Raw genomic sequence first — 72089 nt, forward strand, 5'->3', positions numbered from 1 at the left:
AAATATCCTTGCATATTTCATTGAAATCATTCTTCTGCAAAATAATAATAATAATAATAATGAGTAAACCACCATTGTCTCTCTTCTAGATAGGGCCAAAATCCTCCCAGCTGACCCTTACACATTTATTCTTACTCTCATGCCTCTTCCACAAGGCATGGCACGGCACTCCCCCGCTTAAAATCTTTCTGTAAGAAACTCTTGTGTTTCAGATCAAAATACTCAGGGTCAGGAAAGCCCAGAACATACCAGTACCTGTGTGCATCCACCTTCATCTCATCACCATTCCCCCTTGCTCTCTCCACTCCTATCCCTTAGAGCAAGTATACGGTAAGGTGTTGTTTTTTTTTTTTTTTCATTTTTTAACAGGAAGCATTATTTTGGTGAACCAAACAAATAAATGGTTGGATTTCAGGCATCAACAACTGTCAAGTGGGAAAGAATCCTGGAGCACAAGGACCTTCCCACAACCCTCCATACACTGACCGTGTCACCGCATGAACCACACCGCACTAGAGGTAAAAGCTACCAAGACAGACTTCAGCAAAAGGCAGGACATGACGTCTCAGCAAACCAACATCACAGTTACTCACAACGTCTCCTTAAATGGCCAGAGAAAGGAACGCCCCACGAGCACTGAAACTAATGTGCAGGTTGATTCGAGGATTATCAACGACAACAACCTTTGTATGAGGGATTTATCTGTTACCTATCGTGTTCATCAGACTAAGACGATACAAAGGAGGAAAAAATAAAATCATTTCAGTCTTACACTAGCACTACCCACCCACGGGTGGGATCTGTTTGTCTTCCGCAGCCTTAAATGAACAAAATCACCTCAACGGGCCTGGTGGCCTGCCAGAGGCAGGGCAGGAGGACTTGAGGATCTGTCTAAAGCCAGGCTTAGCCCAGATTGTCCTGGCACTCCTTTCTAAGAAGCTATCTGGCTGGAACACCTCTTAACTGCTCAGAAAGGTTTGGTGGCAGCTAGAAAAGGAAATTGGGAAAAGGGAGGGGATGGGCCTCCTTTTTTTTTTAAACATGATAGTGATGAGACTGAACTCCTAGTATCATGGGATAGGCCAACCCATTCTCCCCAAGCTCCATGATGAGGGACTGAATGACAAGTCTGTCACTCAAATGAGGATGACCTCATCGCTACTGGGTGAAAAGATCCCAGCATCGAGGAAACATGGCTTTCTTTGTTGGTGGTAACGCTGAACTGCCCCATGTCTCCCTGAGATCTGGCAACTCTGAATTCAGGATCTAAATGAGTAGAGATCAGTAACTGCTCCTAAGCACCCCCAGCACAGACCCTCACATAACAGTCTGCGTCCCTGGCAGAGTGACTGCGGTGACACAGACAGTGCAGAATGCAAAACACAAAGCAAAACAAAACCTTCATATCCATAGACTGAAGGATGCTTGAAGGCAGGAGCTGTGTCTTATCGGTCTAGTCCAGGGCACCTCTAAAGGGAACTCTCAATAAAATAAATAATTACGTTAATTAAATTGGGGGATTTTTAACGCGAATTATGTGTGGCTATGGAGTTTAAGTAGCAATGGAATCAGATAGGTCAAGGGCGGGAGGAAAAAAGGAACAGAAACGTTTTAAACATAGCTGGCTATTTGCAGACAAACAAATGCATGAACTGACATCCCACAAGTGCAAAAATGTTAGTGAATCCCAAGCATCAGCTTTATGATTTAAAAAAAAAAAAACAGAAAAAGTAGAAACACTAAGGAGCTCTACAACAATGTCATGGAATCCTTCTGGTAGTCCTGGCTCTGCTATATTAGCTGGCCAAAGGCCCTTGCTCCAAGTACTCCCCTTCTTTATTTTCCTGTCTCTAAAGTGATGGGTATAAGACAGGTGATAAATAGGGTTCATTTTGAAGTCCAGTGTTGTATCCCTACAAAACATGAAAATCCTACACATCTTTTTTTTAAATTTATTTTTTATTTATTTTTGGCATAACAGTATTCATTATTTTTTCACCATACCCAGTGCTCCATGCAATCTGTGCCCTCTATAATACCCACCACCTGGTACCCCAACCTCCCACCCCCCGCCAATTCAAATCCCTCAGATTGTTTTTTAGAGTCCATAGTCTCTCATGGTTCACCTCCCCTTCCAATTTACCCCAACTCCCTTCTCTTCTCTAACTCCCCACGTCCTCCATGCTATTTGTTATGCTCAACAAATAAATGAAACCATATGATAAATCCTACACATCTCACTGGTAACTAAAGGCCAATGAGAGAATGAACGACCATTGGATCCTAACTTTTTCTATTTATATGCTCCTTTAGTGAGCTAATGAAAGCTTAACTTCCTCTCTGAAGAGTAAACATAGGAACATGCAGAGACTATTCTGCACACACTTTCAGAGATGTTTACTAACTTCCACTAAACTCTCCATTGAATTCCAAGTGAAAAAGCTCAGCTTAGAATGAAGCATTGTCTTGTTTTTTCACCTGGGTAATTTTCACCTGGGATACGGAAGCTTTAAGAACTTCAGCATCGATGGTGAAGCAAGGCTGACGTAAGGCATTTTGTTACAGGAGGAACAAGAAGAAGAACACCACACTCCTTGGGAAGCATTCTTGCCAAAAGTGTCTGACATGAATCTAATTAAGCCTATAGCTCAAACTACTACCTTACAAGACAGGGAGAACATTTTTTTTTTTTTTTAAAAACACCATGGGGATGCGATCAGCACAATCTAGAATTTGGGGGCACCTCGGTGGCTCAGTGGGTTAAGCCTCTGCCTTCGGCTCAGGTCATGATCTCAGGGTCTTGGGATCGAGCCCTGCATTGGGTTCTCCGCTCAGCAGGGAGCCTGCTTCCTCCCTCTCTCTCTGCCTGCAACTCTGCCTACTTGTGATCTCTGCCAAATAAATAAATAAAATCTTTAAAAAAAAAAAAAAAAGAAGCTAGAATTTGGGAACTTCTACAGGATTTGTCTTTTCTTTCCAGCCATTCTTTCTGACTCCATAACCTGGGACCACATGCTCCCTCTCAATCATGACAGCCCCTCAAGTATCCACTCCATTAGAGAGCTTATTTTTAACCAGACCCCGCCACCGTCATCTTCCTTCTTCTTCTCTGAATCTCACATAGTCTGTTTGACGTAATCCATGGAGCAGTAGTGGAACTTCCCAAGGCCAACGTTAATAAACATTTATGGAAGGTCCACCACAGCCCTCTATAAACTGAAAATAGTATTGAAGACTTAAAGGTGAGCAGGCCAGAGCCTGGGCCTTTCAGCTTCCTTACTATTAAGTCCTGGGGTAACCAGGCAGTTGCTTGACATGCAGTAAATGCACCAAACATGTCTTTTGTTTCTTATATTCTTACATAACGAAATTGCTCAGGAATATGTTAATACAGAGTAAGACCTCAGTGAATACTTATGACCAGCTTTTACTGAATTGAAATCTGCTTTCTCTTTCTTTATTCTGCTCTCTTCTCTTCAAATTTCCTAACTCTGCCCATAAGGCCACACATGCTTTGTCTGTGGTCACTGAAGCTCTGTCTGCCTCTGCATCCTCATCTAATTCTTTGTTGCTTTTCAAAATCAGATAATGAAGAGTTTCCAACAAGGTGGTCTCATCACCTACCATTTGAGAAAACTCCCTACAATGACCCTGAAATTCTTTTTGCCTGTGTGTATTTTTATTATTTCTCCTTGTACATCAGTCAATACATACACATATTATTTGGAAGCACCTTACACTGTCTTGCCTTCCCCTCCTAGTCTGGAATACTATACAGAATACTTATTCACTTAGCCTTCTACCTGTTGGCCATGTTTTCCTGGAAAAGTCAAAATATGAAAAAACTTTATTTTTATTTGGCCACAGTTTGATAAACTTAGGTACTTCCAGGATGTCTGGTCTGTCTGCACAGCAGGCACTATGTTTTATTTCTATAAGTGTCTAATCTTGTTATGTAGCCCTCTAAGTCACAGGATAATGACATAGCAATTTTGCCTGAAGATCTACTCATTTGTTCTGAAGTGCCATGCAGAGTCAAACTTCTATTTGGGGATTGTTCTGGCTGTACTTCTCTCAATCTAAAGAAATGGTGCCTAGGGAAAATCTCAGTGATGGAATGATTGTCTTTAAAAGGCACACACACACTGTGCTCCCAGAAAATGACAGCAATGGCTGCCAGGCTCCCTTCTGATCCCCTAATGCCCACATGCAATCCCCTTCATTCACTCTCTGCCCAACCTCTCCTGCAAAATATCCATCCCCTTTAGCAACTACATCTCAATTCATCAGAAAGATGAACCAAATGCGAAAATTACAAATCTTTTAGCTATCAAGTCATACAAAGAAGAATAATTTAGAAACAGTTTGAACCCCATAGAAATACAAAAAATATTCATGAAACCGGATCATAGGTGAAATGCTCATTGACCAGAAAGATGAGTAGGTGTTGGACATCTATTAAGAAGGCAATTGAGGGAAACCTGGGTGGCTCAGTGGGTTAAAGCCTCTGCCTTCAGCTCAGGTCATGATCCCAGGGTTCTGGGATCGAGCCCCACATCGAGCCCCACATCGGGCTCTCTGCTCGGCAGGGAGCCTGCTTCCCTTCCTCTCTCTTTGCCTGTCTCTCCACCTACTTGTGATCTCTGTCTGTCAAACAAATAAATAAAATCTTTAAAAAAAAAAAAAGAAGGCGATTGAGCCTTTATCCCTTGAGTTCTTTAAAAATCAGTTTAAAAATAAGCTCAGCAATTTGCAGCTGACCTACCTAGAAGCAGAAAGCTGCAACAGGTGACCTATTCTTGCCCTTCTCTCCAACTCTGTGATTCCACAAATTTACAGGTCATTTTATTCCCCTTAAAAATTGCAAAAAGAATATGACGAAAAGTCTAAAAATCCTATAGAAAACATGTAACTAAAGAAAACTCATTTCAGCTTGTCAACTACATTTTTAAAATTTAATTCTTCTACAATAGAATACACTGTATAAGCTCATTTTTCTAAAATTATTCTCGTCACCCATATGTCTATAATATAAAGAGATCGAGAGTATCTGAAATAATGTTCACTAATTTACCAATGTTGTCTGTGTGGGAGAACCTTTTTCCTTATATTTTCATGTAGTACTTGAGTACTTTTTATAATAAGCAGGTATCATTTTTACCAACCAACAAACAAAAATCCACCATTTCTTTTAAAATCTGTAGTGCTGGGAGCTACAAGGAAAATCTTTGCATAATAGTTCTAGAAGTGACCTCTCTCAAAGAAAAAAAAAAAGTGACCTCTCTCCAGTCTTCTCAGATGGCACCACCAATTTTTCCCTGCCCTGGTCCTGCTGGATATAACACAAGAAGTATTTTGCTTTGGGTTAACTCCTGTAAATCCCAACTCCCACACACTGATGTAAAATGACGCATGGGCCAATTCACAAGGCTAATAGGTCATGGCCACTTCAGACATGCCTGCAAAGTGCAGTGAAGTGATCATTCCCATCACCAGTCACTGAGAGGGAGTTTCAGGAGACAGCACACAGACTGGCCCTTTACACAACCTGGGTGTTGTCATTTGTGAGGCTGGGTCCATGTGAATACTCTCCGGAGCTGACCCAAAACTTGAGTCAATAAATGATCAGGCAGCATCCACATATCCAAACAAGTCTCTATGCTTCCCTCATTTCCCTCTTTCCATCTTGTTTCCCTTTTGTCTCCTTCTAGTGTTCAGAGATATAAGTGACCATAGAACACTTTTAAAGGATACTCCCTCTAAGCACCCTCAAGGCTACCTTTAGTCCTGATGAAATTTTTCCATCTTGCCTACAGTAAGACGAAGAAATCCAGAGAACGTTTGCAAGGTTTTGTTGCCAGGGTGGACAAGCAGAGCTGGTGTGCTTTAGATGATTTTATTCGCAATGAGGAATGAGGTTGTCTTTATGGCTAGCTAGTTCACCTCTTGGCGTGGCTTTCTCTTACTATCTGATTTTACAACTCACACTTCTCAAAGGGGCGGGAGACAATGACTTCAGAGGAGCAGAGTTAAAATCCTAACTCTAGAAAGTTCATTACCAAGTTAACACACATTTATGAAATGCCTATAAGAAGCCAGACTCTGGGGCGCCTGGGTGGCTCCGTTGGTTGAGCATCTGCCTTTGGCTCAGGTCATGATCTCAGGGTCTTGGGATCGAGTCCTTCACTGGACTCTCTGCTCAGTGGGAAGTCTGCCTCTCCCTCTGCCCTTCACTCCACTTGTGCTCGCTCTCTCTCTCAAATAAATAAATAAAATCTTAAAAAAAAAAAAAAGCCAGACTGGTGTTTGAGAGACGGAAGACATAATCCCAGCTTTCAAGATGCCCGCGGTCCCAGAGGAGTGTGACAAATGCAGAGTGATGAGTGAAAGGACGGGGTGGAGTCAGGTCCCGGGAGGCAGCTGGGCCCAGTTGAGGGGCTCCCGGTGGGGTGGGGATACAAATCTGTTTGCCCCTCCAGAGGGTCTTAGGATCCAGAAAATGTGGCTTCTTCATAGAAGGGGCACCCAACTCATGCAGGAAAAAATCAGTTAATGATCTCATGGAGGGAGGTAACCCTTGAACTACGTCTGGAAGTCAGGGGAGTGGGTGCGGGCAGTCAGGCAGCGAGTGTCCCAGCAGTGGGAACAGCACAGGCCAAGGCAGTGACACCCACGCATTCATGTGCTGAGTTACATTGCACATGCAAATCAGCTCTGAATCAGTCACCTCCATGAGCCCCGGATGCTTTATCTATAAAATAGGGACACTAACCCTTGCGTGGCTACCTCAAGAGTGGTCGGGCACCTTTAATAACGACCATCAAAGGGCTGTGTAACCTGGGAAGGCCCATTACCACCATGATGGAAGAGAATCTTTACAGGCTCTGTCAAGATTCAACTCAATGATGACAGTGCTGTGTGATGGAAAGAATCCCACCGTGGCTTTGCCTCTCACCCACGATCTGTCCTCTGCCATGCCCTACCACCCCTCACCCAGGCCGGGTTTCCACGTCTGTAAGATTAGTGGTTTGAATGGAGGTATACTAAAGTCCCTTCCAGTGTTGCCATTTTATTTCAAAGTCCCCTTTAAATCTAATTGCTGGGAACCAGCACGTGGCTCCCCACCCCCAGACTAGTTCTTTATCCATTTCTAACCTTTACCTTGGCAGATAAAGCCTAAGATTCATCAAGCACGTTAGACAGCCCATGGCACAATTCCTGTGTTCCTCCATCCCCTCTACAGATCACAGACATACAGAAGCCAGCCTGTTCAAGGCTCAGCCGGGACAGGGCCGCTGGCCAGTTACCAAAGGCTACATTCCTGCCAGGGGCCAAGGAAGTCCTGGTGCAGGCTGGGCTGTTTGGTTTTGAGGTGTGCTGGGGATGAAAGGCACCCTGGAAGTGGAAGGCTCGGTCATTCATTAATTAATTATAATTGAGGGTTTGTTCTTAAGAACGATCCTTTGAAATTACTTTCCATCAAACAGTAACTGCCACAAAGGCATCAGATGTTCAGAACATTCTCCATCTCCTCAGCATGAGTATTTTTATTCTAGAACCTGAGATTCTGATCTGGCTCTTTGCTTGGGAGTCCCTCCCACCCTCACTTTAGAGCTGGGGTGTGTTTGGGGCTGGGGAAGGCATGTGTGTCTGTGTGCTAAAGGTCTACTTTTCAAAAGGAAATCTGTACCACACCAAATAGCCTTTTTGTCAACTTCAGTCTGATCCTTTTCAGATAAATGGTCAAAGAAAAAAATCCCACAGAAAGATTAGAAAGACACCTGAGACTAATACCCACCTCATGCGGTGGGCCGCACCTCCCGGTTACAACAAGAAGGGAGAAGCAAACTGGTGTATTGATGTGGCTCTAAACAACAACAGTGTGTGTGAAGGCCCAAGGGCACTTCAGGATTGACCAAGAGGAAACACCTGTTGCACAATGATACGATCTTGTTGGTGCAGTTGTCAGGGAAGGGAACTCCCACTGTGAAGCGCATAAAACCATCCAGGGCAGTTTGGGGCGGCTCAGTTCTGCAGGGCCAGGGAGCGGAGCAGAACCCAGCCCTGCACCAAACACAGATGGGACCATGAACTCCAGCCACAGCTTCAGCCAGACCCCTTCTGGCTCCCTCCGTGGCACGGGAGGCAGCTGGGGCCAGCTGGGGAAGTTCCCTCGGGCTCCCAGTGTCCATGGGGGCGCCGGGGGTGTCCGCATCTCCCTTTCCTTCAGCTCACCAAGGTGCCTGCCTCCTGGAGGCCCTTGGGGATCTAGAAGAGGCAATCCCCTCCCTGCTGCAAGTGGGAAGGAGGTGATGCAGAACCTCAATGATCGCCTGGCTTCCTACCTGGACAAGGTGCGTGCCCTGGAGGAGGCCAACGAGAAGCTCGAACGTCGTATCCTGAAGTGGCATGAGCAGAGAGATCCTGGCAGTAAGCAAAATTACTCCAAGTATGAGGAAAACATCAGCCACCTGCAGGAGCAGGTAAGATCATGGGCGACCCTGGAACTCAAGAGGGGGCTGCATTTCCAGTCATGGGAGGAGAAATCAGTATAAAAGACAATTTCCAGGAAAAATGGCAAAAGAACTGAAAGTAATTATAAACAAAGGTATTGGAGGATATTTTCTTGTTATACCTTTTGGACTTGGGAAAGCCTGTGTTGTGTATTTCGTCCTCTATACATAAATTTTATGGAAAATCAAAAAAAAAAAATGTAAGGCAACCAGGTGCTGTCTGGTGTCACTTGTGATACAGGAATGTTACAGTAACAATAAGGGCCGATATTCATCCCTCATGCTCAGGGCCCAAGAAGCATAAGAGGCACAAGAGAGCGTTTGCTTTCTCATTATTTCAGTTCTGCTCCATCTCAAAAGTCCTGGCAAAAGCATGATTACCCACAGAAAGAAAGGCCAAGTTCACGATTCTGGAGATCATACCTAAAGGCTGTCACTCCACTAACAGATACATCATTCTGACATTCCTGGGTATTTCCTCTTGAGGGCTGCTAGAAGTTCTAAGTTCTGCTGCTCCCAACTCTAAAAAGGCATATTGCTAGGGAAAAAAAAATAAAATGGGCACAATTTTTGGAATCTTGGAGTTGGGATGGGTTATAGAGACTTCTTTAAAACAAAAAAAAATTTTCAACCAAACAGTTAAAAAAAAAAAAGCTGAGCTTATACCTTCTGGAACATCTCACAACATTGATTAGAAGTGGAGGGAATCCAGTCGGCTCATAAATTATTTTTTAAAGCTATATAGCTTCCCTCTTATGTAAAGTGGTCCCAGAAAATTCCCTGTAAGATCATGATTTTACCCATCCTCGAAAGGGCATCACAGGTTTCCAATATTTATACAGTATGATTTCTCAACCCTTAGTCGTCCTTGCTTGAATGTAGGAAAGACCAATCAAGATAATATAAATCTGTCCTCATAATGAACCCTAATTATTGAATAATCAACCTAATAACTGACTGCATAATTACCCTAACTATATAGTACATGGTTGTCTTTATGGAAAAAACAAGGTGACTCAACAAACCACATCATATTTTTTTTCATTAATAAAGTTGCTTTTGTGTTAGAATGGAGAGAATAAAAGATTTTTGCAAATGGACAGCTGAGAACCTAACTCCCGAAAGAAACATGAGGTCAGACCTGGTCAAACAATTCACTAACTGACAGCAGAAAAAAGGGAAGAGGGAGGAAAACATTTATTAAGCCCTTATTGTATGCCAGCCTTCATGTGGGATTTTTTAATACACATTAGCTGAAAGCAAAAAGCTTTCTGCACTGATGGAAACATTCAACGTTACCTGATTCAATTCTTACAATGACCCTGTAAAGAGACAGAAGCTCAGAGAAGTGAGGTAGTCACCAGAAGCCACCAGCAAGAGGCGGACATGGGATTCTAACTCAGATCTGTTTCTAAAGGCCTGACAATTTCCACACAACATGGTGCTCACTAGCCTATGTCCTACAAAAATGGTGCTGCTTGTAGAAATACTGCATTACAGTTGCATTGCTAATCATACGACACACATTTCATACACATTATCTCATTCTGTGAAGCAAGTATTCTTACCCCAAATTTATAGATGAGGAGACTGAGACTGAGTGGTTGCCCAAATTCTTTGGAACAGAACTGAGTGAAGTGAGCGGGGGCAATGCCAAGGAATGGGTGGCTTGCCTATTCTCTAAGCCTATTCTCTAAGCCCACTCTCTAAGCCTGGGATTCTGGGTTCTGACTTTAAATTCTGGGCTATATATTAAATTCAGGATTGAATTCCACTCGTTTCTGGATTACTTATTTTAGTTGTATTCTTTTCATGTTTGAAGAAAACAGTTCTTTGAAGTTGAGGTTTTACTATCTGTCCTGACCTCCCCCACAGGCAAGAAAACAGAGACACAAGAGTACAACAACCCACAACAAGCAGGGGCTGACCCCTTCCCAGGCCTCGATGAAATGCTATCAGTAGATATAGTGTTCTTCCAACTCCACTGTAGGGATCTTAAGTATGACTCAAAAAGTCTGTCAGAAAATGAGTTCAAAAATTAATCCAATCCTTTTGAAACACCGAGTTGGACTTCGTCATAAGGATATGTGTTTTTAGAATGGCTCTCAATAGTACCATATTTTGGCACTGTGGTTTATGATTAAAAAATTCTATTATCTTCTTCCTGGAACAAGATTACACACCCTGGAGCAACAATGCTATACAATACACCAACTCAAGTGTTTTAAAAGAATGAACTCAGAGCCTTGAGGGAAAATCCAGGTGATTAATTACAACACACAATGCAAAACCTATGCTTCACAAATTATTTCTCAACCCATCCTCATCATCCATTCATTACTGTGAAGGATGTCTCTGAAAGAGTGGCTGTATCATAATATTGCATCAAGTAAGCCTGAACAGGGGAAATAATTTTGGTTTTTAAATGTGCTCTGTATCAAATGCATTTCAGAATTCACCATTCATGTACTCTGAGAAGAACGCTGACTGAGGGAATCAGATTCACTTTTTTTTTCCAATTTATTTATTTTCAGAAAAACATTATTCATTATTTTTTCACCACACCCAGTGCTCCATGCAAGCCGTGCCCTCTATAATACCCACCACCTGGTACCCCAACCTCCCACCCCCCCCCCCGCCACTTCAAACCCCTCAGACTGTTTTTCAGAGTCCATAGTCTCTCATGGTTCACCTCCCCTTCCAATTTACCCAAATTCCCTACTCCTCTCTAACGCCCCTTGTCCTCCATGCTATTTGATATGCTCCACAAATAAGTGAAACCATATGATAATTGACTCTCTCTGCTTGACTTATTTCACTCAGCATAATCTCTTCCAGTCCCGTCCATGTTGCTACAAAAGTTGGGTATTCATCCTTTCTGATGGAGGCATAATACTCTATTGTGTATATGGACCACATCTTCCTTATCCATTCATCCGTTGAAGGGCATCTTGGTTCTTTCCATAGTTTGGCGACTGTGGCCATTGCTGCTATAAACATTGGGGTACAGATGGCCCTTCTTTTCACGACATCTGTGTCTTTGGGGTAAATACCCAGGAGTGCAATTGCAGGGTCATAGGGAAGCTCTATTTTTAATTTCTTGAGGAATCTCCACACTGTTCTCCAAAGAGGCTGCACCAACTTGCATTCCCACCAACAGTGGAAGAGGGTTCCCCTTTCTCCACATCCCCTCCAACACATGTAGTTTCCTGTTTTGTTAATTTTGGCCATTCTAACTGGTGTAAGGTGATATCTCAATGTGGTTTTAATTTGAATCTCCCTGAGGGCTAATGATGATGAGCATTTTTTCATGTGTCTGATAGCCATTTGTATTTCTTGATTGGAGAAGTGTCTGTTCATATCTTCTGCCCATTTTTTGATGTGTTTGTCTGTTTTGTGTGGGTTGAGTTTGAGGAGTTCATTATAGATCCTGGATATCAACCTTTTGTCTGTACTGTCATTTGCAAATATCTTCTCCCTTTGTTGCCTCTTTGTTTTTTTGACTGTTTCCTTTGCTGTGCAGAGGCTTTTGATTTTGATGAAGTCCCAGAAGTTTATTTTCGCTTTTGTTTCCTTTGCCTTTGGAGACGTATCTTGAAAGAAGTTGCTGTGGCTGATATCAAAGAGATTACTGCCTATGTTCTCCTCTAAGATTCTGATGGATTCCTGTCTCACGTTGAGGTCTTTTATCCATTTTGAGTTGATCTTTGTGTACGGTGTAAGAGAATGGTCGAGTTTCATTCTTCTACATATAGCTGTCCAGTTTTCCCAGCACCATTTATTGAAGAGACTCTCTTTTTTCCACTGTATATTTTTTCCTGTTTTGTCAAAGATTAATTGACCATAGAGTTGAGGGTCCATATCTGGGCTCTCTACTCTGTTCCACTGGTCTATGTGTCTGTTTTTATGCCAGTACCATGCTGTCTTGGTGATCACAGCTTTGTAATAAAGCTTGAAATCAGGTAAGGTGATGCCGCCAGCTTTATTTTTGTTTTTCAACATTTCCTTAGCGATTCGGGGTCTCTTCTGATTCCATACAAATTTTAGGATTATTTGCTCCAGCTCTTTGAAGAATGCCAGTGGAATTTTGATCGGAATGGCATTAAAAGTATAGATTGCTCTAGGCAGTATAGACATTTTAACAATGTTTATTCTTCCGATCCAAGAGCATGGAATGGTCTTCCATCTATTTGTGTCTTCTTCAATTTCTTTCATGAGTGTTCTGTAGTTCCTCAAGTACAGATCCTTTACCTCTTTAGTTAGGTTTATTCCCAGGTATCTTATGGTTCTTGGTGCTATAGTAAATGGAATCGATTCTCTAATTTCCCTTTCTGTATTTTCATTGTTAGTGTATAAGAAAGCCACTGATTTCTGCACATTGACTTTGTATCCTGCCACGTTGCTGAATTGCTGTATGAGTTCTAGTAGTTTGGGGGTGGAGTCTTTTGGGTTTTCCATATAAAGAATCATGTCATCTGCGAAGAGAGAGAGTTTGACTTCTTCATTACCAATTTGGATACCTTTTATTTCTCTCTGTTGTCTGATTGCTGTTGCTAGGACTTCTAATACTATGTTGAACAAGAGTGGTGAAAGTGGGCATCCTTGTCTTGTTCCTGATCTCAACGGGAAGGCTGCAAGCTTTTTCCCATTGAGGATGATATTTGCTGTGGGTCTTTCATAGATAGATTTGATGAGGTTCAGGAATGTTCCTTCTATCCCTATACTTTGAAGCGTTTTAATCAGGAACGGATGTTGGATTTTGTCAAATGCTTTTTCTGCATCAATTGAGAGGACCATGTGGTTCTTCTCTCTTCTCATATTAATTTGTTGTATCACATTGATTGATTTGCGAATGTTGAACCATCCTTGTAGCCCAGGGATGAATCCCACCTGATCATGGTGGATAATCTTTTTAATGTGCTGTTGGATCCTGTTGGCTAGGATCTTGTTGAGAATCTTAGCATCCATATTCATCAGTGATATTGGTCTGAAATTCTCCTTTTTGGTAGGGTCCTTGCCTGGTTTGGGGATCAGGGTAATGCTGGCTTCATAGAAAGAGTCTGGAAGTTTTCCTTCTGCTTCAATTTTTTGAAACAGCTTCAGGAGAATAGGTGCTATTTCTTCTTTGAAGGTTTGGTAGAATTCCCCAGGGAATCTGTCAGGTCCTGGGCTCTTGTTTTTTGGGAGGTTTTTGATCACTGATTCAATCTCGTTATTAGATATCGGTCTATTCAGGTTGTCGATTTCTTCCTGGTTCAAATTTGGTAGTTTATATTTTTCCAGATTCACTTTTTTTTTTAAGATTTTACTTATTATTTGACAGACAGAGAGCGTGATAGAGGGAACCCACCAGAGGGAGTGGGAGAAGGAGAAGCAGGCTCCCCGCAGAGCAGGGAGCATGATGCGGGGCTCGATCCCAGGGTCCTAGGATCATAACCTGAGCTGAAAGCAGACACTTAACCACTGAGCTACCCAGGCACCCCAGCGTCAGAATCTTGATGTGGGTTTTACAACAGATAAATTACCAATTTAACTCAGAAAAGCCAAATAGGCCCACAGATTGTATTTTTTATTTTTCTGATTCCACAGAGGGAATACTGTTTGGTTTCTCTGGAAACTCAGCGCGCAGGGTCCCCAAGCTTTTGAGGATGGAGCTGCTTATAGAACGGAATGAATAAAGAGCCTGGAAGGGAAAAGCATTGGTATGAAAGTCCCTAAGCAGCACTGGAGTGGGGAGACAAGGAAATATCCACAGAATCCTTTTTTAGAGCAAAGGAAGTAGCCATAGTACCTTTTGGAATCCACCAAAGGATGAAAGGAGTGGAGCAGGGTAGCAACCTGGTTATCTCCCACCACGAAGAGCAGAAGTTTGAGGATGTCTCTCAACATACAGAATCTGGGTTTTATCGAGTACAGACATTGGCTCTAATTACAAAAGTGCTGGCTTTTTACCTTCTTTTTTTTTCACTATATTCCCTACACTGTTTGTTTGTTTGTTTATTTATTTATATTTATTTCTTTTCTGCGTAACAGAATTCATTGTTTATGCACCACACCCAGTACTCCATGCATACGTGCCTTCCATAATACCCACCACCTGGCTTCCCCAATCTCCCACCCCCCAGTGTACTTTTTATTTCCATGCTTCATTTATTTGTAACTGGAAGTTTGCATCTCTTGATCCCATTTTCCTATTTCACCCACTTCCCTCCCCTCATCCTCTGGCAACCACCGGTTTGTTCCTTGCATTTATAAGTTCATTTCTGTCTGTTTGTTAGAATTCCATATATAAGTGAAATCATTTAATATTTGTCTTTTTGACTTATTTCTTGTCTCTGTGGTATTTTTCTGACTTATTTCAACCAGTATATACCCCCTAGATCCATCCATGTGGTTGAAAATGGTAGAATCTTTTTTTAAATGGCGTGGTAGTAGTATTCCATTATGTGTGTATGTATGTATGTGTGTATACATATATATCTCTCACATCTTTTGTATCCCTTCATCTATTGATGGACACTTAAGTTGGTTCCCTATCTTGGCTCCTATCAATAATGCTGCAATGAACACAGGGGTGCATACATGCTTTCAAATTGGTAAGGGTCTTTCTTCAGGTAAATACCCAGAAGTGGAATTATTGGGTCATTTGGCAGTTCTATTTCTAATTTTTTGAGAAGCCTCCATACTGTTTTCCACAGTGGCTGTACCAATTTACCTTCCCATCAACAATGTATAAGGGTTCCCTCTTCCCCATATCCTCTCCAACACTTACTATATCTTATCTTTTTGCTACTAGCCAATTCTGACTTGTGTGAGGTGTTACCTTATTGTGATTTTCACTTGCAGTTCCCAGATGATGAGTGATGCTGAGCATCTTTTCATGTGTCTTTTGGCCATCTGTATATCTTCTCAAAAGTTCTTATAAAAGAAAATTAAGGGGGCACCTGGGTGGCTCAGTGGGTTAAAGCCTCTGCCTTCTGCTCAGGTCGTGATTCCGGGGTCCTCGGATCGAGTCCCGCATTGGGCTCTCTGCTCAGCAGGAAGCCTGCTTCCCTTCCTTTCTTTCTGCCTGCCTCTCTGCCTACTTGTGATCTCTGTCTATCAAATAAATAAATTAAATTTTTTTAAAAAAAAAGAAAATTAAGTACTCTACAGTTTTCTAAATTAATATAGTTTCAACTAATTCTTCTGAGTGTCTACAGTGTGCCCAGAATATGCTAAATATGTTACAATGTTATTGTGTTTAACCTCTTCTCATATAATTCTCATAATTCTCTGATGAAGTGGCTACTATTATTATTACTATTGCCATTTTATGGATGAAGAAACTGAGACTCAACAAGTTCACTCAGCTAGTAGGTACAACAGCAGGACCCCAGGCTCTGCCTTTTGGGTTCTAGACCCAGAGTTACTACCACCTCTGAATTCTGCTATTGTGCATTCATGATACCAGATTCCAAGTAATCAGGGAAGCTTTGAATGGGAGCAGATCTTAAACGGTGCCTTTGTATTGAGCTATAAATTTGCGCTAAGGAAATCTTTTCCAAATAAAGGAATTATCTGTTCAAATGTATGGCAATGTCACAGGATTCTCTGCCTCCAGCTAAATCATGAAGTTTAGAGCTAGGACTTCTAGTAGTTTCTACTAAAAACTCCTTACTTAACAGATGATGAAATTGAAACCCAGGAAATAGGGTTTCATGCCAATGGCCAGTAACAGGAAGTAAAGAAGAAAATTCCCCAGTTCCTGGTTCAGCACAATACTTGGCACAAAAATAAGTAGTATTGTACTTTTGATGTTGAGACATCTTCCATCTAATTTTCCTGAAGACAGGGACATATATCAAATGAACACTACTCTGCTTACAACTACCTAGAAGAATTAACAAATCATGTACGTAAACACAACTGCTCAAGTAGAAACTTCCAATAGTAGTTTTCATGTTAAGGTTAAAAAACACATAAACATCTAGTAAAAGTCTTAACGAGAGGCTTTATCACAGTTAAAGTTTACTAAGCTGCCAAAAAGTTACTTCACTTAATATTTCAATAGCCACAATTTGGGCATTCTCATCATGGAATAATTTACAAACACTTACACATACCTACAAGTTATGTGAATGGCTATAGTCACTGTGGACAAAAAATAATTATGGCATGTGATGACTCTTATAAAATTCATTTAAAATCAGTTTGATGAACTAGTATCAGTGATATTTTGATACTTTGCTCAGTATCACTGATCAGAAACATGAATGCTACTACAGGGAAGAATTATGTTCATCTAAAATAACTATTGCACTTGAAGGGAGCCAAACTAATAGTCACAATAAAAATAGGACTAGAACTTAAAACTCTTCTAACATCATCAGATGTGGGTGAGCTGAAACAAAACAGTAAGATATGTTTGCAGCACTAGAAAGCCAGGAGGCCCTTTGAATGATGATTCTCTTTCCTCTTCCGATGTCATTCTTTCAGCATCGCCATCAATCCTAGCCTGTCAAACTGAGTGTGAAGAAAGACAGTGAAGTGGCTGCAGACCACGTTCTTACTTTAAAAACCATTCTGATGCTTTGTACCTAGTAAGTGCTCGGCATTTACTGATTTGATTATTTGTTGTTCCACTGCCAGAAAAGAAGTCATCTATGCTAACAAGTCATATACCTAGGAAATACAGTCTTTGGAAATGCAGCTCTCCCATGGGAGTGTGTCTGACTTAAATGACTCTTGATGGGTGTTTTACAGATCATGGATGGCAAGATGACCAATGCTCAGATCATTCTTCTCATTGACAATGCCAGGATGGCGGTGGATGACTTTGGCCTCAAGTAAGTTGCTTCCTCACCCCATTGTGGGCAGTTTTCATTTGCTGTTTTTCTTTTGCTTTGTTTTGGAGGTTCCTCTTGTTTTTATTTTGCCAAAGGAAAATTTATTTCACCATTAGCCACATATAATATCTTTTTTTAAATTAAATTTATTTATTTTCAGCATAACAGTATTCAATATTTTTTCACCACACCCAGTGCTCCATGCAATCTGTGCCCTCTATAATACCCACCACCTGGTACCCCAACCTCCCACCCCCCGCCACTTCAAACCCCTCAGATTGTTTTTCAGAGTCCATAGTCTCTCATGATTCACAAATATAATCAAAAGGCATAACATGAACAAATACTTGACTGGAGCCTACTTTAAACAAACTAGATATAAAATACAAATACACCTTATAGCATGGGGAAATTTGAATATGAACCAAGCATTAGATGATTTTAAGAGTTATTATCAGCTCTTTAAGGGTGATAATGTTATTATGCTTATTTAGAAACTCCTGTTTTTATTTATTTTATTTTATTTTAATTCCAGTAGTTAACATACAGTGTTATTATTTGTGTGTTGTTACACCTATCAGATGTACAATATAGTGATTCAGCACTTGCATACATCACCCAGTGCTCATCACAAGTACACTCCTTAATCCCCATCACCTCTTTCCCCCATCCCCCTACCCATTTCCCCTCAGGTAACCATCAGTTTTTTCTCCATAGTTAAAAGTATGTCCATCACTTAGATTTAACAGCTGTTAACATTTTGCTTCTCTTTTTTTTTTTAACATCTTGCTTCTCTTTTTTTTTTTAAGACTTATTTACTTATTGAGAGAGAGCACGTGGCAGGGAAATTCAGAGGGAGAGGAAAAGTAAGAATCTTAAGTAGACTCAACAGTGAGCACAGAGCCCAACATAGGGCTTGGTCTCAGGACCCTGAGATCACGACCCAAGCCAAAACCAAGAGTCAGATGCTTAACCAACTGAGCCACTCAGGTGCCCCCATTTTGCTTCACTCTTAACAAAAAAAAATTTTTTTTAACGATGTATCCTAAGTATTTAGGGGGGAAATATCATAATGTCTATAATTTAGTTTAAAATACAAAATAGAGATGAAGCAAAATTTTAACAGTAAGTCTTAGCAATGGGCATATGACTGTTTATTAGTAAACAGTCCTCTCTAATTAAAAACAACAACAACATTGAGTCACCATCAGAAAAACTTGTGTGAAACAGACATATGAGGGATTCATGATGTGTTCATTTGCCCCTAACCTAAAAAGTACAAAATTCACCTCTAAAGTAAGGTGAATCCTTACAAGGCAATGGCCTTCCAACAAAAGTTGTATTCTTCTCTTCCTTCCAACCAAAGGTATGAAAATGAACACTCCTTCAAGAAAGACCTGGAAATTGAAGTTGAAGGTCTCCGAAAGACCTTAGATGATCTGACCATTGTCACAACAGATCTGGAACAGGAGGTTGAGGGGATGAGGAAAGAGCTCATCCTTATGAAGAAGCGACATGAACAGGTAGGACTCCTCAGGAGCTCCTGGTAACCAGCACAGCTCTTAATCTGTACCTTCAGATGATTCAATAGCCCAGAAGAAACAACCATCTAAATGTCAGTCTTAGTTTCCTTCAACCTAAATAATTATAAGGAATCATATAAACATCTAATTTTTCCATCTTCAAGGTTATCTTGACATTACAGTGTCAAATCCAATAGCCAAAATATGATCAAAATTAATGATGAATCAGTCAACAATTTTGCTAATAAACAATGTTTACCTAGACTAGTTTATGAATATGATACTGCAAGAATAAATGCATGGGATTGAACTTCCTTCATTGACCCAATGTGCAGCAAATTGGGAGACAGTAGAATAAAGAGAATTTGCCACTAACCAAGGTAAATAAAACTAGTGGCAAAAATGAAGAATCTTAAAACAGAAGAAGAAGGAGGAGGAGGAGGAGGAGGAGGGGAAAGAAGAGGAGGGAGAGGAGGAGAAGGAGAAGAAAAACATTAATCTCCATAAGCATTTAACTGACTTTGAAAAAGGTACCATCAATCTAAATTCCCTGAAACTCTGACACAGTAGGAGAAAAGCAATCCCCGTTTTAGGCAAATAAAATTGCTTAAGAACATCAAAGAACTTCAATTCTGAACAGTTGGTAAGACAGTGATTATTAATTAAACTATTCCTATGGTTTCTTGATTTTCTTTTTTTTTTTCAGATTTTATTTGAGAAACAGAGATAGTGACAGAGACAGAGAGAGAGAGCATGAGCAGGAAGGAGAGGGAGAAGTAGACTCCCTGCTGAGCAGGGTCCACCCCCCCACCCCGACTTGGGGCTCAATCCCAGGTCCCCAGGAGCATGACCTGAGCCAAAGGCAGACACTTAACCAACTGAGTCACCCAGGTGCCCCTCTTGATTTTCATGACATCCTACGGGTGTCAGCCCTACAGAGTCATAATGCATTGACAAGATATTAAAAGTCTTTATACTTTTTGACTTTGGGCTGCTGAACTGCCTCCCAAAATCTTTAGCCTCTAACCTGAAATGTTCAACAGTTGAATTATGCCACCACTTCACCCATGAACATGTGCTGGAGTACTTTACATGCTATGGAAGCATGATTCTTTGTGAAACATTTTCAACCAGGGATTAAGTCAATAATCACAGAGGTCATTTGGTTACCTATCTAGTGCTATTTTTTTTACTTTATAAACTTATAATAGAAAAAAACATACAGTGTTTTGCCATCAACAAATAACTGAGAAACCAAACCATGCCAGTAAAAGAAAAACAACCACAAAAGCTGAATTTTTAAAAGATCTGTTAACTGCTGCCAATCAACACACCTCTGGCCTTCTGATTATCACAGCCAATTCATTTTCTTTCTGTTATTAAACAGGAAATGGAGGAACATCATGTACCAAATGACTTCAAGGTCAGTGTGAAGGTGGATACAACCCCAGGAGAAGATCTGATCAAGGTCCTGGAGGATATGAGGCAGGAATATGAGTATATAATAAAGAAGAAGCATCAAGACCTGGACGCTTGGTATAAAGAGCAGGTAAAGGAAAGGAGTTCAAACTTCCCAAAGGTTCCATTGCCATGTAGTCCCAATGCCAATGCCTCTCTCCTTTGCTTGGTCTCCTAGTCAGCCACCATGGCCCAGGAGGTGGCCAGCCCAGCAGCTGTGCAGAGCAGCCAAAGTGACATCCATGAGCTGAAGCGCACTTTCCAGGCCCTGGAGATAGACCTGCAGGCACAGCACAACAGGGTGAGTGTGAGCTAGGGTCAGGTACCACCTCCTCCATGAAGCCTCTCTTGACCTCTCTCCTGGGCTCCTCTCCCCAACTCCCTTGGGAGTTCCCACTTCTCATCCAAACTGTTCGTGGTGAGAAAGATAATAAGTGCTGCCATTTATTGAGGTGTCCACAATGTGCCACATTGTGTGCCAGGGGGTTCATTAATGTTAACTGCCATCAAACCTCACTTTAGCCTTTCCAGATAGGTCTTCATGTTCTCATTTTAGGGATGAGGAAACCAAAGCTCCAGACAGTTAAGTAAATTTGGTCAAGGTCACACAGATAGTGAGTGGCCAGTGGCAAAGCCACCTGGTATTTAGGGAAAGGTATGAGGGTCTAGTAGGCCCTCATAATCTCTAGTAGTGCTCTCCCCACTTACAACCAGGCCCCCTGAAACCCCAATACAAAAAAAATTTCTGGTGTCAACATGAATTGGTGGCAAATCCAGGCCAGGCTGACTCCAAAGTACTGCTCTGTCCATCATGTAGATGTCTTATCACCCAGTAAATTATAAATTCTTTTTTAAAAGATTTTATTTATTTATTTGACAGGCAGAGATCACAAGTAGGCAGAGAGGTAGGCAGAGAGAGAGAGGAAGAAGCAGGCTCCCTGTTGAGCAGAGAGCCCGATGCGGGGCTCAATCCCAGGACTCTGAGATCATGACCTGAGCCGAAGACAGATGCTTAACCAACTGAGCCACCAAGGCATCCCTAAGACATCGTTTTTTGGGTTTGGTTTATTTATTTATTTATTTATTTGACAGAGAGAGAGAGATCACAAGTAGGCAGAGAGGCAGGCAGAGAGAGAGAGAAGGAAGCAGGCTCCCCGCTGAGCAGAAAGCCCGATGTGGGGCTCAATCTCAGGACCCTGAGATCATAACCTGAGCTAAAGGCAGAGGCTTTAACCCACTGAACCACCCAGGAGCCCCAAATTATAACTTCTTATATCTAAGTCATTTCTATACTTTTCATGGTTTTTAGTAAAATGCTCTGTATGAGTGTCATAAGCACTCAAAATTCATTAAATCAAATCTATGATTTGATTCTCTTTGTAGCCTATCTGAATCTTCTAATCATTCATCAATATTATTTCCAAGTGCTACTCTGACCTTGATCTTGAGGAGAAGTAATTGGTTCATTCTGTTGCCAGGTACACAAGATAAATTACTGTTATGCTTTAGGAATAAGTGATAGTGAACAGACATTTAAAATGTACACTGTCAAGGGGATAATAATGAGCACAGAAATAATTACAGTGTTTTATAGTTTTCAAAACATTTGGACATACAGTATTTCACAACAACCCTGTGAGGTCAGCAAGACATTTACATTCATTTTCATGCATTCTACTATCTGACATTATTCTAAGTACTAAGGATTTTATAATAAGGGAATTTACATTCTAGTGTGGATGACAGATCATCAAAATATATAATGTGTGAGTTGGAGAAAATGGCTACCAAGAAATGGAGCATGGAATGGGGAAGTTAGGCATGCTGGAGTGCAGAGCTGCATTTTATTTTTTTTTAAAGATTTTATTTATTTATTTGACAGAGAGAGATCACAAGTAGGCAGAGAGGCAGGCAGAGAGAGAGAGGAGGAAGCAGGCTCCCTGCTGAGCAGAGAGCCTGATGCGGGACTCGATCCCAGGATCCTGAGATCATGACCTGAGCCGAAGGCAGTGGCTTAACCCACTGAGTCACCCAGGCGCCCCCAGAGCTGCATTTTAAACAAGGTGGTCAGGAAAGGTTTTTACTGTTGAGGTGACAGTTGAGCAAAAAACCTAGAAGTGGTAAAGAAGTGCATTATGTGGCTAGGGAGAGGGGATTCCAGGGGGAGGGAACAACAAACGCAAAAGCCCTGAGGCATGGGTGTTTCAGATGGGTTGGTGGAAGAGCAGGGAAGCCAATGTTTCTGTAGTGAGCGTACAAAGAGAAGAAAGATGAGAAGAGGGAAGGGAAGGGGAGGCCCTTGGGGTAAGGATGGGAGTCAGACTGTGTATCTTGGCCCCTGGAGGGAGGTCCAAAGGACTTTGGAACAGCAGGTATGGACAACTCTTTGAGGAGCTTTGCTGTAGGTGAAGGAGAGCAAAGAAACTGGATGACAACTGAAGGTGGATATGGATTCAAGAGAGGAAAATTTTAAAGTGGGAGAAATTATTCTATTTGAAAGTCGATGGGAAGAATCTGGTATAGAGGAAAATATGAATGATGCAAGAAGGCGCGCAGTTGCTAAAATGACTGGAGCACAGACAGCTCATGCACAGGAACAGGAGGGAAACAAGAATCTGGACCCAGGTTCACGTATGTGGGTGGAATTAATGGTGGGAGCTTGTGGGAATTATCTCCTTATGGCTTTGATTTCCTCCATAACACAGGAAGCAAGGCCATTAGAAAAGGGGGAGGGTGGCGCCTGGGTGGCTCAGTGGGTTAAGCTGCTGCCTTCGGCTTGGGTCATGATCTCAGGGTCCTGGGATCGAGTCCCACATCGGGCTCTCTGCTCAGCGGGGAGCCCGCTTCCTTCTCTCTCTGTCTGCCTCTCTGCCTACTTATGATCTCTCTCTGTCAAATAAATAAAATCTTTAAAAAAAAAAAAAAGAAAAAGAAAAGGGGGAGGGAAAAGGGTATCTGAGGACAGAGGAGAAGGAATGCAGTATAGCCCTCTGGGAGAACAGGAGAGTAATGAGTGCAGGCCAGGCAACATGAAGTGCCCCATGAAAGTCAAAAGCCATCATCAAGGGAGAGCACCCAGCACAGTTACGAGTTTCTCCTGAAGATTAAAATTACGTGCGCCAGAAAAGCAGGTGGGAAATCCAAACAGAACAGGGACTTGAACTCAGTTCTCTGTACCCTAGTGCAGCAACTTCACTGTGCAGCTTTTAGTATTTCCTCAGTTATGACAAGTTGTCACCATTGCCATAATCAACAAGTATTGCTTGGGACGATGGTTGCCAGATAGATCAAATTAAAATATAGGCCATCCAGTTAAATCTGAATTTCAGATACAAAACAAAGGTTTTTGTTGTTGTTTTGTTCATTTGTTTTTGTTTTTTTTTTTACTATAAGTATGTCCCATGCAATACTGAGGCAATTTTTAGGACATACTTGTACTAAAAAATTACTCATTGCTCATTTGAAATTCAAATTTAACAAGGCGCTATTTTATCCGGCACTCCTACTTGAGACCCTACTCTGAATATATAAAGAGATAGCAGTTCAGTTATTGTTTCACCCAGCAGTTTTCCATCTGGGTACAGACAAAATGTAAGCATGAGGAGGTGAGGAACAGATCAGGGCAAGGCAGTATACACCCAATTCCAAATGAGTAGCATATACAACAAACACTGCAGGAATGTAACGAAGTTGCCAAGAGCTCCCCAACACAAAGAAATGCCCAGAAAATGGGCTTCAAAAGTCCTGACTCTGGTCCACTTGTCACTGCCCAAGCCCCAAACCTGTCAGTCAGCCAGCTGCCCACCTTTGCATCCCAGGAGCCACCAAGACACCTAGCAGAGTGATTGGTGTATTGTAACTACTCAACAAGCCCACATTTTGAAGCAATCAAGCCATCAGTCAATTAATAGAAGAAACATCGTTTCCTCTTTCAGAAATCTGCTTTAGAGAACATGTTATCAGAGACCCAGTCTCGGTACTCCTGCCAGCTCCAGGACATGCAACGGGTCATCTCCCACTATGAGGAAGAACTGATGCAGCTCCGCCATGACCTGGAGCGTCAGCACAATGAATACAAGGTCCTCCTGGGCATCAAGACCCACCTAGAGAAGGAAATTGCCACCTACCACCAGCTCCTGGAGGGAAAGAGTGAGGGGTAAGGCAAAAGCTGGCAGGGGAGGAAGATGGAAAGAGCATCAAGTTTTTGTGGGTGCATTCATATACCCCAGGGTTCTGTTAGCAATCCTCTTCTAGAGAAAGAAAGGTTTATGTTGAATTTCTTCTGGACATTTAGATCAGGTTAAATTTCATTAAGTAGCAAGTATGAATTAATCAATTGTTATTCCCACAGCACTAAGATTTGAGGTCAATAGTGAAAATTAATATAATAAGATCTCTAGAAAAAAACAACTAGGAAGGTTTGGCTATAGTGTTTCCCACAGGGAATGCACACAATTTTGGCTAAACACATACACACCACCACCACCACCACCACCACCAAGAACACAACAACAACAACAACAGAAGGAAATATTTTAGCCTGACAGCAGGAAAAGAGTCCTAAGAAACTGAGAAATCTAGATTCTTCAATCTGGTATTACTGACCAACTTGTCCAGGAAGAAAAAAAAAGGGGGTGAGGGGGGCACATATATTCTATGACCCAAGAGAAAGGGTTAGAAAGTTTTTTAAAAGATACATAAATAGGGATACCTGGTTGGCTCAATCAGCAGAGCATGTGGCTCTTAATCTTAGGGTCATGAGTTCAAACCCCATATTGGGTGTAGAGATTGTTTAAATAAACTTCAAAAAACAAAATAAAATAAATAAAAATACATAAATAAAAGACTGTCAGACCAAATCCTGAACAGTCTGAAAATCCCAGGGATTCCAGACTTCAAACCCAGATCCTGGAAAGGATCCCAGTGGAGGCAAAGCCTAGAGCCAGGTGAAATAATGGAGGTGGTATGACAAACTTCCCTTGACCCCAGGGTCAGTTGGAGGAGGTACTCATTTCCTTCTGGATCCAGGAAGCGTTTCCCATGAACTCGTGACCTTGAGACTACACAGCTCAATTATCCTTATTAAAGAGCTATGAATTTACAAGCAGGCAAAGGAGGTTAGTTCACCTTAATGAGTTTTTATGATTGTTGCTAACACTAGAATGAGCTGTAACTCTTATCATTTTTATAGGACAATGGAGGAATCAAAGTCAAGTGTGGAAGGTAAGAAAAATTTCTTTCATTGTTCGAATCTACTTTTTAAAAATGAATCAACATGTTTATTCATTCTATAGTACTCACATCATCTATAGTACTCATAATCCTTAGTGTACTCCCAAGTATCCCAAGTTCGATTTTTAATTTACTTGCAGATGTCCAGGAATTTTTAATTAACTTAAAGTAGATAAAAAAGAAAAAAGTGTGCTCTCAGCGTTGTCTTCAATAATATATATGCAAGTTCTCTGCCAGCAGTAAAGCAGATAGCAATGATCATTCATACTATTAGATCTCTGTTAAGTTATAGAGTCTGTTTACTAAACTCCTAGGCAATTACAAGAAAACAATTTCACATAATTTCCCAAACTACATTCTGTTGAACATTAGTGTTCCATAAGACTTTGTGTATTACAAAATATGTGTCCCATGGACTGAAATGGTTGAAATACTAGGTTCTACCATCCTCTTCATGAACAGTCATGCATTTCAGTAAGTTAAAGATGGACCAGCCACCTCACTGCTGTGAGGAAGAAAAGGAACAGGAAAGACAAAGAAACATCAAAAGTTTTACTTTGCTTAACTTGGTGTCACCCAATGTCTTTGACCTAAGAACCCTACTTTCTGAGATTTTCTTTAAGGTCTCACAGAAAAGTTCTAAGAAACCACAGGGTGGGACAAGTGTCACTTTTCTGATTAGTTTGTGGTAAAAATGGTCTAAGGCATTAGAGATTCAGAGAATCGGGGTTCTAGGCACCATCAAGGGCAGCTTGTCTAACTGCTACCCCTCTATAAGATATCAACAAATGGTCCTTCAGTCTGTCCTTACACATGTCCAGGAATGGGGAACCCATTACTTGAAGGAGTGGCCCAATCTACTGTTGGAAAGTTTGATTTTAACAAAGTTCTCCCTGTATCTCTCTTTTTTTTTTTCTCCCAATTTATTTATTTTCAGAAAAACAGTATTCATTATTTTTTCACCACACCCAGTGCTCCATGCAAGCTGTGCCCTCTATAATACCCACCACCTGGTACCCCAACCTCCCACCCCCCTGCCACTTCAAACCCCTCAGTATCTCTCTTAATGTCAAGTCTTCCCTTTGGTCTGAATCAGTGTCCTGGTGTGTTGACAAAACACATATTCAAATAAACCATAACTTCAAAAACAATGACCATGATAAACATCCCTGGCCTCTCACCCATTCTTCATGCTCTCTAGATGTTTAAATGAGGCGCCCAGAATGGCATTTAGTTCTCTGTTAGCTCACAGAATCTATGATACAAGTGCAACAAAGCCTCCATAAGCAGGAAGACCTCTTTAAGAGTAGGTACTCAGAGCCTAGATTCTGTATCAAGCAAGCCTAGGATGCAGGTCTTAGCCTTTAGAAGGTAACACTATTCACACACCCTCGTTTCCTGGAGGGTGGGAGGAAAAACCCTCCTTGGTGAGATCTCTTCACTCCACCAAAGCCCACCATATTGCTGAGTGATAATTTTGGAAGGGACAGAGAAGATTCAGGTACTGAGAGCAGGGAACTAAAAATGAGTATTTCAGATGGTGGGAGAAGCATGGCAGTGACCTGTTCATTGCTTTTTCCCTCAGCTCCAAAGATCAAGGCCATCACACAGGAGAGTGTCAACGGAAGAATAATTCTTTCTCAAGTGAATGAGATCCAAAAGTGTGCTTAAGGCCAATAAAAGTTTCTGCCTATTGTAAGAACTACTTTTCTCCAATGGAAATCCTTGCCCAGACACGATTGGGTGAGTCCTAAGATATATCCTTGGAGTTATCAAACTCAGAAGCTTTTTTTTTCCCCTCTGTAACAATCTCACCAGATATTCTATAATGATCTTAATATATTGCTGCACTTTTTGAGTCAAATTATGAGTTCATGAGCTTTTTCAAGCTCTACTTTCCTACTACAATCTTCAGATTGCCATCACTACATATCTGTTTTGTAGCCAATAAAATGCTATGCCAGCTGCATCATGTCTCTGTTTATATCACATCATATTCATGTCATTTTTATATCAAGGTCTCATCCTAGCAAGGGATTCTCAGGGCACTGTCCATGAAAGAAAGGTGGTATGCTTTGAACTTAATTCCACAGCAGCCAAATGCTGGGCAGAATTGTTACCTTGCAGCCATGCAACCTAGTGACAAGATGTGGCTCATGAGGCTCTCCAGACCTCTGCCAGCAGGAAGGGGGGAGACACAAAGGAGGGGAGGCCTGGAAATATTCACTGAGAATGTGAGATGACCAAAAATAATTCTACTTCACACACATACATAACCTTAAGTGCCTAAAAGAAAGCTTAAGTTAGAAAAGGGAATTCGGGGTGGGGGGGAGCCCTTATTACAAATAGACACTAAGCCCCTAAAAGGGGAAGTGACTTGTCCAAGACCTATAATGCAAATATTAGATCCTGAGTATTATGTTGAGGTGGAGTATGGGCTGAAGCACAAAGACTATGCACCTCTGTTCTCTCAAAAAAATGCATTTTTCTCAAACTGTAGCCGTGTGAGTCACTGTTCCAGGGCTGGGACAGAGGAGGAATGTTGGAGAAAAGGAAGCTAGAAATCCATATATCTGCTAAGGCCTCATCAGAATGCTATTTACAGAATTATAGGTTGTTCACAATTTAAGGGACCACAAGCACAGGCTAGTCAAACTCTCCCATTTTACAGACAAATAAATTGAGGCCCAGAACATTAAAGGCATTTACTCAAACACTTACAGGATTGTTGCTAGTCTAGATCCAGCTCTCTTGAGTCCATTAACAGTTATTAAACTTAAAATGGTGTAATGTAGTTCCATTATTATCTAACACATTGGCAATGCCCCATTTGTCTTTTGTCTCTGCGTTTTAATTCTTTCTTGGAAAGGATTGCTTTTGATGTTTTCTGAACTGGGCATCTGTCAAAACTGAATTGGTCTTTCCTTTAAGGCAATTAATCAGTGTTTCTGATTCTTAATGCCCAAAGAATGGAAAACCAACCCATACCAATCTGAAATTAGGCAAAAGGAACCCAAGATAATTACACCATTGCAAAAATGTGTTATTGGTTTCACTGAAATACACTAATTCTCTGGAGTATAATTATAAATGTATCTGTACTATGTGGTTACTTCAGAGAATCTCAAAAATAACCAATACAGCAACAACTTCAGTGAGTTTTCTTTGTGCAGTATCTGTCTGTGGAGAAGTTTGATGTTTTGAGGGACAAGAGGAGACACATATTAGACTTCATTATTTCTCTTTTTCTATTTCACTTTACTACAAGAACTTCCTTACATTAATGAGGTACTAGAATCTCAAGGCAGATCTAAAAATTAAATTGTTTCCATTTTAGCACCAATTTACTCTACAATTTTAGACATTATTATCTCTTTCTTAAAATCTAGAAATTATGCATTAAATATACATATTTTCTCAAGGTGAAGTTTAAGCATTGCTAGCAAAATCTTTTGAAGTATATTTTAAAAAAATGTGATAAGCTGAAGGGAAAGTTATAATACTATGCCCAGAAAATAATCACTAATCTTCCATTTACCATCATAATTTATGTATGATTTGGTAACAGGAAATCATAACATAATGAATAATTTTTCAGTCAAGGGGCTAAAATATCCTTAAAGTGTTATTAATTTTTACTGTATTGATTAAGGTGATCAATTCATCCCAGTTTTCCCAGGAAACCCCTCAGTTCTAGGCAAATGAGGGTGTTTGGGTCACCCTAGTAATAATTAATTGCTCTTGCCTCAGCCCATTTAAGTAACTATAACTATACCACATACTGGGTGGCTTCTAAACAATAGAAATTTATTTCTCACAGTTCTGATGGCTGAGAAGTTCAAGATCAAGGCACCAGCATGGTTGTGTTCTGGTGAAGGCTTTCATCCTGGTTCACAGCTTGTATCCTTGAATGGGAGAAGAGGCCAGGGAGATCTTGGGGTCTCTTTTGTAAGAAAACGCATTCATGAGGGCTCTACTCTCATGACCTAAGCACCTTCCAAATGTCTCACCTACTAAAACCATCACCTGTAGGGGTTAGGATTTTAATATATGAATTTTTTAGGCCATACCATCTCTATTTCACTAAGTAGAGACAAGCAGAAAAATTAAACAATTTATCTGAATAAAGAGGTGGAGCACCTGAGTGGCTCAGCTGGTTGAGCATCTGACTCTTCATTTCAGCTCAGGTTATGATCTCAGGGTTGTGGAGTCGAGCCCCATGTCAGTCCCCATGCTTAGCACGGAGTCTGCTAGAGATTCTCTCCCTCTTCTTCTCCCTCTTCTTTTTCCTCTACCCCTCCCCCTGCTCTCTCTCTTTCTAAAATAAATAAATCTTTGAGAAAAAAAGACAATTGCATGTGAGGCAACACAGAATAACTTCTCCCCTGCATCTAAATCACCTCGAAAATATTTCAAAATACCCATTGCAAACTGATTAGTGCCTACATGTTTTGGTGAGTTACTAACCACAGATGTTTTCATTTGTATTTGGTTTTGACCAACACACACCCAAACCACATAAAACAGTTAGTAATAAGTTATATTGTTTTCATTCTAGAAATACTTTAAGCAAATAGCGCCTGTTCTATTACCCAAGACCCAACTAAACAAATAGTTGGCTAACCCAGAGAAATATAAAATATTGCTTCAGAATTTAATATTTATGGCAACATATTTTCCAACAGTACCATAACATGGTTGAGTGGATTGATCCATCTAATGTATGCCCAGCCAATCAAATACATGCCTTTACTTAATGTTTATTTTTCCATTAATGCTTTTATACACCTACCCTGTTAATGATGTGTGAAATTGAGAACTAAACTTATAAAAATTTATTATTTTTATTATAATTTAGCAATTGTACATTAGGGAATGTAGCAATTGTACATTAGGGGAAGAGGTCATAAAGTTGAGAAGAGGGCAAGGACCATAGGAAAAAAATGATAAGAGAAAGAGATCCCAGAAAATTTCTTTAGGGCAGAGGTCCTCAAACTCAGCTGCATTTCAGGATCTCCTGGGAGATTTAAAAATTCTAATGGCCAGGCTATGATGGATCAATTAAATCATGGTTTTTGAAGGTCAGGACCCAGGCAAATACATTTGAAAGATCCCCAAATAATTACAACATATAGACAAATTTGAGAACCTACTGCTTCTCAAGTAGCTTCAGGTGAGTGTTTCTATATTTGTATGTTTCCCATATTACTAATTGTTTAATACTGTTGTAAGAATGAATGACAGCTAATTGAAAAGTAAAAGCTTCCAAATGCTTGTGAGATAAGACTTTCATTTTACCAGACTGGAAGTTCCTTCCAAAAGGACAGCTGAATAAAAACTTAGAGGTAAGACAAATACTGAAATGTATTTCACAAAACTCTGCAAATTTACTTCCACCTAATCTTAGTAAAATCCTTTTCAGTTGCTTAATCAAAGATTTTCCCAAGGTGTTATGCTCCTGTAATGCATTTCTATGATGAAAATTTGCCATGTTATTTTAGCCTCTTCATTTCCTTTACCTCTTATTTTTTTATTTAATTTCTTTTCAGTGTAACAGAATTCATTGTTTATGCACCACACCCAGTGTTCCATGTAATATGTGCCCTCCATAATACCTACCGCCAGGCTCCCCCAACCTCCCACCCCCCGCCCCTTCAAAACCCTCAGATGTTTTTCAGAGTCCATAGTCTCTCATGTTCATCTCCCCCTCCAATTTCCCATAGATCCCTTCTCCTCTCCATCTCCTCATGTCCTCCATGTTATTTCTTATGCTCCACAAAAAAGTGAAACCATATGATAATTGACGTTCTCTTCTTGACTTATTTCACTCAGCATAATCTCTTCCAGTCTGTCCATGTTGATACAAAAGTTGGGTATTCATCATTTCTGGTGGAGGCATAATACTCCATAGTGTATATGGACCACATCTTCCTTATCCATTCATCCGTTGAAGGGCATCTTGGTTCTTTCCACAGTTGGCAACCATGGCCATTGCTGCTATGAACATTGGAGTACAGATGGCCCTTCTTTTCACTACATCTGTATCTTTGGGGTAAATACCCAGACAAAAGGCTGATATCCAGGATCGATAAAGAATTTCTCAAACTCAAAACACACAAAATAGATAATCATGTCAGAAAATGGGCAGTCCATCAGAAAGGATGAATACCCAACTTTTGTAGCAACATGGATGGGACTAGAAGAGATTATGCTGAGTGAAATAAGTCAAGCAGAGAGAGTCAAGTATCATGTGGTTTCACTTATTTGTGGAGCATAACAAATAGCATGGAGGACATGGGGAATTATAGAGGAGAAGGGAGTTGGAGGAAATTGGAAGGGGAGGTGAACCATGAGAGACTATGGATTCTGAAAAACAATCTGAGGGGTTTGAAGTGGGGGGGGGAGATGGGAGAACCAGGTGGTGGGTATTAGAGAGGGCACGGCTTGCATGGAGCACTGGGTGTGGTGCAAAAATAATGAATACTGTTATGATGAAAATAAATTTAAAAAAAAGAAAAAAAACTTAAAACATTTTAAAAAAAAGGGCAGAAGACATGAACAGACACTTTTCCAATGAAGACATACAAATGGCTAACAGACACATGAAAAAATGTTCATCTTACTTTTTTTTTAATAACAAAGCAAAATAGTAACATATGCAGGTAAGAGATTCATGGGGAAAACATCCCTAAGCCAAGTGACTAAAAAAATTAATTTTTAGGAACACCTAAGTAAATCTTTCCTTAAGGTAATATCAGATTATTTTAGTATTTGCCAAATGCACGTTTTACATTTCTCTAATAATCAGGTTAATCAGGCATCGCATATAGGCCAAACAAAAAAATAGCAGCATTAGAAGAAAACAGCAATCAATTGATTGAACTTTCTTGTTAAAGAGACGCAGAAGCTAAAGTCTAGAAAAGTTAGCTCAGCTCTCCTGGGACTCATATCTCATTCTTACCTATATGTAGCATCCCTGACATATGGAAACATCAGTATTGAAAAAAGCACCATATAATTTTTAAAACTCATAGCAAATTAAAAATAATAATTCTAAATGTATGAACAATTGAAAAACCAAAATAATTAAGGTATGAGCTTTTAAGGGAATCAATTTGTAAAAATGCTAATAATTGCCAGAGAAAAGTAAGCCTGCAATAGGTACTAAAGTTTAGATATTTTTATTTTCTATACAGATTATCTTAAATATAAATGATTTAGAGGCTCCTGGGTGGCTCAGTGGGTTAAAGCCTCCACCTTCGGCTCAGCTCATAATCCCAGGGTCCTGGGATCGAGCCCCACATCTGGTTCTCTGCTTGGTAGGGAGCCTGCTTCTCCATCTCTCTCTCTGCCTGCCTCTCTGCCTACCTGTGATCTCTCTGTCAAATAAATAAATGAAATCTTTAAATATATATATATATATATATATGTAAATTATTTAATGATAGCTTTACATAGCATGGAGATTTCTTAAAGTTTACATTGTATCAAATAATATAGCATACCATTTCTTTGGAATTAAAAATAACATAATTCTAAAAATACATTTTATGGACATTAAGCAACACCATACCATAGTTACATATTCACCTATCTAGCTTTTCACAATAGAACATGGATACTAAATAATATCATCATTTTCTGGCTATGTAGTGGATACTGGTGGCCTCAGTGAACCCACACCACCAAGTCTCAGGCCTTTCTGTAGTCTTTCCCACATAGAGCTTGATCATGTGACTTGATTTGGCCAATGGAATATCAACAAGCAAGACACAAGCAGAGATTTAATAAATGCTTACACATGAGGATTATATCTTCTCAGAATTTCCCTCTAGGAAGCCAGCTGCGATATGAGAAGTTCATTTACCCTGATACTCACGCTGTGAGGAGGTCTAAGCTAGCCTCACAGAGAGGCCACATGGAAAACTGAGGAACACAGCCAACAGTCATAACTGACGGTCCAGATGTATGACTCTGCTCCAACCATTCCAGCTGGTTTCCAGCCATTCAAGCCAAACAGGCTGAGGCCCCAGACATCATGGAGCAGAGATAAGTCAGCCCCAATATTCTGAATCTGAAATTCTGAACGACAAAATTACAAACAAATAAAATGTTTATTGTTTTAAGCCAGTAAGTTTGGGAGAAGTTTTTCACAGGACTACAGATAACAAAACCCAGTATTTAAAATAAGAGACCATTGTTTATTCCATGACAATAGCTAGTGTAAGTCTGGTCTCAACATTTCAACCAGGATTTTAGTCATTTTAACAGTGAAATTGATCTCTGTGGAAGACCTGGTCCAATAACCATAGATAAAACACCAAAGCATCCAAGAGAAAAGTCAAGATTCTCACTCTCCAGAGACAGCAGAAGTAAAGCCATTGCCCATGTATGTATGTTTACAGCTCTCCTCTCTGCCTCTTCACAATGGGTACCAAGCAGTGTAACTCCAACCCAAAAAGCAGGGACATCCTCTGCTCTTCCCTCAAGCACACCAGAATGCCCACGTAAATTCTCCTTCTTCTTATCTTTGAGTTTTGATTCCTTCTGACTCTGTCTTTAAGTTCCTCATTCCAGGGACATTAACAACTTCTCTATAAATATGCTAATGGTAAGTATCACACAGATCAAGAGCTTCACTGAAAGGTGATCTGTTTTCAATGTAGGTGAGCAATGTTCTCCTTCACTTAGAAACTATAAGGCCTCTTACAAATTAAGATGATCATGATTATCAGGTAGCTCTTATTTATAACTTTTAACTTTTTAAGTCATTATGACTCTTGACCATTGTCCATTCATTCTAGGCACATCTCTTCAGTATACTATTACAGCAATAAATGCTTTAAAGATTTTTGGTGTTTGTATACACCCTCTGAAGTGTTTTGTTGGTTATTTGTGTATCAAAACAACGTTGGTTTCTCTTCCTCACTACATGACTGAGATAATTCCCATGTGGGCGAGTCATTCACCATCTCATTTATGCTATCACAACATCTATATGTCACCTTATTTCTGAAGAGGATGAGTGCGTTTCTAAAATATATTTGCAGTGAGGTCATGCAGAAAGGAAAAGATGACAGTGCCTCTGATATACTTCATGATCTGACCTAAATTAGGAGTTTTACTGAAAAACTCTTGCGTATATGTGTCTGTGTGTGTGTGTGTCTGTGTGTGTGTGTCTGTTTGTTATACCAGTACATGGACTGTCCTATGCATCAGAACTCTTTAAAATTTAAATTAGAAACCATATAATAAAATTATTAGTCACTGAATAAAAACTATATGCGAATTTTTGCTAGTTTTAAAGTATGCATACACAATGGGCAGAAGATATGAACAGGCACTTCTCCAAAGAAGACATACAAATGGCTAACAGACACGTGAAAAAATGTTCATCATCATTAGCCATCAGGGAAATTCAAATCAAAATTTGAAAAGGTGAAATACCACCTTACACCAGTTAGAATGGCAAAACTTGACAAAGCAAGAAACAACAAATGTTGGAGAGGCTGTGGAGAAAGGGGAACCCTCTTACACTGTTGGTGGGAATGCAAAGTGGTACAGCCACTTTGGAAAACAGTGTGGAGGTTCCTCAAAAATAGAGTAATATAGATACATAGAGGAAAAATAGAGGAATATAGAATATAGGAAAATAGAGCTACCCTATGACCCAGCAATTGCACTACTGGGCATTTAAACCAAAGATACAGTTGTAGTGAAAAGAAGGGCCACATGCACCCCAATGTTCATAGCAACAATGCCAACAACAGCCAAACTATAGAAGAGCTGAGATGCCCTTCAACAGACAAATGGATAAAGAAGATGAAAAAAGATGTGGTACATATACACAATGGAATATTAATCAACCATCAGAAAGGATGAATACCCAAATTTTGCATCAGCATGGATGGGATTGGAAGAGATGATGCTAAGTAAAATAAGTCAAGTACAGAAAGTCAATTATATGGTTTCACTTATTTGTGGAACATAAGAAATAGCATGGAGGACATTAGGAGAAGGAAGGGAAAAATGAAGGGGGCATGGGAATCAGAGGGGGAGATAAGCCATGAGAGACTATGGACTCTGAAAAACAAACTGAAGGTTTTAGAGGGAAGGGGGGTGGTGGGTGGGTTAGCCCGGTAATGGGTATTAAGGAGGGCAGAGATTGCATGGAGCGCTGACTGGGTGTCACACACAGAAAAAATAAAAGCATTAAAAAAATGAAAGTGGGGGTCAGAAATTGGGTGGCCGGGTAACCCTCTGTGTCCACCAGATTGTCTAAACAACTTACAGCTCAGGGGAAAAGTAATGAGGAGAAGGGGCTCTCGAGACAGCTCTGGAATTCAAAACAATCACATCTTCATCACAGAGCAGACAATAGTGTCCACAGGCTCTCAATGGGGATTTTAATTTTTCTTAGAGACAAAACAAAAATGTATTTAAAATAATGAAGAAAGTTTTTTAAAAACTTATGTCAATTTATGCTAATTTTTAGGTATGCATACACAATATAAACTCACACATGAGACATGTACACACATATGCTAAAAGAAACTTTAACAATAACAACTATTCTTGACTGACCTTGGCATTCAAAATCTCTTTTAACACTGTCACAACCCTGCAAAGTACTATTATCCTCATCTTAGGCTGAGGAAATTGGGGCTAAATGAAAGAACTGACCTGTGGTCATATAGCTAGAAATGGTGGAACCAGAATTTGTACCCAATGTACTTGCTCTTTTTATTGTATCATGCAAAAAAATGGTTGTTAAAGCTATATAAAATCTTAACACAGTCAACACGTTCTTATGAACTCTTGCTGATGATCTTTATCTAAGGTGAGAGTCCAGAATGTAGTGTGAAATCTGAATGTATACTGTACTAGAATAATAAAAAGGAGTCAGAAATACGCACTCAGGACTAGAGAGGGACAGGCTTTTATGACTAAAAGCTACCTTCCCATTACCCAAACCTAAGCGTTCGATCCTCTGTGCCCAGAGGTCAATACCAGGGAAGGGATTAACAAATTCCAAAACTGGAGGACCTTGCCCCTTAGTCTGTCCAGTTAGACCTTACACTCACTTCTATCAGAGTTATCTCCCCCTTACACTCAGAGAATAAGAAAGGAAAAAAAGGGCAAAGAGAAGATCATAATGATGGATGAGCCATAGTTACACAAAATATACTCCAGAGTCATAAATTAGAAATATTTTGTCCAGAGTGTCATCACAAAAATATTGTGAAAGTGTCCATTTATCATTTCCAACATTCTGGGAAGCAGTAGTTTGGGGTCAACATCTAATCCCAAGACTTACACGTTTATCAGTGCTTCTGAAAACTTAATGTGTGTGTGTGTGTGTGTATGTGTGTGTGCACAAACACACACACACACACACACACACATCTATTAAATCTGAAGATCATGTTAAAATTGCAGATTCTGGGTTTCTAGTAGGTCTGAGTTGGAGATCCAAGAATCTGCATTACTAACAAGCTACCCAATGATGCTGAACCTCTTGATCCAGAAACCACACTTTAAGTAGCAAGATGAGTTCAACTCATTGACCATTGGTAAATCCCCTAGACTGAGTGTCTTATCCACAAGCCAGTCTCAATAGATTTGGTGTAGATTGAACTGGAAGAAAAATACAGTAGGAAAGGTGGCATCATTAGAATCTAATCCACACTGTTTTGCTCAAGGCAAGAGAAGCTTGCAAGAGTGTTCACATCTTGATTAAGGAAAGCCTTAAAGAAGGGGTTTCTTGGTTCTGATCAAGAGTGGAAATCAGAATGAAGTCAGGAAACCAAGGAGATTGATCACTTTGTCCCAAATTATTCCTGGTCTCACTGCATGAGTACACGACATGAAAATTTCACCACTAACCAGACTCATTGGAGAGGGTGAAAAACACCTGTCAGAAGTTGTCCACACAGCACTAAAAAGTATACCACTATTTACATAGGAGTATTGACCTATAAAATTCTTCCTCAATTCTCTTCAATGCCATTTTGTTACTCAGTGAACTAAACAATGGCTGAAGTTTTAAGACAAACAAAAATAACTCTGTGAAATTATGTCCCGTTCCACACACACCAGCTTGACCTGACTGCTTTCATAATGGTTATTAATTTTACCATTCTTTGTTTTCAAGAAATTCACATATGAGTTGGAATTAAGAACCAATCAAGACACATTTATTAAGCTTCTGACACATGTCTCCTCTGAAGCCAGTCATGATGAGGAAGACAAAATAAGGAAGATCATGAGGTCAGAACTTCTGAGAAGGATATTAAAATGCACAAAACCGTCCCTTTGCCCAACTGTAATTCCCGTCACTCATACACATAGTAAGTAGTCATAATAATTATACCTTTCCTGGTGTTGTGATAAGGAAACTGACTGGAGCTGCAATACAAAAAGAAAGCTTGTCTCTCCAGTAAAGCTCTTTCTACCCTTTTGAAATTTTATCCCACACTCAACAAAAACTTCATAAAGTCATCCATGACCCTGGCCCATTTCCATCAAGTCAACACCTATGACTGGGCCTCACACCCTTCTCAAGTATCAAGGCATTACCACATGGTCTTCCTCTCGTGAGGCCCAGCTTGTTTTTCCAGAGGGCAGCAGTCATTACCTGAATGGCAGGTTTGCAATGCAAGCTGCCTTAATGTAGGGCTTTGTAGACATCACGCCTGGGTTGTCATTAGTGTCCTCTGAAAATAATAATCAACTGGCAGACCAAAAAAGGGCATTCCAAAAAAAACTCATTAATTCAAGTGTTTGGGGAAGCCATTGAAAATCTAAATTTATTTATCTTTCAGTTATTCAAAGAAAGGTCTAACATACACATGGCCATAATAGTCACCTAAAAGTTTATGAACGACACTTGCTACAATGCTGAGAGTTGGGAGACTCTCCACACACCTGTGGGCTGGCAGCTCTGAGGAAGGAGGTAGCACCTTTAATCATTCCTGCCTGGACATCAGGCTGAGCCATATTATGGGGACATGAGTAATTCCATTTCTCACTCTGTCCCCTCTTCTTCCCTCTACCATGTTAGGTGGTAAGAAAGTTGTGGAAGAAGCCTCTCTACAGGAGAGAAGGCATCATCATCTATCTTCCTCCTCTGTCCCCAGCTCTAATATGGATGCACCTGAGGCCAGTAGTCAAGAGAGGAGATGACAGCACTCAAGTCTTCTCTCTTCCACCCCATCCACACTGTTCCTTGGCCAGCCAGAGGTCAGAGTGACCAGGATGGATTCTGTGTCAGACCATACTAGGGCTGCCTTTGAATACCAGATGTCCAGAATCTGTTCCCTCCCTGATCACAGGAAGCAGAAGGTAGAAATGAATCCCCCAGGGACAAGCACAGGCCTGCTAACTATTTTATAGCAGGTAAAAGTTAATGTTAAAACCACAGCCTCCAGAAAGGTGCCTACAATGTTTTCAGGCAACTGGCAGAAGGAAGGTGGGAGCCTGCATCTTTGGACAAGCCAGATACCCATATGGGGTCCAGACACTGGGCAGGCTGGGTAGGAGGGACCCACAAGACACCTGAAGTAGGGCAATGATGGAGGGTAGGGTCAGGAGCTGAGTTCAAGGCTTTGATACACAAATATGCTCTGCCAGTTTCTTCCTGATAGTCCTTGGAATTAGGGAGCCCTCCCTCCCTCACCCACCAGGAGCATGTCAAGGGGAGAATTCAGAGCCCATTCTCATAATCCTCTAGAAATCAAAGTTTCTAAGTGGCTCTGCTATGCTTAAAGGATCCAAAAGATATCTAGAAGGCCCTCCTGTGCTTGTGTGAGTCCCACAGCAAGGGGAGGCTTGGAGGCCTCTCAGATATTCCCTTCCTGCCCCCCAGCTTCATGTTGGTGCTTCGAAGCAACCTCTGGCATTTAGGTATTTACATAGAATCGTCTTGGTTTAAAAGCTTCTCCTGCTCTTGGTGTCCTCTAGCTTCCTTCCCCTCTGCAGCAGCCCCAGATGAAGGTTTCTTTGCAGGAGGGAGAGTGGTATGTAGCCTCCACTATCAGAAGCCAGGAGGGGAAGGGGGAGTTTAAGAGGAGGGATTGAAATCACAGGTAGCAACTCTGTTACCTCAGTTTCCCCCAAACCCACTCAAACTTGAAAGAGACAGAATCATTCACAGAAAGAGTACAAAGATGAGTTTGAGATCAGGCAATAGACAAAAAAGTTCCAGCTCCTGCCCTTACACCAATCCCTTCTCTGAATGCTGGCTCCCCCTGCAAGACAACTTGTCAGAGTTTATTTCCATATTGGCATCTGTGTCCTCAAGGCATCCAAGTATCTTGTGTATCTTTCAACAGATCAAAAGGTAGAAAGAAAAATGTTCTTGGCTCAACTCCTAGAAAAACCTTAAACCAGATTTTCCTGGGCTCTTTCAGGCCAGTCAGTGCCTGTTACTCTACACCGTGGCATTTTTCTTTTAAAATATGGATTAAATGGCATGACAAATGAAAAGATTAAAAGTTCGCAAATCCAGCAGTGCTAGTTTCTAAACTTCTGTGTCATCTCCTTATAAACGTCTATGGATTTTTATCAGCGTTTCTGCTCTTTGGGGCACTGCCTTGCTTACAGGGAAAACAGAAATTCTGAGCTTTCCAAGCAGAGGAGGACGACACTGGTCAGGAATGTTGTCAGGGGGACCGCCGTTACTAGACAGGAGTGGAACCAGATGGCAGACGTTTGGATTTGATTATTCTCTTGTTCCTGAAACTAATATTAAGTGTATTGTTAACTAACTGGAATTTAAATTAAAAGTTAAAAAAAATTCCTGATTGGAATGCCTGGGTGGCTCAGTTGGTTAGATGACTGCCTTCAAGCTCGGATCATGATCCTGAAGTCCCAGGATCGAGTCCCGCATCAGGCTCCCTGCTCAGCGGGGAGTCTGCTTCTCCCTTCTGACCCTCTCCCCTCTCGTGCTCTCTCTCTCTCTCAAGTAAATAAATAAAACCTTAAAAAATTGGGGCGCCTGGGTGGCTCAGTGGGTTAAGCTGCTGCCTTCGGCTCAGGTCATGATCTCAGGGTCCTGGGATCAAGTCCCGCATCGGGCTCTCTGCTCAGCGGGGAGCCTGCTTCCTCCTCTCTCTCTGCCTGCCTCTCTGCCTACTTGTAATCTCTCTCTGTCAAATAAATAAATAAAATCTTTATTAAAAAAAAAAAACCTTAAAAAATAAACCTGATTATTCTCTTACTCATTAGAAGAGTTCACACTTATAAATAAAAATTAACAGATATAGGGAAGATATTAACTGGTTTTTAAATATTCATAGATGCCTATGGGTTGGCCAAATTATAAATAAAGTTTCATTAGGACACAGCCACACCCACTTGTATGCACATTGTCTATGGCTGCTTTGGTCTAAGGCAGCAGAGTTGAATAGTTACAACTGAGTTTCTCTGCCCCACAAAGCTGAAAATACTTACCATCTGGCCTTTACAGAAAGAAATCTGCCAACATTGCCTACAGACGTTAGAGCAGGAGAAAATGAGTTGAAATTACAGCAGAAACAGGCCCAACTATAACAACATCTCTGCCAGGGAAAGGGGACAGATTATTGTACCTTTCTGACAGCTGACAGTGCTTTTCACTCTTTGCACACTACTAACCAGGAAAACGGCCAACTTAAAGAGCACCTGAATAATTTAGGGCTCGTGTAATAACTTAAAGAGATAGGAAAGTATCTGTTAGGTAATTCATGCCTAACTGCAAAAATAATATAAAAAATATATTTTGTTTTTTACTTTAAAAAGTTGTAGTTTCCCCTGTTTTTCAGGAAGACTGGTCAACTGTTGCTCACCAATGAACAATGCTGTTCTTTGCAAAATGCCAATTTGCACAGAGTGAGAAGAATGGGAATGGTGACTCACAAGCTTAGGTGTCTCCCCTCCCCCACCCTCCACTAGGAGCTTCCAAAAGGTGCCTTAATTGGATAAGAAGGGCAAGGGCACCCCCTGCTGACCATAGAGGCAACTTGGGCCTGAACTCAATATTCTTTTTCCTGATGGGGGTCTCAGGTTAGACAAGGATCAATATCCACATAGCCCCGTGAGGGCATAAAGGGATACCAAACATTCACAACTAATGCCCAAAGCAGCTTTAAATCTCCGTAGTTTGTTTAACATGTACAGTAGCAAAAAAGAAAAATGACCACCAAAACAGATGTTCACATCTCCTCTTTAAGTTTCCCTCTCCACTAAATATAAACATAAAAATACAGCCTTCTATAACAGCTCATTGTACACAAATTCCTTTAACAACAATGAATTTAACTACTTCTTTGAAATCAAATGCTGGCCAAGGGTTTTGTTCGAAATAGGCCAAACTATATGAAACTGCTGATATTTCACTTGCTTGACACACAAAAATGACAATTTCATATGTAATGAGTCCATCAACAACAACTGACAAAGATACACAGAAGTCAGAAGACGGACTTCCCTTTCTGATCAACAGACACAGTGACTGAAGCCTGGGGATACAGGACCTGAATCCTCTGGCCTCACAATTCTCCCCTGGGGCAAACTCAGAATTCCGCTGACCAGTAAAAACAGAGGCTAGGATTTTAAAGTATCTTTCTTGTCATTTAGGCAATCCTCCTCCGTATGATACTTTAGCATTTTTTGAAATCAGTCTTCTTTTTTTCAACACAAGTGTCCTAATTAAAGAGCTTCAGGGAAGAGGAGGGGGTAAAATCATGGTCTCGGCATTGCCTCACTCTCGGAGGCTCTACAGGAAAAGGAACATTGGGCAGCCTGTGAAGTGAAACCCCCACTGACCATGACCTTGGGACCGCAGTGGATTCTACACCGTGCAGATGCCATGTAGTCGAGGACTAGGATCAAGACAGATGCAGACAGTGCCAAAGACCAAGTGTTAGGAGGGCAAGGACTTCTGATATGAAAAAAGAGAATCTGGGAAGCAAACATTTAAAAGGTTTGACTACCAAGCAAATTAGAATGTGGACTCATTAATGCATCTGAGTTTTGCAATAAAAATTGATGTGGATCTGGATGTCTTAACCACAGCAGCCAAGACAACAATCATTCTTATGGGCCCGATTTTCAGCGCCCACTGTTAGCTACAAAAACCATAAGAGTTATGGGAAATGATCTGAATTATCTGAAGTAAAATAACAGTGAAAAAAGATGGGCAGGACACCAACTCAGTCACATAATACTCTTAAAAGAACTTGGTAGGACCCTGAAGGTAAGTTCCAAGTAGACTTATTTGAAGGATCAAGTCAGAAGAAGTATGAACACCCATACCCTGAGCTAGTTCAAGATTTTGGAACATCCTTTAAAATGTCCATGTTGATGTAAAACAATGGTCCCTAGGTTAAAAACACAAAGGATCATAGCTTCTGATTTCTTAAATTTGAAAACACTATGGCCAAATGCCATCCTCTAGGACAAAAACACTGAACACAGTAAAAGCCTGAAATCTGTCCTTAGCCTATGACATCATGCCCCTTGGAGATTCCAGTGTGCAGCTTAATGACAGAAACCAAAGGATTTCTTGAGTCTAATTATAGTTCAGTATAAGCTCGGGAATTTTTAAGTAAAAAAGAAAAAAAAAAAAAATCCCACAGCTACATAATACAGTCATTACAAGAGCAAAGCGCAATGCCAATCGTCCAGCAGAGGGAGCGAGAGATAAATAAATACTGCTTTTAAAGCTGCAAGGCGGTGGGCCTCCTGGGTGGTTCAGTTGATTAAGTGCTGCACTTTTTTTTTTTTTTTTTTTTTTAAGTGCTGGACTTTTGATTTTGGCTGTCCTGACCTCAGGCTCTTGAGAGGAAGCTCAAGTGGGGCTCCACGCTTGGAGGGGAATCTGCTTCTCTGCCTCTCCCTCTACCCCAGTCCCCACCTACCAACCGCTCACGCGCACGTACGCTCTCTTGCGCGCTTCCTCTATCTAAACTAAATAAATAAGCCTTTGCGGAAAAAAATAAAGTTGCAACATGGAATTTAAGACTTTGGACCCCAAATGATTCATTTTTCTCTTCAATGATACTATTTCCTGAAGAGTAAAGAAATTTGGTCACAGCAACACAGACAGTAAAATCCTGTATCTCTGGACTCCAGGTTCTGTGTTCTTTCCCACAACAAAGCTAACATGAAAGGATTGTTTTATGTTCATTTTCCTACAGAAACATGCAGTCAAAATTCCTTCACTGAATAGGGAACATAGTAAAACACATTTTAATCAGGGGTAGACACCATAAAAACAGAAAGGAGTTTAAAGAAAAATACAAAGAATTGTCTTCCTCTTTAAAAGATAAATTGGATCCCTCATACTAATTCATTCATTCATTTGTTAACTATTAACTGTGCACGTACTATGTTGGACTTTATATCCAGACCTCACCGGAGATCTCTGCACTGCCTTGTGTTGAAGCTGGGGATATTTTAGCCCTTTCTTCAGATAGCCCACTTTGTGGGATATTATTGTGCCACGTCCTTATGTGGCTGTCAGTTCACATTCACGGCTGTAGGGGTACACTAGTACATTGGTACTCACAGTGGGGAAGATAGAATATTTCTGGAGGAACATTCCAGAGCCCCTGCATTTTATACACTTAGCCATTCAAAGCACTTTTGGTGGCCAAGGTCCATTCCTCAAACTTCAAGGTTGTTCCTCAGACAAACTTGATGTTATTAGTCCACTCGAGGTTGATAAGGAGCTGAGGGAATAGAGTCATATAAACCCCAGTAACAAGAGAACCCCTATTCATTTACAGTAAAAATGGTGATGGTGTTTGACCACTATCTGGTGTACCTTGTCTTATGACTAATGTACCTACAAACTACATTAGATATCAGATAATTGCTTGGTGATCATGGAATAAAGGCAAAGGCTTTATTCTTTATTATGAATAAGCTTGAAAGGCATTTTTTGAAGGAAAGTGAAAGCGGCTGCTTCTGTACCATGTAACACTCTGTTGTGATGAGAATACCATCTCCGCCAGATCGTGCCTGCTGCATAATATTCTGCTGTCTGTGCCAGACCCCACCTATGTGCCACTTTTGCCAGATGCTCCCAGGTACATCCACTTGCAAGCCCTATGCTAGCCTCTCTGCCTACACTGTGAATCCTCAGGGGAAAACACGCTTACTCATATTTGTACCTGGATGACACTAGGTTCCCAGAATTCCTAATGATCAGATGGGTGGAAGGAAGGAAAGAAGGAAGGGGTGGGTGCATGAGTGAAAGGCAACTCCAATTACCCAGACTCTGCCTCCGTTACCAGAGTCCTTAGCTTCTGACCCCATTTGGGAAGTGTTAGGGGTCTCACTTTGAATCATTACTAGTTTGTTCTGTAGCTTCAACTTCTTTGCATTCAAATGTGTGTGTGTGTGTGTGTGTGTGTGTGTGTGTGTGTGACCACTGGAACTACTTCTCCCTCTCAAATGATTGTAAAGAAGTGGTGTGTTGCCTATTCTGCTCATTTAAAATCACTGTTTATAAAGTGAGGGCTGTATGTATCTTTCAAAAGATAATAGGGGATTACTCCATGGGCAAATTTCATTGGCTGCCCATATTATAAAGACTAAAAGCCAGGGTCCTTGCAGGACAAGGCTGTCTGCATACCATAACCATTTACCTGTGGCCTCCTTTCCCCCTGGTCTTGATCCATCCCTCAGCACCAGCTTGGGTTGTGAGGAGCCACTGCTATACCCACACTGGAAGGTCCCTGCCCCATATTTCTACACAGCTCTTGCGGACATTGCTGCTATAAACACTGGAGTGCAAGTGCCCCTTTGGGTCAGTACATTTGTATCCTGGGGGTAAATACCTAGTAGTGCAATTTTTGGGCCGTAGGGTAGCTCTATTTTTAACTTTTTGAGGAATCTCCATACTGTTTTCCAGAGTGGCTGCACCAGCTTGCATTCCCACCAACAGTATAGGAGGGTTCCCCTTGTCTGCATCCTCACCAATATCTATTGTTTCCTGAGTTATTAATTTTAACCATTCTGAGCATGGTGAGGTGGTATCTCATTGTGGTTTTGATTTCTATTTCCCTGATGCTGAGTGATATTGAGCATTTTTTTCATGTGTCTGTTGGCCATTTGTATGTCTTCTTTGGGAAAATGTCTGTTCATGTCTTCTGCACATTTCTTGACTGGCTTATTTGTTTTTTGGGTCTTGATTTTGATAAGTTCTTTATAAATTCTGGATACTAGCCCTTTATCTGATAAGTCATTTGCAAATATCTTCCCCCCACTCCACAGGTTGCCTTTTAGTGTTGTTGACTGTTTACTTTGCTGTGCAAAAGCATCTTATCTTGATCAAGTCCCACTAGTTCATTTTTGTTTTGTTTCCCTGGCCTTTGGAGACATGCCTAGCAATAAGCCGCTGTGGCCGAGGTCAAACATGTTGCTGCCTATGTTCTCCTCTAGGATTTTGATAGATTCCTATCCCACATTTAGGTCTTTTGTCCATTTTGAGTTTATTTTTGTGTATGGTATAAGAAAGTGGTCTGGTTTCATTCTTCTCCATGTGACTGTCCAATGTTCCTAACATCACTTTAACATCTATTAAAGAGACTATCTTTTTTCCATTGGGTATTCTTCCCTGCTTCATCGAAGATTAACTGACCATAGTGTTGAGGGTCCATTTCTGGGTTCTCCACCCTGTTCCATTGATCTATAATGTCTGTTTTTATGCCAGTACTGTACTGTCTTGATGATTACAGCTCTGTAATAGAGCTCGAAGTTCAGAATTGTGATGCCACCAGCTTTGCTTTTTCAACATTACTTTGGCTATTCAGGGTCTTTTCTGGTTCAAACAAATTTTAGGATTGTTTATACCAGCTCTGTGAAAAATGCTGATGGTATTTTGATAGGGATGGCATTGAATGTGTAGCTTGCTTTAGGCAGCATAGACATTTTAACAACATTTGTTCTTCCGATCCATGAGCATGGAATGTTTTTCCATTTCTTTGTGTCTTCCTCAATTCCTTTCATTAAGTGTTATATAATGTTTTCAGAATACCTTCTGAATCTTCTACCTCTTTGGTTAGGTTTATTCCTATGTATTTTATGGGTTTTTTTTTCCCAATTTATTTATTTTCAGAAAAACAGTATTCATTATTTTTTCACCACACCCAGTGCTCCATGCAAGCCGTGCCCTCTATAATACCCACCACCTGGTACCCCAACCTCCCACACCCCCCCCCCCGCCACTTCAAACCCCTCAGACTGTTTTTCAGAGTCCATAGTCTCTCATGGTTCACCTCCCCTTCCAATTTACCCAAATTCCCTACTCCTCTCTAACGCCCCTTGTCCTCCATGCTATTTGTTATGCTCCACAAATAAGTGAAACCATATGATAATTGACTCTCTCTGCTTGACTGATTTCACTCAGCATAATCTCTTCCAGTCCCGTCCATGTTGCTACAAAAGTTGGGTATTCATCCTTTCTGATGGAGGCATAATACTCCATAGTGTATATGGACCACATCTTCCTTATCCATTCATCCGTTGAAGGGCATCTTGGTTCTTTCCATAGTTTGGCGACTGTGGCCATTGCTGCTATAAACATTGGGGTACAGATGGCCCTTCTTTTCACGACATCTGTGTCTTTGGGGTAAATACCCAGGAGTGCAATTGCAGGGTCGTAGGGAAGCTCTATTTTTAATTTCTTGAGGAATCTCCACACTGTTCTCCAAAGAGGCTGCACCAACTTGCATTCCCACCAACAGTGGAAGAGGGTTCCCCTTTCTCCACATCCTCTCCAACACATGTTGTTTCCTGTTTTGTTAATTTTGGCCATTCTAACTGGTGTAAGGTGATATCTCAATGTGGTTTTAATTTGAATCTCCCTGAGGGCTAATGATGATGAGCATTTTTTCACGTGTCTGATAGCCATTTGTATGTCTTGATTGGAGAAGTGTCTGTTCATATCTTCTGCCCATTTTTTGATGTGTTTGTCTGTTTCGTGTGGGTTGAGTTTGAGGAGTTCATTATAGATCCTGGATATCAACCTTTTGTCTGTACTGTCATTTGCAAATATCTTCTCCCATTCCATGGGTTGCCTCTTTGTTTTTTTGACTGTTTCCTTTGCTGTGCAGAAGCTTATGGTTTTTGGTACAATTGTAAATGGGATCAATTCCTTGATTTCTCTTTCTTCTGCTTCATTGCTAGTGTATAGAAATGCAACTGATTTCTGTGCATAGATTTTATATCCTGCAATTTTGCTGAAAGCCTGTTATCAGTTCTAGCAATTTTTGGCAGAGTCTTTAGATTTTCTACATTGACTATCATGTTGTGTCCAAAGAATGAAAGTTTAACTTCTTTTCCAGCTTGGATGACTTTTATTTCTTTTCATCATCGACTGCCGAGGCAAGGACTTGTACTACCATGTTGAACAACAGTGGTGAGAGTGGACATACCTGTCTTGTTCCTGACCTTAGGGGAGAAGCTCTCAGTTCCTCCCCATTGAGGATAATATTCAAGGTGGGTCTTTCATATCCAGGTCACAGGTGAGGCCAGTGTTGCAGCTCCATGGACCAAACTCTGAGTTTAAGGCATTATAAATTAGACCAAGTAGATTAGTATGGAAAATTGAATACTTTGAAGTATTGAAAATTGAAAGCTTTGAGTTAGCTCAAAGCATTTGATTTTGGGTCTGAGCACTAAAACTACCAAAAGCATTTATACTTTATTATTAAAATTGTGACAAAACAGAAGCAAGTCAACCTTTTAACTTTCACTGGTACACAACTTTCAACACAGATGGACCCAGCTGACTCACTGGCATTGTCCAGATAGACCTGAGCTCTGTACAAACAGTGTGGATGAATAAAAGTAAATTTGGTGGAGATGATTAGGAGGGTGGGGCTATTTATACATGTTGATTTAGGACCTACTCTTTGTTCCATGGGAATGGTGTTTTGTTATACCGTCAGAGCATTTAACCTTCACTGACATCCAGTTTTAAAGCACCATTATGTCATGCATTGTTGATCCTAGTTTCCCTGAAGCCTGGGTTATCTCTTTTTTATTTCTTGGGCTATAAAGAGATTGTGGTGATGGGGAAGTGAAAGAGAGCATCAGCTCCTCCCAAACCATACTTACTCTCTTACAGCTAGTTAGATACAGGTGAATATTAAGAACACACTTAAGGGAGAGAACAGAATAAGGCACATAATGGGCAGGCCTGGGGCAAAATGAAAATTTAGGACCTCTTGTTCAGAATTATTAAGAATTTCCACACTGCAAAAGCAGAGCATTAAAACAAGGGCCAGACAGGGGTGCCTGGATGGCTCAGTCGGTTAAGCATCTGCCTTCAGCTCAGGTCATGATCTCAGGGTCCTGAGATTGAGCCCCACTTAAGCCTTCATGCTTGGCAGGAAGTCTTCTCTCCTTCTCTCCAAGTCTTCTCTCCTGCTTCTCCCTCTTCCTCTACTCCCATTCATGTGTACTCTCACACGCATGCACATGCATGTGTGCTCTGTCTCAAATAAATTAATTAAATTATTAAATTAAATGTTTTTTTAAAAGTGCCAGACCCTTCTAAGGTCATATGCCCATGAAGCCAACCCTGGGGGGAAGGGGTCGGACATAATGGAAAACCCATGAATTAAGAAACTAACCAGACCTTCTCAATCCCTCTCCTCCTCTTTCTCCCTCTCAAAACATTTAATGTCCAAAAAGAATAGCTATGATGATAATGATAGTGTCATCGTTGAGTAACAAGTTGACCCTGTCTCATCCTTGGCCCTACCCTTCATTTTTCACTAAAATATCTTAACCTCCTGATCAAGAAAAAACTAATGAGAAGCCACCAATTCCAACAAGGGCTAAAATGAACCCTACCTTTGGTCTGGTTATGATAAGATAGTTTACCTAATCTCTGATAAGGAAGTATACGGCACAAATATGATTAGAGGCGAGGGTGTGTGTGATTTCAAATAATCAGCTTTCCAAGTCATTAGACAGCACATCTGAAGCATCAGTGATTCATCAAGGATCTTGGTAAAATGTAGATCCTGATTCAGGAGGTAAGTAGGGGACCCAGGGCATACCTGCACTGTGAGACTGAGTAGCTGAGCTCTAAAACTATCAGTAAAACAGCCCATTAATCTCATGGACCTACTGAGGACTTGTCTAAATGGAGATATGCTGTGAGTTTACGTGGATACTACATCTCAAAGACAGTTCAAAAAGGGGGTGCTTGGGTGGTTCAGTTGGTTAAGTGTCTGCCTTTGGCTCAGGTCATGATCCCCAGACCCTGGGAATGAACTCCGCATCAGGCCCCCCATTCGGTGGGGCGTCTGTTTCTCCCTCTCCCTATGCTTGCCCCTCTCACTAGCTTCTGCTCTCTTTCTCTCTCTCTCTTAAGTAAATAAATAAAATCTTAAAAAAAAAAAAGACAGTTCAAAAAAAAGTAAAGTATCTCATTAATAATTTTATAGATTACATGTTTTGGCTATATTGGCTTAAACAAAATATATTATTAAAATTATATTTTAAAAAATCCTTTTTTTAACCTTGTCAAATGTGGCCCTAGAAAATTTTAACTTAGATATGTGGTTGCTATTGAATAGCACTGTTCTAGGAGCACTATTCGACCTTCCCTTACATATCCTCTCCATTTGATTATGAACTCCCCAGGGTGGGAACATGAGACCAGCTCTGGACATCATCCAAGAAGGGAACACCCTAATAGCTGAGTTTATCCCTCAACTTCTCACTTCACTATAAATTTGCTTCTCTTGTTCCCTCCATCCCAACATACACACACACACACACACACACACACACATACACCAGAGTGGAGCAGACCTGAGGACACGACCTTGTCTTGTGCATCCTTCTATCCTCAGTGCCCAGCATATAAATATCTGATGTGTTGATGCCCTAAGTAGATCATTCACAGCTCCTCCCACTTACAATATGTCTGGGTCACTGAACACATTTCAAAGTTACCACATGCTTTCTCAGTTACATGTTCATCCAGAAGGTTGTCCTTCAGCATACCTAATACTAGGCACATGGGCTCAATCAGTATCAGTGACACAATGCTACTAGCCTAGTGTATACTAAGTGCGCTCATGCTCACGGAGGGGGAGAAGCAGACTCCCTGCTGAGCAGGGAGCCTGCTGCAGGGCTCAATCCCAGGACCCTGGGATCATGACTTGAACTGAAAGCAGACACTTAATCAACCAAGGCACCCAGGTGCCCCTTCCTTAATTATTTTACTGAGTCTGTTTTTTAAACGTGTGTTTCTCAATATGTAAGAAAATAGAAGTCGTCATCAACCTTTTATTCCTCCAAATCAGGGAATATGTAAATCTGACATTTCCTTTATAGCAGAAAGTTGTTAGCACATGTATATACACATTTATGAATTGTGTATGATATGTATGTAAACACATACACTGCATTTCAAGTTTTAATATGGGGCATAACAGAGCAACATGGGGCAAATAGGCTTATAAAGAAAAATGTGGAAGAATAACTCAAAATTGATTATAATGAATTGTTTTATGATGAAGGCACAAGTTCTGGGATGATCTTTGAAAGATGGATCTAAAATTTTTGAGTCAATTTCAGGTTTGCAGACATTTTCTTTTCTGACTTTATTCTTTCCTCACCATAAAATTCACCAAAAGGTAAATTCTATGATGGTAAGATTACCTTGGAGATTATCACCTGTGTATATAAATATCTTAGTACAGTTTTAAAGACTTATTTATTTGAGAAAGAAGGAGAGAGATCATGGGGGGAGAGAGAGAGAGATTCTCATGACCCTGAGATCACGACCTGAGCTGAAACCAAGAGTTGTCCACTTAACCGACTGCGCCACCCAAGCGCCCCTCTTAGGACTATTTTAAAACTCCCAAGCTATAAAATAATATGCAAACTACTTGCTAAATCCATTTTGACAGAGCTTCAAAGAGGACAGAGTCCTTAAAGACTTCTTATAGTTCTACCAAAAGATTTCATTCAAGTGTCCGCATTAAGAATGGTGGCTAAAGGGGCGCCTGGGTGGCTCCGTTGGTTGGTGACTGCCTTCAGCTCAGGTCATGATCCTGGAGTCCCAGGACTGAGTCCCGAATCAGGCTCCCTGCTCAACAGGAAATCTGCTTCTCCTTCTGACGTTCCCCCTCTTGTACTCTCTCTCTCTCTCTCTCTCTTTCTTTCTCTCTCTCTCTCATTCTCTCCTTCTCAAATAAATAAGTTAAATCTAAAAAAAAAAAAGAATGTGAGCTAAAATTTCTGGAATACTACAATGCAAAACATTGGAGACAAAATGCAATCATCGTGGTGAAGCAGGTTAAGGATAGTGGCTTTAACATGAGAGCATGGCAGGCCAGAATAATTGGTTTCCATTATAATCTATGGCTAGCTGATCACTGTTTCCAGGGCCAGTTTTGTGGTCTGGTATTTTCAGGTTGACAATGCTAAGACCCTATGTTGGTGTCAGTCTAGGGTGTTGGGGCAGAGGATGAATTCGAGATTAAAACCCGGCCTCTGGCTGAATGTCACACTTATTATGTCCGATAAACATAACTGGTAACTGAACATACACCACAGTAAATACTGTGCTTTTAAAAAGCCACCAGGTAAATCTTTAATAAAGCCTCCAATGACTTAGGGACAAAATTAGTGCTGCAATAGGAAAAAATGAATTATTGCTACAGATCAAATTGCCCAGAAACCTCATATGTCAACATTAATGTCAGTTCCTCAGAACCAATATACTGCTCCTTAATTACTCCGGGCTTCCAAAACCTGTAGTCCTCCTGGCAGCTCATGTCACAGAGACGCATTTATTTTGAAAAAGTGTATGTAGCTCCCAGCCTGTCCCCTCTATCAACAAAAGACTTGGCCATAAAACCCTGTTATATTTTGCCCTGGGCAGCAATTATTAAGTATCCCTCAACATATGTGTCAAACACATAAGAAATTGCTCCAGGCTTTTCATTGCTTAAAAAAGTAGAAAACACACACACACACACACACACACACACAAAAGTAGAAAACACCAAACAAGGAGGCTTTTGTGAAACGTGAGGCATCAAAAATATTAGCAGTGTTATGAGAGTTGAAGGGTAGCAATTTGTTTTTAGAAAAAAAATAGGAATGAACCAGGTCTCCACTGACACCTAGGAAGTCCCCGGAAAGGTGTAAAGCCCCTGGTTACAAGGCGAGGAACACAGCACAGGAACAAAACACCAAACTGTCCAAAGGCTCTACTATGTACACTGGGTATTGTCACAAGTCGATCTTGTCGCAGCGATGGTGTTTCTCTGCCTTTGCTTTTCAAAATCAGGTTAAATGAGGCTCCTCATGGTAAGGTTGTTTCCTCCTGACCCTCTGACACCCAAGTGAGATTACCTAAGGATTTATTACCTTATCATATCCTAGCATCCCAACTCAACAGTTAATATATAACCTGGACCCCAGAGCTGGACGGCTGACTGAACTCATCCAAGTCTTTATCTTCAGGGCCCCTCAGGTCTCCATGCTCTACTCTCCCATCCCACACTCCTTCATCTTTCTTATCCATGCACGTTAAAATTAAAGTCAAAATTAAGGGGCATCTCGGTGGTTCAGTCAGACAGCTGACTCTTGATTTTGGCTCGGGTCATGATCTCAGGGTCCTGGGGATTTCGGAGGAATTCCCTCTCCCTCTCTGTCCGCCCCTCCTCCCTCTTAAAAAAAATAAATCTTTTTTTTTAAATTACAGTTAAAATTAAAATCCGTGTCATTATTTCCTCTGCTAGAGGCATTCCTTGAGAGCAGTATCTGACTAATTGATCATTGCTTCTCAGGCTGTTTTTGCTATATGGTGCTTCCATTTTGACAATGCTAAGACCCTACGCCTGTGGAGGCTGTTGGGGGGGGGGGAGGATCTGAATTAGAGATTAAAAACATGACTTCTAGTCAAATGTCACATTTATTACATTCAACAAACGTAACTAGAGACTGAATATACCATTCATTTATTCAACAAAGTATAAATGATTTGATTAATTTATTTTTTTTTTTATTTTTAAAAGCCAGTGCTGGTGTTTTCCCAAGTGCCTAGTTCACAAAGTGTTGATCTTTATAGACATTTTCCTAAAACCTGTTGACAACTCCTCCTTCCAAAATTATATGTTTTTAAAAACTCACTCTTTCTCAACCTGCCTCTCTTGGTCTCTCTTTCTCTATTTCTCTCTCTCTACTTCATTTCAAGTTCTAGCCTAATTCCCTACAACATATTTTCATTATAAGCATCTAATCAACAATCTGCTTTCTATAGTTTTTTCTAACTTATATGTGTGCACATTAAAAAGTAATGACATACCCAACCAAGATGAAATGTGAACACATATGCTGTTTGTGCTCCACAAGACTAATTAATAATACATCTCCTCATCTGGCTTGATGTACTCATATATACTATGCCTTGTTTGAGGAATATTATGGGGCCAGTGATCACTGCCACACCATAGAACATCTACTTCATTCTATTAGGAGCAAATGAAGGAAGATATTGAAAGAGCAGGTTTTTAGCCCCAGGGTGGAAACTAGAACATATGGCCATATTATTGGCCTCTTAAGTAGTAATACAATCAGTGAGAGTTGCGTTTTTGTTTTGTTTTGTTTTTTAATCAGAATGCTGTTTGCAAGGCATATTTCCTGGGTCAAGCAAACTTACTGAAAACCAATTTAGAGAGCAAACATTACGTTGATTAAGTTGACCAACTTTCTATATTTGTATTCTTGCTATAGGCAACAGATGCCCCAACAATTAATCTATGAACATCCCAGCTCTTTTGTTTATAAAATGAGAAACATGACCTACACAATTTTCAAGGTCTCTTCCAGACATGAGAGCCTAAAGTTCTTTGTATTTAAAAATAAGCACCAGGGGCGCCTGGGTGGCTCAGTGGGTTAAGCCTCTGCCTTCGGCTCAGGTCATGATCCCAGGGTCCTGGGATCGAGCCCCACATCGGGCTCTCTGCTCAGCAGGGAGCCTGCTTCCTCCTCTCTCTCTGCCTGCCTCTCTGCCTACCTATGATCTCTGTCAAATAAATAAATAAAATCTTTAAAAAAAATAAGCACCATGAAATACATACATACATGCATACATATATACATACATACATACCATGAAAAATAACACAGTGAATAACTGTCACTTACTTGTTTTCAAAAACACTGTTTCAGTTGTTCAAATAACATGAAAGGACATCATAAAACTGAACCACTGATCACTTCTTCCCTTAAAGTCCAAAAGGTTCAATGCTAATTGGTTGTTACCATTCAGTTGACCTAAGTCTAGGTCAGACTTTGGATCCTTCACAAATTGCACTTAAGTACCATAACTACTACATTTTTAATCTATTGAAATGAGTGAAATGCTCAGTTGCCTGGCAATGTGGCAGTACTCTGTACATTCTAGAGTACATTCTAAAGAATGGAAAGGAAATAGAATGGAAAGGGAAAACCTTAGGGCAGCAAAGAGGCCCATGCAAGGCAGGCCTCCTCCCCATCACTGTGATCTATCAGCGCAGAGATTTGATTCTGGAGTTCCCAAAAGACCAAGTGAACTAGAGTTATGGTGGTAATTTGTATATGAGGGATAACGTGAGAACAAAGTGGAGGAAAGCTTACCTACTACTTCATTGTACACCGCCAACCCAGTTCTTCCAGATTGGAGCATTCAACTGTCATCTTCATAGAGATCTTCTCCATGTACATCTGATAGTGCAGACACCACAAACTTGGCATGTCTACAGATGAATGCATCATGTATTCCTTTGCAGTACCCCTCCCCGGACCATGTCCCAGCCCTGCTTCAGTGCACCCTCTCAGTAAAGTGCACGATTATCATGGCCCAGTCACCCAAGTCAGAACCCTGAGAGTCATCCTTATCTCCTCCCCACATCCACACCCATTCATTCAACAAAGAATTCAGGACCAGAGTATAAGCATGTGCATCCCAGACAGACGTGCACTGGAGAGCTGAACAGGATGACCAACTGTCTTGGTTTGCCTGGAACTGTCCTTATTTCAACACTCAAAATCTCACATCCCAGAAAACCTCTCAGTCTCAGGCAAACCAAGAGAGCTGGGCACCCTAAAAAGGAAGGAGTCCGGGTACACTTCCTGGAAGGAATGACACCCATGCAAAGGCATGGAGTGTAGGGGTATCAGTGGCTTGTGTTACTGAACTGCAGAGCTGGAGGACAGAGGGTGTGAACGGGATTCTGGAAAGGTAGGCAGGGGTTAGATCTTAGAGAGCTATGTATTGGATTTGACCACATAAGCGCCAGGAATTTTTCAGAGAAGTCAAACAATCAGGTTTGCATTTGTAGGTAGGCATTTTGAGACAGACCTCTACATTTATGAACCATTGATGGCTAGAAGCAGGAGTTAAGAGGTTATTTTTAAATTTTCATTAAGTTCTTAACTGTGATACTAAGAATAGGAACTAGAATTTGCCTAGACAAAAAATTATTCTGTTTTGGGAGGAATTTGGTTGGGCCTTCTCTTAGTCAAGCTAATATAAAATAAGTACCTACTTGCTATCCTTGGTATAACATCAAACCTTGGTGAAATAATCCAGACATGAGGCCAGTTGCAGGAAGAAGGCATTCAGCCTATGACTTCTCATTCAGAGACTTTGGAGGTAAAGTTCAAATGTAGTGATATCTGGTTTCAGTGATCACTTCCAGCATTGAAAGACCTTCAGTTCATCTCACCAGTTAAAACTGTCCCAGCACTGGATCACACAGCCTACAATGCATGAGAATAAACAAGCATTTTTTTATAAATCTTGTATTGACACGAACATACTATATTTTTGTGTTGAAATGCTAATGTGTAGGAAATAAAAATAAACATGGTAATTTTGGCTACCCTATTTTGGATTTTTTTTTCATTTCTTTAATATATCAGAAGACTTCAAAAAATGTCAATGGTCCAGATGACTCTCAGACTCTAAGAGGACTTGCAAAGGGGTGTGTACTTTGTGACTATTGCTTGCAATCTACCACATTATCTGTATGTATATCCCTTAATCATACATGATTGAGTTTTGCCTGTTTTTGTGACTTATATCAATTGGTTGACCTGAAAACATTATTTTGTGTCCTTTCATTAGACATGCTTTTTAGATCCATCCATGTGAAGGATGTACTTTGTCCATTTCAAACTGCTGCATTGTATAATTGTGTGAATATCTGTCAATGTATTTATTCATTCTACTGCTAATGAACATTAGGGCTGTTTCAAGAGTGTGTGTGTGTGTGTGTGTGTGTTAGTATTATGAATAATGCTTCTGTGAATATTCTTGTATGACTATCTCTGGAATAGGTACCTAGGAATGAAATTACTGGATGACAGGCATATTCACACTCACTATTCTGAGATTAGCTCAAACTGTTTTCCAAAGTAACTGTACTTATTTACACAGCGACTACTAGTGGATAAGAATTCCCCTTATCCATCCTTCTAATTTATTCCAGTTGGCAGGCGTGACAGACGCTATTCAGCTTTCCTCTTCTGGGCATCCATTCATATTTTTGCCCACTTTCTCACTGGGTTGTTTTTTTTCTCTTTCTTATTTTTTTGTAGGTATTCCTTGCATATTCTGGAAACAAATTCCTTACTACAAATTCCAGTTACATGTATTATAACTGCTCACCCTTTGGGGCTCTTCCTATTATAACTGTCGAGTCCTTTAGTGAGCAAAATTTGTTAAATTAATATCATTGTTCACATTTTTTGTGTCTTGTTTAAGAAATATTCCTTTACCCTGATTCCTAGAGATACTATTCTGTATTTTTGTGTAAATATAGTATAATTTTTACCTTTCACATTTATATCTTTAATGAATCTGGAACTTACTTTTGTATATGTAATTATGTCTGAGAGAAATAAAATTCTCATTTTTTAAATATGGAAATACTTTATTCCTTTCCACATCATTTCCCTTGTAACCATTTCATTAAGTACACCGGGTTTTATTTTTTTTTTAAAGATTTTATTTATTTATTTGACAGACAGAGATCACAAGTAGGCAGAGAGGCAGGCAGAGAAAGGAGGAAGCAGGCTCCCGCCGAGCAGAGAGCCGATGCGATGCGGGGCTCAATCCCAGGACCCTGGGATTATGACCTGGGCCGAAGGCAGAAGCTTTAACCCACTGAGCCACCCACACACCCAATACACCGGGTTTTAAACACAGGGGCCATGATTTTTTCTGAATTAGCTTTGTATGGTATCTAGAGCCACAATGCTCAAAAACACCCACAGTTACTACATGCCATCCTCCTCAACAAATGAGAGCAATAGACCCTACCTGAGAAGTCTGGGCAAGACAGCCCCACCCCCGACCAGAGACTGCAGATTCTGTATGTATCACATCCGGACTGTGGTACTTTGTCCCTGTTGGGGGAAAAAAAAATTGATAATCCTTTGGCTATGTAGTGCTTATAATAACTTTCCAAATGACTGGCTATACTTAATATTAATCATTAACACCCTCAGCAGAGTCTGTCTCAGAGGTCAAAATATATCTCCTCTTAGTATAACGAAGTGGAGATCTAATAAATATTTATTTATAGGTGCTGTCACCCACAGTCTGGAATAGCAGGGGCTCTAACTTCTAAATAACTTGTGTATGAACAAGAGTCAACACAATCTGTATCTGGTCCTCTGGTATAATTCAGAAAAATTAATTGCTATGAAATATAGCCTGGTTTTCTCTGGCCACATTACAAGTTATAATAATCTACCAGAGCATAAAACTCAATGTGGCAGAGGAGCTGGAAAATTATCCTGCCCTGAAATAAATATGTGGAAATCTTCACAACAAAAATTTTTCTAGATCGAATGACTGAACCCCATAATAACAGAATTGTGAATCATTACGTTGTACACCTGAAGCTAGTATAGCACTCTAGGTCAATCATACTTTAAATAAAAATAATAATAGTCCTACTATATTATATTTTAGTTTAAATTTGAGATCTCAAAAAACCTACAAATACCAGCCTAAAACTGGTGGAATAACACAGTTATTTTTCCAAAAAGTTAAAAATGATGTTAATGATTTTAATGAGACTTCAACTGTTTCACTTAAGCTGTGTCCAGCCATAAGGAATAATTGTGCTAAAGAAGAAAAGACAATAAACTTCTGGGACTTCATCAAAATCAAAAGCTTCTGCACAGCAAAGGAAACAGTCAAAAAACAAAGAGGCAACCCACGGAATGGGAGAAGATATTTGCAAATGACAGTACAGACAAAAGGTTGATATCCAGGATCTATAATGAACTCCTCAAACTCAACCCACACGAAACAGACAAACACATCAAAAAATGGGCAGAAGATATGAACAGACACTTCTCCAATCAAGACATACAAATGGCTATCAGACACGTGAAAAAATGCTCATCATCATTAGCCCTCAGGGAGATTCAAATTAAAACCACATTGAGATATCACCTTACACCAGTTAGAATGGCCAAAATTAACAAAACAGGAAACAACATGTGTTGGAGAGGATGTGGAGAAAGGGGAACCCTCTTACACTGTTGGTGGGAATGCAAGTTGGTGCAGCCTCTTTGGAGAACAGTGTGGAGATTCCTCAAGAAATTAAAAATAGAGCTTCCCTACGACCCTGCAATTGCACTCCTGGGTATTTACCCCAAAGATACAGATGTCGTGAAAAGAAGGGCCATCTGTACCCCAATGTTTATAGCAGCAATGGCCACAGTTGCCAAACTATGGAAAGAACCAAGATGCCCTTCAACGGATGAATGGATAAGGAAGATGTGGTCCATATACACTATGGAGTATTATGCCTCCATCAGAAAGGACGAATATCCAACTTTTGTAGCAACATGGACGGGACTGGAAGAGATTATGCTGAGTGAAATCAGTCAAGCAGAGAGAGTCAATTATCATATGGTTTCACTCATTTGTGGAGCATAACCAATAGCATGGAGGACAAGGGGCGTTAGAGAGGAGTAGGGAATTTGGGTAAATTGGAAGGGGAGGTGAACCATGAGAGACTATGGACTCTGAAAAACAGTCTGAGGGGTTTGAAGTGGCGGGGGGGTGGGAGGTTGGGGTACCAGGTGGTGGGTATTATAGAGGGCACAGCTTGCATGGAGCACTGGGTGTGGTGAAAAAATAATGAATACTGTTTTTCTGAAAATAAATAAATTGGGAAAAAAAAAGAAGAAAAGACAAATTATCATGTTTAATAACTGTACTGATATTCCTAGCTCTTAGAAAGCTAACTCTTAATTTAAATAATGCTTCTGCACACCTTGATCATATGTGTTAGTGTATTTAAACTCTTAGCTGAAACTAACTCACTGCAAAACTTGTATAATTTAAACAGCACAGTTTTCCAATGGCTTTAATCAAAAGACCTCATTCTCCCCCATCAAGCAAAAACAAAAGATATTACTTTGTGAAAACACATATATAAAAGAATACAATTCATGTGTTTATAAAAGTTTCATTGAGGATTTTAGCTGTGACAGCTATTTACAAAGTAATTTAAAGGTTGGTAACAAATAGCAAGGTCTGCGTACTACATGCTCAGTCACTGGTGGTGAACACTCTGAAAGTTGACTGATGGCAATTTAAATGAATGAAAACACAGTAAGAGTTACCCACACATATATCATCAAGAGCATGAAGTAGATTTAACTCTCGCAATTTATATGTAACTGAAGCAAAATCTAACACAAAATATTATTTTAAAGTACGCTGCTTATAAGAGAGAAATAATATAGTCTTATATTATATATAGATAGTATATATATATTATAGTATATAATATATATATAAATACTATAATATATAGTCTTATGTTATTTTAGAAAAAGGATGTTTGTTTAAAAAAAAAGATTAACCAAAAAACTCAAACTCAAATGTGAAAAGCCATCTTGTTGGGCCACTAAAAAAGTATATTCCAAATTCTTAAGAAAGAATGTGCAGAGATTTTGGAGATGCCTTTTTTAGATTTCTTCTTTTTTTTTTTTTAATTTGTTTGTCTGCTTACTTGTTTTAATCATACACAAACCTCAATTAAAGCATCAGAATGAAAATTAATGAGATGTTTTTTGTAATTCCTCCAACCCTTTGAAATATGTGACCTGATTAAGGAAACAATTTAAATGTTTCAGTGAATTTTTTGGGCCAGGGGTTTTGACTGAGGAAGAACAAAGGAATAGATTCCATTTGGTTCGACAATGTTTATCAGAACTCCACCGGTGAGATCACACCCAGAGCTCACCATGTGTCTGGATGTCTATACACCTGCAGAGGTTTCCAGCCCAACCACAGAGGCTGGGTGTAGTCCCAAGGCCCTACACATACACCCTGCCTATACATTGCTCTGCTGATCCCGTGAGCCTGTGGACCCCTCGGGAAGATCAGGCTTTCATGAAAACTTCTGCCAGTGAAATCCATTGGAGATTCTAGGAGGGAGCAGCTGTAGTTTCAGAATGGATGGAGCAAACAATCTGTCTCATGGTAGGTGCTGAGCTGACCTTAAAACGGGGGAGAGACTCCATGCACCAGGTCAGGTGCAAAACACAATACTATTCATTTCGTTTTCAAAGAATAAGACCTCAAGCCAGGCAGTGACTGAAAAATTTAAATTTACATTTTAAAACTTTACCTGGTCTTAGAACATTAGCATTGGGGCAGGGGAGGGAGTTCAAAATCATCTACCACTCACCTAAATTAGCTTAATTCACTTCCTCAAACTATATCTCCAAATGTATAAATGTTTCACTCCTGTTTTAAATACCTGAGGTTTTATACAAAATATTTTAATAGTTTTATAAAATATAACCTCTAAACAGGGATAAACTTAAAAACAAAAACAAAGCATAAAAGAGAGATTTTGAAGAGTGATTATCCATACTTATAAACCCCTGTTTTTATGCAAATCAAAACCACAATTAGATAATACCTCTTTGTATTAGAGTGGTCATCATTAAAAACACAGGAGATAGCAAATATTGGTGAGGATGTGGAGAAAAGGGAATCCTTATGCGCTGTTGCTGGGAATGTAAAGTGGTGCAGCCACTATGGAAAATTACACAGACGTTCCTCAAAAATTAAATATAGAACTATCATATGATCCAGCAATCCCACTTCTAGGTATATATCCAAAGGAGATAAAATCAGTCAAGGGTATCTGCACTCCTATGTTCATTGCAGCATTATCCACAGTAGCCAAGATATAGAAACAACCTAAGGATCCACAAAAAAATGAAAGGATCAAGATCACACATACACACACACACACCCCGAAATATTATTCAGTCACATAAAATAAGGGAACCCTGCCATTTGCTACAACACAGATAGATGCCCAGGGGCATTATGCTATGTGAAATAAGCCAGACAGAAAAAGACAAATACTGCATATCATTTATATACAGAATCTTAAGATAAGAAAAAATATCAAACTCATAGGAACAGTAGTTGCCAGGGCCTGGGGGGTAAGAGAAATAGGGAGAGGTGAAAGAATACAAACTGGATCTGTACTCGAGGAACTACAGAACACTCATGAAAGAAATTGAAGAAGACAAAAAAGATGGAAGACCATTCCATGCTCTTGGATCGGAAGAATAAACATTGTTAAAATGTCTATACTGCCTAGAGCAATCTATACTTTTAATGCCATTCTGATCAAAATTCCTCCGGTATTTTTCAAAGAGCTGGAGAAAATAATCCGAAAATTTTTATGGAATCAGAAGAGACACCAAATCGCTAAGGAAATGTTGAAAAGCAAAAATAAAACTGGGGGCATCACGTTACCTGATTTCAAGCTTTATTACAAAGCTGTGATCACCAAGACAGCATGGTACTGGCATAAAAACAGACACATAGACCAGTGGAACAGAGTAGAGAGCCCAGATATGGACCCTCAACTCTATGGTCAAATAACCTTCAACAAAACAGGAAAAAATATACAGTGGAAAAAAGAGAGTCTCTTCAATAAATGGTGCTGAGAAAACTGGGCAGCTATATGTAGAAGAATGAAACTCGACCATTCTCTTAAACCGTACACAAAGATAAACTCAAAATGGATAAAAGACCTCAACGTGAGACAGGAATCCATCAGAATCCTAGAGGAGAACATAGGCAGTAATCTCTTCGATATCAGCCACAGCAACTTCTTTCAAGATATGTCTCGGGGCACCTGGGTGGCTCAGTGGGTTAAGCCTCTGCCTTCGGCTCAGGTCATGATCCCAGGATCCTGGGATCGAGCCCCGCATCGGGCTGTCTGCTCAACGGGGAGCCTGCTTCTCCCTCTCTCTCTGCCTGCCTCTCTGCCTACTTATGACACTCTCTCTCTGTCAGATAAATAAATAAAATCTTTTAAAAAAAAAAAAAGATATGTCTCCAAACGCAAAGGAAACAAAAGCAAAAATAAACTTTTGGGACTTCATCAAAATCAAAACCTTCTGCACAGCAAAGGAAACAGTCAAGAAAACAAAGACGCAACCCACAGAATGGGAGAAGATATTTGCAAATGACGGTACAGACAAAAGGTTGATATCCAGGATCTATAAAGAACTCCTCAAACTCAACACACACAAAACAGATAATCATATCAAAAAATGGGCAGAAGATATGAACAGACACTTCTCCAATGAAGACATACAAATGGCTATCAGACACATGAAAAAATGTTCATCATCACTAGCCATCAGGGAGATTCAAATTAAAACCACATTGAGATATCACCTTACACCAGTTAGAATGGCCAAAATTAGCAAGACAGGAAACAACGTGTGTTGGAGGGGATGTAGGGAAAGGGGAACCTTCATACATTGTTGGTGGGAATGCAAGTTGGTGCAGACACTTGGGAGAACAGTGTGGAGATTCCTCAAGAAATTAAAAATAGAGCTTCCCTATGACCCTGCAATTGCACTACTGGGTATTTACCCCAAAGACACAGATGTAGTGAAAAGAAGGGCCATCTGTACCCCAATGTTTATAGCAGCAATGGCCACGGTCGCCAAACTGTAGAAAGAACCAAGATGCCCTTCAACCGACGAATGGATAAGAAAGATGTGGTCCATATACACAATGGAGTATTATGCCTCCATCAGAAAGGATGAATACCCAACTTTTGTAGCAACATGGATGGGACTGGAAGAGATTATGCTGAGTGAAATAAGTCAAGCAGAGAGAGTCAATTATCATATGGTTTCACTTATTTGTGGAGCATAACAAATAGCATGGAGGACAAGGGGCGTTAGAGAGAAGAAGGGAGTTGGGGGAAATTGGAAGGGGAGGTGAACCATGAGAGACTATGGACTCTGAAAAACAATCTGAGGGGTTTGAAGGGGCGGGGGTGGGAGGTTGGGGGAACCAGGTGGTGGGTATTAGAGAGGGCTCTGATTGCATGGAGCACTGGGTATGGTACAAAAACAATGAATACTGTTATGCTGAAAATAAATTTAAAAAATATATATGAAAAAAAAGAAGTCTGGCATTTTAAAAAAGCCTTTATTTTTATCTTGTTTGTCTGTTGAAGGAATGTAGATTCTTTAACATTAAACATAATTCAACAGTAAACAACCCTCTTTATAATTGCAAAAAAAAAAAAGGATACAAACTTTCAGCTTTAGGATGAGTAAGGTCTGAGGATCTAATGTAAAATATGGTGACTACAGTTGATAATGCTGTACTGTACACTAGAAATTTACCAATAAAGAATAGAACTTAAATGTTCTCACCAAAAAGAAAAAGACAAATAGATTTTAAAACATTGTTCTTGATCACCAGTGTAACTATTATGAACTCACATCTGTCTTTTTAGGAACCTAAATTATTCAGAGCATTTGCCAATATTCTTTATGTGTATATTAGAACAAAAAAAAATCTCCCAAGGCAGGTGCATAGGCTAAAAGAATATATCTTCCTGGTTTCCTTTTGTTGCCTCTGTTTAAAAAAAGGACTAGCCCCTGAGAAAAGCCTCCAAGAAATGCCTCTAGTGGTAATTTCTGGAATGAAATTAAATAGACTGCTGTACAAAGGGAAAAAGAAAATACAAAGCAAGGTACTGTAGACAGTGGTGTCAATCCAAAGGTGAGAGGTCAGCAGAGGAGGTGTTTCTTTCCTCGGAACTCTATAAAAGGTCAGCTCATCCACCACCAGGAGACAGACTGTTCCAGCCATCCAGAAGCTACAGGTGCTCCCTCCTCAAATCCCCAATGGAATTCACTCAGAGAAGCCTCCACAGAGGTCTGAGTTCCTCCTCACAGGGCCCTGCAATCAGCGTGAGCGGCTCCATACATAGGAAGGGGGCCATGCAGCACCTTGCAGCTGCACCCAGCGTCTATGGGGGAGCTGGAGGTCAGGGCATCCGCATCTCGAACTCCAGACATATGATGAGCTATGGGGGTGATCCCTCCGGTGGAGACCTGTTTGTTGGTAATGGGAAGATGACCATGCAGAACCTAAATGAACGCCTAGCAAACTACCTAGCGAAAGTGCAGTCCCTGGAAAAGTCCAACGCCAAACTTGAATTGCAGATTAAGCAGTGGTATGAAACAAACACGCCCAGCACCAGGGACCACCTTGCGTATTACCAACAAATAGAAGAGCTGCAAAATCAGGTAAGGGATGACTCCGGTGTTTTTTACTCCACTGTTGGGCTGCAGGATATATGCCAAGAGGGCATATATGGCACGTGGGCCCAAACGGATATTATAAAGCAATTGGGCTGAAATGCTACATCTATAAAAATGGTGCATTCTACCATCTACTGTTAGTGCTGGAGTAGCTGAATATATAATTGGATGACTGTAAATATTTTTTTCACTTTTAAAATCTAATTACATGGAAAACAAGAAAATATAATCTGTATTTTTGTCACAGTTTACCAGGACAAGTCTAAATGGATAATAAACTTTTTTTTTTCTGTAAAGAGCTAAAATTTTTATGTGATTATAAATCTTGGGGTTTTTTTCACCCAGTTCTCATTAACTTTTGAATTCCCAGTCAACTTAGAGATGTTCCTCCTTTAATTTATATAAATAGCGTAAAATAAGTATTAAGATACTGTATCATAAATTTCAACGACAAAGTGATCCAGGGTGGAAATAAGGGGAAGGGAAATAGGTATTAATGACATCCAGACTTTTTTAAAGATTTATCTATATTTGAGGGGCACCTGGATGGCTCAGTTGGTTAGCGTCTGCCTTTGCCTCAGGTCATGATTCTAGATTCCTGAGATCGAGCCCCAGCTGGGCTCTCTGCTCAGCAGGGAGCCTGTTTCTTCCTTTGCCTGTCACTCTGCCTACTTGTGCACACACACACTCACTCTCTGTGTGTGTGTGAAATAAATAAATAAAATATTTTTTTAAAAAATTCATTTATTTTTGAGCAAGAGAGAGAGAGCAGGGGGAGAGGCAAAGGGAGAGGGAGAGAGAATATCAAGAAGACTCTCCACTGAGGACGGATCCCTATGTAGGGCTCAATCCTAGGACCCTGAGATCATGACCTGAGCCAAAATCAAGAGTCAGCTGCTTAAAGGACTGAGCCACCCAGGCACCTGAATGACATGCAGATTTTTAAATGCCCTGTTTAATGATCTCACCATCACCATCATCAAAGCAGTTCAGAAACCACTTCTACAATAACAAGATGTTCTATTGCCCCCAGTTCAAATTTGTTGCAATCATATCACAACCTACTCCCACGAAGGTGGAGTTCTGTTTTATCAATCACATGCAATAAAGGAAGTGAACTTTGCTCCCAATTGAAAAGTCCAGATATGACAGGGGCATTTTCTCTTTCAATTTCTTATCTAATCAAGGAAAGAATCCCTTCCATTTCTATTTTAACATTCATATTCCTTTAGAGCAAAGACCACTTCCTTACCAGCAAGTCTCTTTTTCTTGCATTTTTATTAGACATCAGTGCAATCTGAACGAGGTTCCACTGGAAGTTATTTTGGGGGTTTCAGAAACTAGGAGGAGGTGAGGCAAAGGTGTCTAAATTGTCTTTCTACCAAGAGGTCATTCTTCTCGGGCTCCCACTAAAAACGTTCAAAACCAGCAAACCATTCTTCCCTGTCTCATGATTCCTGTTTCTGAATCTATTTTGGATCAGCCCAAACACATAGACACAGCCGTCTATTCCATTTAGGCAGGCAGACTCAGTCTATGAGAGCAGCTCTCTCCGGGACTGGATCTGCTGAAAGAGACATGTCACTGTAATACCTTCTACAAGCAGACAAGATCCATACGCATCATAGAAAACTCACCCATTAGGGTAATCCCATTTTTAAGATCAAGGGCTTATCCATCCTGACAGCTCAGTGCCTAGCACAACGCTCACATAACAGGTGTCCATTCATTCAGTCAATATTTAGTACATACTAAGCGCTGGGCCCCGTGCTCGGCATCGAGGAATATGATGTTGAACATAATGTGATTTAGGGGGAAACAAACACAGACAAAGGCAGCATATATACCACAGAGAGGGATAAATAATACCAAGAAGGGTTATGTAGGGCAATGAGAACACAAGCAGTTCATCTAATTCTGTCTCGAGGAAATCACTGAGGCTTCCTTGAAGCAATGATGTCTAAGGCGAGATGTGGAAGAGAAGCAGTTCACCAAGTGAGAAGGGCTAACGAGAATATTCTAAGCAGAATTTTCTAAGAAGAATCAAAGGGAAGCCACTCAATAAAGTTTGATGGCTCAAGTTGAATGAAACTTTCCTTTTATAAAACCGTTAAGTTCACTAAACCCTGGAGACCAGAGTTATATTTTATGACTCCACTATGTTAAATGGCCATATCATAACTCTTCCCATTTTCTTTTTTTTTTTAAGATTTTATGTATTTATTTGACAGACAGAGATCACAAGTAGGCAGAGAGTGAGAGGAGGAAGCAGGCTCCCTGCTAAGCAGAGAGCCCGATGAGGGGCTCCACCCAGGACCCTGGGATCATGACCTGAGCTGAAAGCAGAGGCTTTAATCCACTGAACCACCCAGGCTTGGAAATTCTTGAAATGAACATCATCTTTGATAGAATAGTGTTTGTATCTGAGGACCGCACTCGATCATGTGAAACTCCTGTCTGGTTGAAAATGTCATTCTTTCTCATATACTTTCCAGATTAAAAAGGTACAACTGGAAAATGCGCATTGTGTCCTACAAATTGATAATGCCAGATTGGCTGCTGAGGACTTCAAGATGAAGTAGGTTCTAACACCATGGTAAACCTTCCTGAAAAAGGATTCCTTTTAGTAGCCCTTCATGATACTCAGCTTTCCACACTCTTGTTGGTAAAGGAGCTACCTTAAGTACTTTCAGAATCTGGGAGTCTGAAGGATGTTAAGAGCTATCTGTTCCAACCTAGCACTCAAGGCTACACTTATCTCTCCCACATTCCTAAGATTTTGTCACCCACTGTGAAACTGAACACCTCCAGTAACTACTCTTGTTTTCACTGGTTAGCTCTGGTTGCTATAACGTTCTATTTTAGTAACCCTACATCTACCTTCCCACCCATTGAATCTAATTCTGCCCTCTGGAGTAATACTAAAGCAATACAAAACTCCCCTTCTGCAGTAGGGCCCTTCTGTTATCTAAAGCGAGTCCTGTGTTTACGTGTGATGATTCTCCGACTGACTCATCCGTACTCCTTCAAGTGCCTGAGAGTGTATGGACCAAGTTCTAGGGGGTGACCTTTGATACCTCTAAGTTTGCTGGTGTTTTATAACAAAGTCTGACAAACCAAAGAACTAAGACAACAATTAAACCAGCTCAGACTGTGTTCACTCTCTTGGAACCATATCACGCTACATGTGATCACAGCTGTTCCTCATAAATGGCCCCTATGCTAGGGTTTTCCCATTCTGAATGTGTACAATGCCTTGGTACTAAAATGTCTTTTGTGGTTTTGAAGGGTAGCATTCGAATGCTACAAGGGATCAAAAAGAAGGAAATGGGAAAGCAGGTCCGAAGATTAAAGCAGTAAACATTCATTAATTCCAGTTTTACTAAGTCAGCACCTGAATGTTCCATTGCATTATCATTTTTTAAAGCTTTGCTACTTTAATAAAAATGAGAGTATATGAGATCGTAGGGGAGAATCATGAATTCTTTGAGATAATTCACTTTGGATGCATCTGCTTACAAAATAATAAAAATAAACTGATCCTGTGCATTCACTAAGTAAATCTAACCATTGCTTAATATCAAAAATGAGAATCCTTTGCTGACACATTAATTAAAGAAAAATATTTTTTATTTCTTTTAAAATATATTCTGGAATTTAGAAACTTTTAAGAGTTATTTCAGATTGCTTTTTTTTTTTTTTTTTTTTACCAATCACTCCAAATTAGAAAGATTATATTATGGAACAAATTATCTGATTCCTAGGTTCTCATGAACATTTTTGGAATGCATAAAGAGGGACACAATGTATTGAAATCGATCCTTATATACCACATAAAAATATCTCATTATATTAAGACGCTCTCTTCTATAATAGTTTCAAAAGGACTCAACTATCTCTGCATACCAATTAATTCACAGGTATGAGACTGAAAGGGCGCTACACCTCACAGTGGAGGGTGATATCCGAGGCCTGAACAAGGTCTTGGGTGATCTATCCCTAACTAGAACAGACTTGGAGATTCAAATTAAAGAACTGAGTAAAGACCTGGATAATCTCAAAAAAGAACATCAGGAGGTAAGGAAGTATTCGGAAGTGATGTTGGGAATGACAGAATGACTCTAATAATGATAACTGATGGGGACAGGTTGGTAAAGAAAGTAACCATAATAATGGTGTGAGCAGTCAGGGTTCAATGATGGAGTCATCCCTGGACTAGCATAAGCCCTACCTAAGTTACTGTCTTTCTTTTTCACTCGTCTCCAATGAAGGAAGCCCTAAGACTTTTAGCTTTTCTGCTCAGACTCATGTGAGAACATGCTTCAGACTATAATCAGGATGTTCCCTCTTGCAGGAAGTGGACAGCCTACGGAAACACCTGGGCAACACTGTCAGTGTAGAACTGGATGCTGCCCCAGGCCTGAACCTTGGCACCACCATGAATGAAATGAGGCAGAAGTATGAAGTGATAGCCCAGGAGAACCTTCAGAAGGCCAAAGAGCAGTTTGAGAAACAGGTAATAGCGTAATTCCAAAGGGTAAGCAAATGTATAGATACGGTCCTTTAAAAAAAAAAAAAAAAAAAAAGATAACTCATTTTCTTTACTTTCTCTCTGTACTCATTTTTTTTTTTTTTGGAACTTTAGACTCAAGCGCTGCAGCAGCAAGTCACACTGAGCAATGAAGAGTTAAAAGAAACTGAGGCTCACGTAAAGGAGCTGAGACGCACCTACCAGAACCTGGAGATAGAACTGCAGTCCCTTCTCAGTCTGGTAAAGCACGTCTAACTTCCCACTCTCAATGCAGTGTGTGCTTACTGAGTGCCTGTGTGAAGAAGTCTGGAGATGCAGAAACCTCTAGGAAATAACCCCTCTTCCCTGCAGAGTTGGCAGGGAAACAGGCCAAAACAGTGATTATAATTAAAACACAGAAAGAAATCCAGGACAAGAGTAATGTGCAGCAGGGATGCAGGGGAACAAGGAGATCTGGAAGACTTCACACGGAGAGTGGCCTTTCAACTAGATGGGAAAACCTGAGATGACTCTGTAGTTGGAGAAGAGAGCTAAAGACATCCCAGACTAAGCAGATCAGTCAGCTCCTGAAGGAATGATGCTATGTAACAACCCCCAAATCACAGTGGCTTACCACAACACTACATCCATCACAGGTTGGCTGCAGCTCTGCTCCGTGACATTTCCACTCCAGGGGTAAGGCTGAGGGAAGAGACCCTGGCCAGGGCATGCCAGCGCTGTAGCAGAAAGAAAAGAGCAATGGGCAGACCACGTGACAGCTCCTAAAGCTTCTCCTCAGAAAAGGCATTTATCAATTTCACCTGGATTTCATTAGTCCAAGAAAGTCACATGACCAAGCCTGGTGTCCATGGGATGAGGAAATCTAATCCTCCCCTTGGAGGGAGGAATCACAGGGAGAGGAGGCAAATACTGAGAACAAGAATACAATACACAAGTGAGAGAACAGTGACTGTGAAGCTAAAAACAAACAAAAGAGCCCTAGAGGTCATAGCAGCTGGCTTGAGTTTGCCTGGATGGAAAGAGTGGGATAAAGCTAGAAATGGGAATCGTGCCCACAGTGACCAGCTGTGGGAATTCCCCTCAAAGAAATTAAAATCAAACCACCTCTTAAGTCTTCAACTAAGAAACATTTATTTTTCTTGTTCTTATAGAAAGAAACTTTGGAGCACACACTAGAGGACACCAAAGATCGTTACAGTAGAAAACTGGCCACCATCCAGGGAGTAATGGACAACCTAGAAGACCAGCTGGTGCAGATTAGGAAGGATACAGAACGCCAGAGCAATGAATACAATATCCTCCTTGACATAAAGAGCCGGCTTGAGCAGGAAATTGCTACTTACCGCCGCCTTCTGGAAGGAGATGTCATCAAGTAAGGCTCTTAGAATCAAGGGATACGTGCCAGGGTCTATGCTGTGCTATACCCTGTCACTCATTCCCCAGCACCAGTGCAATCCCTAGCACAAAAGCAATTACACACACACCACCAACAACAAAACAAAAATATACCAAAAGTACACCCAGCCCCAAAATACCAGGTATAGCCTTTGTACTTGAGGTCATGTGTAGGGCTGACTTAGAAGATACACAGTCAGCAAACGATACAGATTGTGCTTTTGCTAATTTTTATAATTAATACATAATTGGAAGTACAATAACTTTTAAAAATTCTCCTTGAGAGGTCACGAAATGAAGAACAGGTTTGTGGGAGTCAGTTTGAGAATCATTAGTGTTGCCACAGCAACTGTCTTCAACTACCACACCCAAGAAACTCAGTAAGAGAACATAAGATTTAAACCTCCACTGTAATTTTGTTATTTTAATTACAAAAGCTTCTAGTATAGCATAAACAGGTCAGCTTTGAAACTATATATATACATATATATGTATATATATATCAAACTGAAAAGTAAGAAACTCAAGTTCAAAGTAACAAGCATGGTAAGAGTGGAAAAAATACAAACACAGCATTAAGACACACATCACACAGACTTTATTTTGAAACAGAAAAGGCAGGACAGTCCTTCATTTGCAACACGGCAATAACATCTTTTCCTGTTTCTTTTTCTCTTTTTTTTTCTTTTTCTCTTCTTTAAAAAAAAAAACAGAACTACAGAAGATGACTTAAGCATCTCAGAGGAGAAAGGTAAGTATTCTAATTTCACGTGTTTTCTGTGAGACTGATTCCTCACTCAGTCCTTACCACTTATCAAATGACACTGGTGAAAAGTAAAGAGAGATTAGTTCGCAGGAGAGCAGATATTACCGTAGGGATTTTGAAAATCAGGTGCATTACATAAAGAAACCCCAACATGGGAAGTTTGTCACACTCCCACAACAGTGTGATTTT

At 40.4% G+C, this 72089-nt stretch overlaps 2 protein-coding genes and 1 long non-coding RNA gene across 3 annotated transcripts in view; all 3 read left to right on the top strand.

Annotated features, from left to right (window-relative positions):
* The first annotated feature begins 8039 nt into the window (after window positions 1-8039).
* On the top strand, window positions 8040-27523 carry KRT23 (keratin 23). The gene is made up of 8 exons (XM_044247979.1): window positions 8040-8483; window positions 17259-17341; window positions 18708-18864; window positions 20252-20413; window positions 20501-20623; window positions 24258-24478; window positions 25514-25545; window positions 27140-27523. Exons 1-8 carry the CDS (start codon window positions 8088-8090, stop codon window positions 27223-27225), a joined length of 1260 nt encoding a protein of 419 aa, XP_044103914.1. The 5' UTR covers window positions 8040-8087; the 3' UTR covers window positions 27226-27523.
* Window positions 27524-29401: 1878 nt separating this feature from the next.
* LOC122906272 lies at window positions 29402-34431 on the top strand. Its single transcript, XR_006384527.1, has 2 exons — window positions 29402-29454; window positions 34359-34431. It is a non-coding gene; the product is annotated as an uncharacterized LOC122906272 (long non-coding RNA).
* Window positions 34432-64788: 30357 nt separating this feature from the next.
* KRT20 (keratin 20) overlaps window positions 64789-72089 on the top strand; it is a 7841-nt gene continuing 540 nt past the window's right edge. Inside the window, exons 1-7 of the mRNA XM_044247981.1 lie at window positions 64789-65193; window positions 67704-67786; window positions 69129-69285; window positions 69563-69724; window positions 69854-69979; window positions 70891-71111; window positions 71848-71885. Of these exons, the coding sequence (XP_044103916.1) occupies window positions 64789-65193; window positions 67704-67786; window positions 69129-69285; window positions 69563-69724; window positions 69854-69979; window positions 70891-71111; window positions 71848-71885 (1192 nt within the window). The remainder of the gene's footprint in view (window positions 65194-67703; window positions 67787-69128; window positions 69286-69562; window positions 69725-69853; window positions 69980-70890; window positions 71112-71847; window positions 71886-72089) is intronic.

The sequence above is a fragment of the Neovison vison genome, chromosome 5 (genome assembly GCF_020171115.1).
Source record: "Neovison vison isolate M4711 chromosome 5, ASM_NN_V1, whole genome shotgun sequence".
NCBI classification, from domain to species: Eukaryota; Metazoa; Chordata; class Mammalia; order Carnivora; family Mustelidae; genus Neogale; species Neogale vison.

Bases quoted from the DNA above. Each gene is read 5' to 3' on its own strand.
- KRT23 (XM_044247979.1), top strand. From the start codon at position 8,088: ATGAACTCCAGCCACAGCTTCAGCCAGACCCCTTCTGGCTCCCTCCGT. The intron at 8,484-17,258 runs GTAAGATCATGG...GGTGTTTTACAG, and splicing joins TCAGCCACCTGCAGGAGCAG to ATCATGGATGGCAAGATGAC. The intron at 17,342-18,707 runs GTAAGTTGCTTC...TTCCAACCAAAG, and splicing joins GTGGATGACTTTGGCCTCAA to GTATGAAAATGAACACTCCT.